At 38.3% G+C, this 72,089-nt stretch overlaps 1 long non-coding RNA gene across 4 annotated transcripts; it reads left to right on the forward strand.

The window, feature by feature from the left end:
• Nucleotides 1-25,788: 25,788 nt before the first annotated feature.
• On the forward strand, nucleotides 25,789-41,826 carry LOC140613472 (uncharacterized). Of its 4 annotated transcripts, none has more exons than XR_012014481.1 (4): nucleotides 25,789-25,928; nucleotides 28,256-28,365; nucleotides 34,701-34,903; nucleotides 37,106-41,826. It is a non-coding gene; the product is annotated as an uncharacterized lncRNA (long non-coding RNA). The 4 variants fall into 4 exon arrangements; XR_012014484.1 differs by lacking the exon at nucleotides 34,701-34,903 and having other exon boundaries at nucleotides 37,106-37,221; nucleotides 41,308-41,826; XR_012014483.1 differs by lacking the exon at nucleotides 34,701-34,903 and having other exon boundaries at nucleotides 37,074-41,826.
• Nucleotides 41,827-72,089: the final 30,263 nt, after the last annotated feature.

Consider the following 72,089-nt stretch of genomic DNA (forward strand, 5'->3'; position numbering starts at 1 on the left):
TAAGAAGATCTGAATAAATATGCAAACTTTACGATATCAAGTGGAATAATTTCTCATGCCTTTGGCCTTTTAAAAATTTTGTATGAAATTCCATCTAAATTTTATCCAAATATTAGTGACAATTTAATTGGAAAGGGTGAAGCAATTTGAAGTTTAAAATTTATTTGAATATATCATAACATCTATTAATATGAAATTAAAAGTTAATACCATTATCAGTATTCTTGAGAAATCTCCACTATTAGCTTACATGAAACATACAACTTAGATGGCAGATATTAAACTTCTCACTTAATACAATTCCTTAAAATTTTGTTTAGAATTTGCTGAACACTATGTTACTACAATTAACCATTCATTCAGTAAAATGTGATTGGGTACCTAAAGGAAATCTTGGTAAAGACCGTGAAGGTGGATGTTTATTCAGTCCAGCTTTTAGAGCTAGCAGTAGTAAGACTAGATGTTAGGCCTGAAATTTAAACTAATTTCCAAACTATAAGCTTTTAGTTATGAGCTCTTTTGATATCTTACAGAGGTTTTAATATGCCAAAATCTTCAGTTTGAGATTTACTATACTCTTAAACCTTTCAAGTCCATGCAGGATACATGAACCAAGCCACCTTTTGAGGGAAAAGAAGGAACTGTGTTTAGTATTAGTATCTGCATTACTTGCCCCATGGAACGCAAAATAAAACAATACATTTTTATAAGTAAAAGTCACATAAGTTTGGCCACAGATGGGCTTGCCTTCCTCAGCATCAGCAAAAGGCTTAGCTTGATTTGAGGACTTAGGGTTCACATTAGGTTAGCTCCAATGTGGGTTTTAGAAGTTGGTAATGGGTAAGAAGCAGATGTTTCCCAGATATTAGCATCTCAATGCAGCCCCCAAACTTCCTAGGGGTGGAAGCAGGTCATGTAACTATTGGAAATGTAACAGATCTTTACAAAGACACAGGAAACATTTGAAAGATAAGGTTTTTTTTTTTTTTCATTTGTTATGTCTTTTTCAGTTACTGAGATTATAACGATAACCCAAACTAAGGGAAAGAGCTGTTTTCTCAGAATGGCAGAAACACTCATTTGGCACATAACTTGCTTCTTATAATCTTACTTCTACCGTTAACTCTGTTTTCCTGCTAGACAATGACCAAACCTATCTAATTTGGCACTGTTTCCTAATGCCTAGTGCATCGAGTGTAAGTGTCCTTTAAATATGCTTTGAAAAAAATATGTTTTGAATGAATGAAAATATTTTTTGAAAAACTGCAGTTGGCTCTGACTTTTGTCTTGGCCTTAGCGTCTTCATTTATAAAATGAGCATTATAGGCTAGATGATCTCCTTATCCTCTTCCGGTGTAGGACAGTTTTTTTTGTTTTTTTTTTTTTTAACTACTAGCAGTTGTTAAAAATACTGATTTTAGGACCCAACTGAGTCAAAGTCTCTGGGGATGGAACCTGGGCAATTGGCCTTTTAATGCTTCACAGATGCTTCTTATACACAGTACATTTGTTCTAGGGCCATACAGGTTTCTTAAAATAGGTTTAGAAGTAGGAGCTTTAACCACACCAAGGCATTTACATACAAAGGGCAAGTGGAAGGTGGAAGTGATCATCTGGATAATTTGGTTTTATAATTCCTAACACTCTTACCTTAGAGTTATGGATATTTTATACAAGGCCTTTCTACCAAGAGAATTTCCTTCTTTCTTGATGAAGGTAGACAAGAGTATAGTATTTCCAGATTTGGTTGAGAAGCTGTAACTCTTAAATAAAACAAAATCTACTTTTCCTTTCTTCATGAAGATGTAATTTTCAAGCTGTTAATCTTTCCATTTGCAGATACGCCACTAAACTGGGTTTTGAAACATTGTACTACAAACAGAAAAATTTCTTTAACTGACAGATAAAAATAGAATTGGCTTTCTCAATATTCAAACAAATTGATCTCTAGAACGTTAATTGACATCTATTTTCTTTCTCTTTTTTTTTGACATCTATTTTCTTGATAAATGTTTTCCTTTATAAAAGTGTAATCTTAAAAGTCCTAAATTTAAAAGTTGGCATTCGTAGATGTGAATTCTTCATATTGACAATTGAAGAGACATCTATTTTTACTCAAATTTTACTAACCACAGAAAGTACCAATGAAACACAATTAAACAAACATCTCTAAGTCCTTTCATTGGCATTCCCAAAGGCCAAAATTAACAGCTGGGTTTAGGATGCTCAATCGCTTCTTTGTTCTTTCAAACTTCATACTCTTGATGAGGTGTAGATTGATATGACTCAAGAGAAGCCAAAGCAAAGATGTTTGGTTTATGTATCTGAACTCCAGTCAAAGTCAAATAGGTAGAATGTTAAGGTGGACCCAAGAGCCAGATTTTCAGATATCACTCAGGCAGAACTTGTGTTGGTCTCCCTCTCATTCTGGTGAGTTGTCCAAACCAAACACAGCCAGTCGTTTTCAGTTTTTTCCATCAGCACGCATAGTTTCCAACTGCGGAAATAGAGAGACAATTTGCTTGACTTCATGTCAGATGTCAGGCCTGCTGACCTTCAAGGAAAGCTGAGCTTGACAATGGTGAACATTGCCCAGAGTATGCAAGTCTGTGGTCTGGTCTAAAATATTTGCTCCTGTGCCAGAAATACAGATGGATGTAAAATAGGAACATTTTAAAGGTTTAAATTTAAACAGTATGCTTTAAAGGACACATTATACTGAAACATTTTTTTCTTTATTTCAGAGCTATCATGTATTTAAATTGTAGATGCAGAATATTAAGCCGATTGAGAAGATATGGAATTTCCCCCCATATTTTAAAATATACTGTTGATCTCAGGGCATACTGTTACATAAAAAAGCAAAGCACAAAAGAGATCTTGGTTTCTTTTTTTTTTTTTTAATTATTTATTTATTTATGATAGTCACACAGAGAGAGAGAGAGGCAGAGACACAGGCAGAGGGAGAAGCAGGCTTCATGCACCGGGAGCCCGATGTGGGATTCGATCCCGGGTCTCCAGGATCACACCCTGGACCAAAGGCAGGTGCTAAACCGCTGTGCCACCCAGGGATCCCAAGATCTTGGTTTCTAAACACCATTCTGCAATGAAAGGAACCAGGGCTCCAAGGAGAAGTGGTTGATTCCAGGGCTGAATTAAAAAACAAAAACAAAAACAAAAACAAGATGAACCTGGATATCTTGTCATACCAAATATAGAGAAATGCTCAATAGGAGATGGGGCCTACTGAAATTGTCCTGTTATTCAGAAGCCAACCTGAAGGAGTTCCTAAATGACCAAAGCCAGAACACTTTGAATGCTGAAATAAATGACAGGATTAGATTATGATCTGGAGAATAAAATAAATGTTCAGAAGTATACACTGATATAAATATTTGGTTAAATAAATAAATGAGGGAGAAGAAAGAACTCTTCCTTACTATAAAATTATGATTAATAGATGTACAAGGGAAGAGGGAAAAAAAATCACCAAAATGTGTTGTCCAAGACATTTACTAACTACAAAAGAAAAAAGAGTAAGTTTACAGTGGTGAAATGCTCAGATACTAACACCAAGAAATCAAGGTCAAGAGACAAATCAATATCGTGAACCCTTGGTACAATGCACTGAGAAGGACACAACACCATTTCTGTGGTATTCTTGCCAAAAATGCACAGCCCCATTCCATTCACAAGGAACACTGGATAAACCCACGTTTTGGACAAAAATATTTGACAAATCACCTGATCAATACTCTTCAAAATGTCAAGGTCATGAAAGATAAAAAAACACTGAAGAACCATTACAGAACTATTTCTCCTTATTTCTCTAAGGAGAAGTTACTAACTTGCCATGTGGTATCTCTTTCCTGGATGAGATCTTGGAACTGAAAGACGTTAGTGGAAAAATGGGTAAAATTCAAGTGAGGTCTAGAGCTTAATTAATAATGTTACACTGGTGTTAATGTCCTTGTTCTGTGGTTCTATCAGATGCTGGCAGCAAAGCTGAGTGAAGGCTACAGAGAAACTGTGCTCTTTTTGCAATTTTTCTGTAAGTCTACAATACGCTCAAAATAAAAAGTTAAAACAATAAAGTGTAATGTGATGAGTGAAAATTGTTTTAAAGGCAAGTTTTGGATGTGTCCTTTTTAAAATTTTTGTGGAGTTTATATATATAGTCCAGACTCTTTAGCATGGCCTGCAAAGATTTACACCATCTGGCCTTTTCTTACCTCTCCTATGTCATCTCCGATTCTGTGCCACCCACACTGGTTTTCTTTCTGTTCCTTGAGCATGCCAAATGAATTCTCAACTACACACACACACACACACACACACACACACACTTGTCTGGATTTTCTCAAAATTGGCTTTTTTCTTATTGTTTAACAGTGTATATTAGCAATACCTCAGAAAAACAAAGTCTTACTTCTCACTTATGTTGCATGACTCATCCATCCACTGTGGATCTATATTTATATTTTTTCATTCTAGAATCCAGGCAGAGAAAGCAAACCCAATCTGGAATATGCCAAAAACTTATGACAGAAGGAAGAGAACAAGCAACTTGACACATTCAATCTCCAGTTCTCAGAGCTTCTCAGTGGAGCTGGCACATTGTTGCTTGTGCTCACATTTTATTGGTCAAAGCACATCATGTGGCCAAGCTTGATGTTAATGTGCTAGGGAAGGAAACCTCTACAGAAGACACTGCAAGTCATATGATGGGGATATATAATCTTTTTACAGGGTAAAGGAGGAAATTTGGGAGCCATGATGCAATCCACCATAAGACTCCGCTCACATGACACCTTCTCTAGGGAATTTTCTTTTTCTTTCTTTCTTTCTTTCTTTCTTTCTTTCTTTCTTTCTTTCTTTCTTTCTTTCTTTCTTTCTTTCTTCTTTCTTTCTTTCTTTCTTTCTTTCTTTCTTTCTTTCTTTCCTTTTCTTCTTTCTTTCTTTCTTTCATTTTCTTTCTTTCTTTCTTCTTTCTTTTCAAAAATATATTTATGTATTTATTTGAGAGAGAGAGGTAGGGAGACCACAAGTAAGAGGGACAGAGAATATCAAGCAGACTCTATGCTGAGCACGGAGCCCAACATGGGCTCGATTTCATGACCCTGAGATCACCACCTGAGCAGAAACCAAGAGTTGGATGTTTAACCAACTATACCACCCAGGTGCCCTTCCAGGGAACTTTCTTGTACCACTTGCACTGTGCATTGTCTCTCTCCCAGGGTACTTCATATTCTATTATTTTGTTTTATCTTCTTATAACTTCCTAAAATATACTTTGTTGAGGTTTCCTTTTATTATTGGTTTCCCCCCCTAGAATGTAAATTCTCTGAGAGCAGAAAACTGGTATAAATTGTTCATAGTACTATCCAATAGTCCCTGGTCCTCAGTTAAGTGTTCAATATACATTTGTTGGGTAAAAGGAAAGCATACCCTGGGGCTTCTTAATTCCCATGTTTTTAAATAATGTATCATAAAACAATGTCTCACTAGTAGTAGGCACTGAAAAATGTTAGTTAAATAAATAAATGAATGCATATTTATATTGAATACAATTAAAGATGAAAAATACATATTTATATGCATATTTTCATAATGGCTAGGATTACAACTAAGAGAAAAATGATCTCCCTATTAAGAAGAGACATTTTTATGCATTGAATTTTTCTCCAAGTACACTTGGACAAAGTAGATGAGATTTGATTTTTCTCATGTAGTTCCAACTAACCTTACCTATGAATAAAGCATTTGAGGATTCAGTCTGGCAAATGCAGAGCAGGTCTGCAGAATAGACAAATTAGCAATTTGTCTTGGAAGTGAAGCAGCAGCAAGATGAGAGATTGGGGGGGGATGCGGGGTTGGGGGGTGTAGCAGGAATAAAGAAGACAATCAGCACAGGCACGCTGGTGTTTTATGTTTTGAGTATTTTTTCTTCCTTCTGCAGATAAGACCTACTTTTTTAAACTCATTTAAAGTGGTACTTATTGTAAAATTCTCTATTCAACTTGTTTTTCTGTAATATCTCTGGAATTTCTATGTCATTCCCCTGTTTGACTTCCCACCTCTTCCTTAAAAGGGCAAAATTACATTTCAGTTCTTTCAATGGGTGTGGCACCATAAAGGTTAATTGTTTAGCAATGACTGTGTGCAGACCTGCTTAGATTTAGCCTTACATAGAGATGGAATTAGTGCTATGATTGCAGAAATCTTGGGTAGATTTTGCCTTCCCTGATCCTTAGATTTCCACTTTTTTTTTTTTTTAAGATTTTATATATTTATTCATGATAGACACACAGAGAGAGGCAGAGACACATGCAGAGGGAGAAGCAGGATCCCTGGAGGGAGTCCAATGTGGGATTCGATCCTGGAACTCCGGGATCACTCTCTGAGCCAAAGGCAGACGCTCAACCGCTCAGCCACCCAGGCGTCCCAGATTTCCACTATTAATAGTTCATTTCTGTGGCTTTAAATTAGATGGCACAATATATATATGGTTTGCTCTCAGCCATAACTACTTTAATATGAAAAATATTTTGATTCTTTTCTTAAAGAAGTTTTAATTGAATTCCAAGAAAAAATGTTAGAATGTGGTGTCATTGTTGGGAAGAGGGACATGGAAAGCATGGGAGGAGTAGAACCATGAACTGGAAAGATTCATGAAAACAGCTTTTTTTATTTCCCAAGTTTGCCTTGAGCTGGCTTTGACCAGAGTAAATTACCCACTGTTGTGGCCATAAACCTACAACCTGTTATTGTGCAGACTGAATTAAGATGAGGTCTATAACGAACCCTGTTCAAGGGAGTTCAGTTATAGGAGGTTATCAATGGCCCAGTTATTCCAGTTATCCTTCAGGGCTATATTTCATAACATAGGGGCCATTAGGTTAAGTTTCTAGAATATTTCCTTCAATCTTTCTCAAATGCGAGTTTAATGATTCCAGGCAGTAAGTAATATTTACAATGGTATCAATAAATTGTAAATCTTTGTAATGAGATGGTCTGAGATTTCATCATTAGTCTACCATTTGTCAACTCTATCTAGTTGAGCAAGATACTTCTCTAAACCTCAGTTTCTTCATCTTGAAAATGGATAAATTAATAGTAGTGATCTCAGAACATGTTGTAAGGATTAAATAAAAACATTTATGTGTGCTGTCAGGTTTTTGGTCAAAAAAATCCAACTCAAACATAAAGGGGAATTTATTAATTTGTGCAATAGGGAATTGAGAGTGCAAGACTGACTTTAGGCATGGTTGAAAGGAGACATTCAATGAACATATTCAAAATCTGTCTCTTCTTCACCAGCTGTTGGCTCTGCTTCTCTTTGTTTTGGCTTTATTCTCAAGCAGGCTCCCTTCATGTGTTGGCAAAGATGATCACCACCAGCAAGCTCCAAACTTATATCTTACATCTTAGCAATTACAATGAAAAAGGGTATCTCTTTTTCCACGGTCCCAGCAAAAGTCCAAGGACTGAATCTCATTTCTAGATCCTGGGTTATGTGCTCCAGACTGAAGCCAGGAAAAAGGATTCTTAAATTGGCCTGATCCTGGAGCTATTTGGCTATCCCACTCCCACCCAAAGAAAAGTGGGGGAGAGATACCTTCACTCAACAACAAAAAAGGGGGGGGGGTGTTGCAGTACCACTAGAAAAATGATAGACAAAACAACAGGTGTTCACTACAGTATTTGAGACATTCAGCACAGTGACTGACACAGATCAAACCATCCATGGATATTTGCTATTATTATTGTCACCAGTTCCCTACAGGAAGAAAAAAGATGGTGATCTTAGGTAAAGAACACCAGGAGAAAATTTGGTTGACTACAAGTTAAGCAAGGATACGAAATGTGAGAGTATGACTGATTCTTCTTGAACTTTCTATTTCCAATAAGCAGCACAGTAGGTGGCACATAACAGGTGTTCATAAAATGCCTGTCTAGTGAATGAATACATGCCAGGAATCATGCAGGGCAATTCCCATCCAATAGCCATTATAATAGCAACATAATTAAACTGCTTCTTGGTCTCTCTCCCAATAGTCTCTCTTTTTTCACAGGCTAATTGAGGGGGCTTTAGACTTGAAAGTGCATGTGAATCACCTGAAGATCTTGTTCAAATGCAGATTCTGATTGAGGGAGTATAGGGTGGGGCCTGAGATTTTGCTTTTGCAAACAGCTTTCAGGTGGTGCCATTACAGTTAGTCTGTAAACTGCCCTTTGAATATCTAGGCTCTAAAGTTCTAAACTATTTCCAAGTAGGAGCTGACATAAAGCTTTTATCAAGGATCATTCAATTCCACCGTTCATTAGAGAACCTGCTTTAGGGTGCTCTTGTAGCGTGCCATTTCTTTCATGGGCAAGGAGGCAAAAAGGAAAGAACGGAGAATTTATGCTAAGTATAGTCCTCCTAAAAGTCTGTGACAACAGAGAAAACCATATAAAATGTCCTTTTGAAGAGATTGATGAATCAGTTTCCAGCTTCTACAATTGTTTAACATTTATTAAGCAAATAGCTGTCCTTTATTGAACGTGAACTCTGTACCTGGGCATTGTTTTACATCTATTTCAGTTAATCTCACAACACTCCTGCAATACCGTATTGTGTCCCCAGTTAGCTGATGAGGAAAATCATTCTCTGAGAAGCTAAAGCCCCCCCGCTCTATGATGAGTTTATGCAATGATTTGTACTTCACTCTCTCTCATAATTTCTATATTTTAATTTATCAGAGTACGCTAGGAATGTTGAGAATGCATCCATAGCTATTAGTAATAGGCACCATGATTTTTTATCCTTTTTAAATTTCCTTTAGCACTTTATGGTATGCAAAGCACTTTGGCATTTATTGCCTCATCTGATTTAGCTACTCCAAGATAAAAGCTCATCTTTTGAAATAAAATACTGAAGCTGTTTCTGATCTATGTGTCTGAAGGTACATGCTCAAGAACAAGAATTTGGAGTCATATGGACCATTAAACCAGAGGAGGAATGATTTTTTTCATAATGTTGATACTCCTGGGTTGACCTGTAGTATATATATATATATATATATATATATATATATATATATATATATATATATATATAGTACAGATTGTGGACACTGGTGGGAACAAGATCTGGGTTTGGTTCCCGATTCAACCATTTGCCAGCAGGGTGACTACAGGAAAATGACTTCCCTTGTTTTGCCTCTATTTTCTCATATGTAAAAATGTGGATGATAATTGCAGTCCCTTTATCCTAGGATTGTTGTGAAAATTAAATTTAATTATGCAAGTGAGGAGCTTAGTTCAGTGCCTGGCACTTAGTAATTGGCCATGTATCTCATTTTAATGCACTCATCATCATCCCAAATCTTTCCGCAATCAACTCGGATTTTGAATTCTTGCCTCCACACCTGAGATTCATAATTGTTTCCTGCTGTTTAGGCAGCTGTAAGAGGTTCACATGAAAGCTGTCTCCTTCCTCTCTCTGTATCCATGATATTGAACATACATTTTCCCTTCTCAGCAATTACATGGAGGTTACATAACTACTTGTCCAATTGGAGTAGCAGATCTAGACTAATAAAATGTTACCATCAACAGATACTTACAGTGATCTGGGGGTAGATGAATCAGAAAGACATATTGTGTTACATATTTGTAACCCTGCTAAGCAGAAAGATTTAAATGGCTCTAGACACAGGAATCCAAAGTTACTCTTTAGAGAAAACAAAGTTATTCTAAAGTACACCTGGCTTCTCCAGTGGCATACCCACTGGAGTTAGTGGCTGATATGAAAGTTTCTGTCCAGATGTGATTATGTAAAGTTCAACCCTTCTGGCAAGCTACTTAAATAGATAACCAACCAGAAACTGCCTTTCAAGGAAAGAAGATCCATAAATCCAGCATTTTTTCCATGTAGTTTTGAAATTCCTTAGACTTCTGCTTCTCAAAGGGGATAGGAGATGAAGAACACATTGCCAGTTTAACATCATTTACCTAGGGGCTCAGTTTTGTGGCTAAACATATTGAATTGTTGATTATTCTTTTATCTGATAGTTTAATTCTCACTCATATTTGGTGTCTCCTTAAGCATGTGTCTCATCCTTCGTATTTCTTATTTAGGGTGGAATATGAGAAGGAATTTTTACCCATGTTCTAGGCTTCATATGTCACAGCAATTTTACCACTTAATTCTTTCTTTTTAGTAATAAGATAAATTAGTAGTTATCCAATGATAAAAGTAGGACTTGTTTACTCTAGGACATTTAAAAAATATAGAAAAGTTATAAAGAACAAAATAAATACCACTGGACATTCTACCCTCATAAGTAACCACCACTGACATATGGTGTTTAGTTTTCTTCATCTACTTATTTTGTTTATCTGTGTCTATAATTTTATTTTATTTATTTTTTTATTTTTTTTGTGTCTATAATTTTAAATCACATTGGGATATTATATAAATCATTTTGAATTCTACATTTGAGCTTAGTGTTAGGTATTATATGAAGAACATATCAACATCACTAGATAGTTCAAGTTTTCTTTGTTTCCTTTTTACCTCTCAACTCCTTTTCCTTTATTTATTTATTTATTTATTTATTTATTTATTTGAGAGAGAGAGAGAGAGAGAGAGAGAGAGAGACAGCATGAGGGGAGGGGCAGAGGGAGAGAATCTTCAAGCAGACCCTGCACTGAGCACAGAGCCCAGCAAGGAGCTCAATCCCAAGACCCATAAGATCACAACCTGAGCTGAAAGCAAGAGTTGGATGCTCAACTGACTGAGCCACTCAGGTACCCCTTAACCATTAATTCTTTTTAAAAAAATATGTGATAATTCATTATAAGAATCACCAAAATCTATGTACCAATTCCTCTTTTATTAGATATTTAATACATGTTAAATTTTTTATTATTTTATTTATTTAAATAATTTATTTATTTATTTAAATAATTAAAAATTATTTATTTATTATTTGCCAAAATTTTTGGCAAAATTTTTCTATAGAAAGCCAAATAGAAAATATTTTCAACTCTGTGGACTACAAGGTTTCTGTAGCAATTACTCAACTCTGCTGTTGCAGAAGTAGCCATAGACAATAGGTAAATAAGTAGTAGTGGCTGTGTTCTAATAAAACTTTATTTACAAAAACAGGTGGCATGTGGAATTTGGCCTGTGGACTGTAATTTTCTCAATTGGAAATAGACATGGCTGAGACCCATGACATGACATCAGTAATTATTTTATATAATAAATTCTTAGAAATGGAATTATAGATTAAAGGTGATGATATTTTTTTAAGATTTTATGTATTTATTCATGATAGACACAGAGAGAGAGAGAGAGAGAGAGAGGCAGAGACACAGGCAGAGGGAGAAGCAGGCTCCATGCGGGGAGCCCAACGTGGGACTGGATCCTGGGTGTCCAGGATCACTCCCTGAGCTGAAGGCAGCGCTAAACCGCTGAGCCACCCAGGGATCCCCTGGGATGAATATTTTTAAGGAACTTGACACACAGTATTAAAATTCTCTCCCAAAATATTACAAAAATTATACTTCTAGGTGAAAATAAAAGTCTTGATTTCTCTCACAAACATAGATTACAATCGTTTAAAAATTAATTGGATGGATATAAATTAGTGATATCTTACTATTTTGATTTATTATTTTAATTACCATGTTTAAAATATACATGAGTATTCACTGGATATTTATATCTAGTTTGTGTTCAAAATATTTTGTGGCATATGGGAGACTTACTGCACATCATTTAATTTTTTAAACAATAAAAATCCACTACAAGCCAAATTTAAGGGAGACACTCCAGAAGTTGAACATAAATGGATAATATTAATCTGGTTAACTACTATAACAATCAAGGCTTGAATCTCAGGAGTTTAATACAGTAAAACTTTCTCACTAGTGACACGTTCAAATAGGTCTTTGGTGACTGCTCTATGAAGCCATTCAAGGACAGAGGCTGACAAAATCCTGGCCATTTTCTGTGCATTGTTTCTCTGCATACTGAAATCCAGCTTGAAATTGGGGTACCACAATGTGGAGAATGTATATCTCTCCTAAACGTTTGAGCCTGAAAGTGACATGCTACCTCCACTCATGTCCTAGTGGTGGTATCACATGGCCTACCTGGAGGGAGATAGCATTTCAAGTAAGCCCTATGGACAGGAAGAGGAAATACGTTTGATGAGAATCTAGCCAGTCTCACTACATAATTAAAATTTAAAACCCAGATTTCAGGACTTTTTTCCTTTTTTAGTCCTTTTAATGATTATGGTGAAAACTAGTAAGTAGTCTTTTATAGAAAATTTTGGCCACGCAACACAAATATAAATGCATATTTCTATAGGAAAAAATAGAGAGCCAATGATAAAGCTATAAATGCTTTTTTTCCCTTTTTGTTTCTTACACTAAAAATACTGAAGTATATCTTTCATTTGTAACTGCCTATAACAGTGTCCAAAATTTGCACAAATTTTACTAGTTTTTTACGAGTATTCACAAGAGTAAGATTTAGCCATTGGCTTTATCAATTAGTGAAGCCAAACAGAAAATCAGTCAATCAAATAGCAAGAAAAGAGAAAATAGAAAATTCAAATACATGTCAAAAGAACTTCTGCAATTAATCAGCATTAAATAAAAAATAATAACATCACACTTGACATGCTAATACAATCTTCCTAACAATGAAGTCAGGAAAATTAGAAGTTAAGAAAGAAAAGATTAGAGATTTATGTACAAGATCAGAATAAGAAAACATTAATTTTTTTTTCCTTAGATAAATGAGATTGCAAATGGAAAGGCTGCACTTATTTCTTTGACGCTTATGTCTGGTCTTTCCACTGAGAAAGCTCGAAAGCATCAAATCATTCTATCCCTTCTAATTTTAGGATGTTTATATTAATATAGGATAACCTGGCCAGAAAAGCACAGGAAAGTGAAGAGGCTGCTCAGTGAAGGGGGGTTAGCACCAGAAATTCCAAAAGAATAGATTAACATTGTCTGCCTTTAAACTCTTCAAAGAAGACCATAATTGTGCCTTTTATATCTTACCCCGTGCTCCAACTGCAGAATTCCTCAACTCCCAGGAGGAGCCTCATAGAGATGCTGTGCTGTTTGATTTGGCACTATTCACAAACCTTGGCAGATGATCAAATAGAGGGCACAGAAGTGCAGGAAAAACCTTAAGAAACTGTCTTCGCTGTTGTCGTTACTGCCTTCATGAATTGAAATCTCAATGGTAAGCATAAAGAAGCCAAAGATATTAACCGAGCATGCACAGTTCCAATTTAGATGTTTAACACACCTTGGCATGGAGAAAGCATGCAAATTTACAGCTTTATGGGCTTTATCTAGAGTTGTATTTGTTTCAGTTTTCAAATACATTTGGTTTCTTAAAATAATCATTTTTTGCCCCAGATCTCTTGGACTAAGTGAGTAGGCATGATGAATGGGAAAGACTTAGCTTTGAATTAAAAAGATCTGGGTTCAAAAAATAAATAAATAAAAGAAAAAAAAAAAAGATCTGGGTTCTAGTCCCAATACTACCAGTTCCTAACTGTGTAATCTTGGGAAGTTGCCAAACTCCTTTGAGCCTTGGTTCATGTGTCTATTAAATAAATATTGCCCAGCATTTCAGTTAGAAGCAAGAGAAAATTATATTTAGGATCATGTGAAAATAGTATATAGAAAACATTTGGTAAAATATAAACAGCAATGCTGTTGTGAGAAATTATTAATCTAATTAAACAGAACTTTGCAGGAATGTTATAAAACATCACTAAGGGACAGATATTTTAAATAATTCTATTTTATGGAGAAGAGAATCTACCAGACTGTTTCTGAATTTAAAATATAAATGTAAAGAAAGCTCATATCAAGAAAAAAAGAAAGAAGAAAGAAAGAAAGAAAGAAAGAAAGAAAGAAAGAAAGAAAAAAGAAAGAAAGAAAGAAATTGGCTCCAAAGTTGAGAAAAGTTATGCTACCTATGGAGATGATTACCAAATAGTGGAATTTCTAAGAGAGGAAATTTTTTTTTTTAATTAATTACATATTTAGGAGCTCTTTTGGCAATAGATTTGGTGATCTTTGGCTGGTTTCTCTCAGTCTATTCATTCATTCATTCACAGAATAAAAACTCTTTTGGTTGTATTCCCTAATTTATTCCAAGGACACAGAATAAATGTTCATTAAATATTTGTGGAATGAATGAGTTAATGAATTAATGAGTTTATTAACTCACAATTTGCTGTGCTATTCTTGTGCTAGTTGCTAGCAGTGAAAGAAATTTAGAGTGACAGTTTTTGCTCTCTGGGAGTTTGTAGCTTAGTGAGAAAAATAGGTATGTAAGTGTACAATAATATAGTATAGGAGTCCCATGATCCAGTACTTACTGATTGTTTTAGAGAGTAATTACAAATCATAATAAATGAAATATAAATATAATAATAAAACATCAACATTAAATGTAAATGTATAATAATAAATAGGTCTATACTTAATATAAATACATTTTATATAATTAAATGTGATAATATAATAAAAAGCATCACAATTGTGAATTTAAGTAGCTCCACAATTTCCACCTAAATTTTTAAAAATTTCTTTTAAATTTCCATTCATATTACTCAAAATTATAGCATTATATATTTGGAGGAAGTACTTCGATGTACTTCGATGGTTCCACTAATCTCTTGGTCCCTTACCCATTTCCCCACAAGTAATTATTGCTCTGAGTTTGGTCCACATCTTTCCACAGATTTTGTATGTATGCGCGCACACATGTACACATGCACACGCACATATTATAGCTTTTAAAGTGTATACTAATAGTGGCACCTGGGGGCTTAGTCAGTTAAGTGTCCCACTCTTAGTTTTGGCTTGGGTCATGATCTCTGGAGGGGATGATCCAACCTTGCATCACCAGTCTCCATGCTGAGCGGGGGAATCTACTTCCCTCTCCCTCTCCCTCCCCCTCTCCCTCTCCTTCTAGCCCCTCTCCCTGCTTGCAAGCACACACACACACTCTCTCTTTCTCTCTCTCTCTGAAACAAATAAATAAATAAATCTTAAAAAAAAATAAAGTGCAAACTAATAAAAACAATAGCATGATTGTACACTCTTCTGAAACTTTCTTTCCTTCAATAGTATATCTTGGAAATCTATCCATATTAGTTAGCATATTTTAACCTTATTCTTTTTAGATGCTGCAGTATAGTGGCCACAACATGGCTACCATTCATACATGGCACCCAAAGAGTTGTGCAGTGAACAGCCTGTGCAACTGCTTGTGGCAGCTCTCTGCCCTGCTCATATAACATGACCATACTGTAGCTTATTTAGTTGTTCCTCTATTGACAGACACAGAGGTTGTTTCCAGTTTTTCAGTATTACCAGCAAAGTTTTAATGAATATCCTTGTACAACCTACAATCACTAAAATGTCCACATAAGTCTAATGAAATAATTCATCTATTTCAAATCCTATACTTGGCATCAGAAAGTCCTTTCTGAATTCTCGTGTGTTGTGCACACACCGAAACGGCAGAAATCTTAACAACAAAACCAAAATAAGCCTTTTGAGAAATCAAGAGGGACAAATAACCCCTTTTACTCTTTAAACCCAGAAGGTTCTCCTTTTATTTCACCATGCAATAGGCACAGAAATTAAACTTTTCCGAGTCAGTCTTTTTGCCTCACCCTGATTTGATTCCATTGTGGGAATGTGAAGATATGATACGTATGCACTATTTGAAGCTAGCTGGGATTTTATGTGTTTTTGAATGGCAACGTTTCTTTTCTGCAAAAGATAACTTTATGACAAGACACATTTATAGTGTGCTGCTTTGACATTGTGTTCTTATAGATTCATATAGCTCCATGCATTCAGCAGAGATAGATGCTTTCCCCATAATGCCTTTGATCTTTTTTCTGTGCAGAGTGCTTTTGAATATTAAGGGCTGTTTGTCTGAGGCCCAGACACTTGTAAACATGTACTCATCCCTGAGGGATTGTGTGTTGCTCAGGTAATGGTGAAGCAACCAGTTCTTTCTGCTGCCAAAGAGAGCCGTTAGTGCAGTCCTCTTAAGGAAACATGAACCAATGAACTGACTTAATGAAATTGCTAAGTGTTAGAAATGGCATCTTTAAAAGGGGGGAAAATGGACAAGAGCCTCCTTGTTGTCATTTGGCTGTGATTTGTGGTATTGATTCTGGCCTTTGGCTGGATCTTGAACGAAGTACAGCAGAGGTCCAAGTACCTTGACCTCAAATGGAATGTTTACTCCATCACAGAAGGAACAGGCATCCTGTATATGAAGAACGGATGGTGGAGTGGAAGCTGGGAGGAAGGAAATGCTGGAGAAAGAGCAATAGAAGCCATACCCGATGCCTGAAGGTCAAAGGCCACGTTCAAGGATCAGATGAGGCTGCCTCCCTAAGGAGTCTGCTAACCTCAGTGCATCTGCAGTTTTGTTTCCATGTTTGGTAGAGGATTCTAAGACCATAGGCAATCTTCTCACAGCGGCATCATGAGATCCTTGCTGGGGCTGGCTCTGGGGCCGGGCAGTCTGCCTGACCGCCTCACCAGGGTTGAAGCACTCATTCCTACATTTATTTATTTATTTATTTATTTATTTATTTATTTATTTATTTTTCATTTATCTTTTTTTTAATTGGAGTTCAATTTGCCAACATATAGCATAACACCTAGTGCTCATCCCATCAAGTGCCCCCCTCAGTGCCCGCCACCCAGTAACCTCCAACCCCACCCACCTCCCCTTCCATTACCCCTAGTTCATTTCCCAGAGTTAGGAGTCTCTCATGTTCTGTCTCCCTCTCTGATATTTCCCACTCATTTTCTCTCCTTTCCCCTTTATTCCCTTTCACTATTTTTTATATTCCCCAAATGAATGAGACCATATAATGTTTGTCCTTCTCCGATTGACTTATTTCGCTCAGCATAATACCCTCTAGTTCCATCCATGTCAAAGCAAATGGTGGGTATTCGTCGTTTCTAATGGCTGAGTAATAAATATTCCATTGTACACATGGACCACATCTTCTTTATCCATTCATCTTTCGATGGACACCGAGGCTCCTTCCACAGTTTGGCTATTGTGGACATTGCTGCTAGAAACATCGGGGTGCAGGTGTCCCGGCGTTTCACTGCATCTGTATCTTTGGGGTAAATCCCCAGCAGTGCAATTGCTGGGTCGTAGGGCAGGTCTATTTTTAACTCTTTGAGGAACCTCCACACAGTTTTCCAAAGCACCAGTTCCCATTCCCACCAACAGTGCAGGAGGGTTCCGCTTTCTCTACATCCTCTCCAACAACATTCCTGCCTTTAGGTTGATGTAAATACATGTGACTCAACTTGCTTCTCCACTTAGAGCTATTGAATTTTCAAACAGGAAAGTAGCATAAAGATTACCTATCAAAATCTTTTTCACTTGAAAGATAAGGGCAGCGATCTCCAGAGTGGAGAAGTGGCCTTTGAGGCTAGTCGTTTAGCAAGTTAGTGATTCTACAGTTGATTTCAACTTTGGGCAATTTGACCATTCCTGACCCTTCCTCATTCTTATCCTCATCCTCCTTGTCATCACTACCACCACCATCTTGGGTTTCCCTGAAAGTGCTGCTATCTTTCCCTCCTGTGTAATGCCTATAGGTCCATCAGCGTTCAGTGGCAAGGACTCAACAGTACTCATCCTCTGGATCTGGAAGCACACATACACGGATTTAAAAACAGATTCAGTCCTTTACTCTGAGTGACCTTGCAAGCCACTTTATTCCTTTGAGCCTGTGTTACTTGTCTATAAAATGGAGACAATAATGTCTGTTTTAGATTTCCTATGAGGCTTAAATGGGAGCGATACCATTAGTGTCTACTGCCTGGTACATGGTAGGTCCTCAGTAAATGGGACTTAGGCTCACTGTTACTATTGCTATTCTTCTTATTTCTCAGAGGCTTGAGTTTGAGTCCTGGCTCTGTTGTCTAAGCTTGGGCAAATCAATTCTTTTCTGAGAGCCTCATTTGTAAACTGAGGAGTTGAAACAGATTCTTCCTAAAGCTCAGTGCATATACTTTGTGATAGGTCGTGATATGGTGCTTCTCCAGCTTTGGGATACATTGGATCGCCTGGAGGTCCCGTGTCTAGAGATCCTGATTCTGTAGGTCTGGGGGAGGCCCAAGGATTGGCCTTTTTAACAAGGACTCCAGATCTTACTTTGCTTTTCTTATAACCAGGAAAGATGATATAACACCCATGTGGTAGGATAATAGTGAGGAGAAAATGAAATAGTTTGGGGTACATGGCAATCACCCAACGAACGGCCAATTGCTGTTACTCTCTCCTTTGGTCACTTCGCTTAGCACATATCCCCACTTGGGAAACTAAATTTGGGTCCTAATCAGGGCTCTACCATATGTGTATTAGATGCAGATGTTTAAAAAAATAGAAGATATCTGGGTTCTCTTGAAGTCCCAAGAGCTCTGGCAACACTGAGCTTGCCACAGTGTCCCTTGGCTATCCCTCGATGTCGCTACCTACTCAAACCAGTCTCCACTCACTCTGGTTTAAATATTGATTTTTCTTGTCTCCTGTAGGCATCTGGGTTTGCAGATTCTTGCTGTAGGATCTAATTCAGTGTCTCTATCCAGAGTTTTAGAAGAATTAAGAGACTCTCTCTTTCCTGGTGTTATTCCAATTATTCTAGATCAATTAACCAGCTGTCCACCGGCAGAGTCACACCCCCCCTTTTCCCATCACAGCTCCTTCTGAACCTGAACAATAATGGACAGAATAGTTTGTCTTTCTAAGTCTTATGATAGAGCGGCATAATTTAGGATGAGTTCCAAGGGGGCAGCATTATGAAAGTCTACTGAAATAGTTTGCCAGGGAACCTAACCCAAGCTGAGATGTTGCCTAACAGAATCAAAGCAGGGTTTAAAGTCAGCTGCTGCCTTTATTATACACTCAAAACTTGGCAGAGAAAGTTCTTTGGGTTGGGACCACATGAAAGAAATCCGGGCAAGTGAAGGCTGGTTGAAGAGAACAGATGGACTTGGACATCTTACACCATGGTAGTAATGCTCTGACTTCCAAAGATACCTGCTTGGATGCTCTGAAAGTTATCATCATCTTTGTATTTTTTTTTTCTTAGCTAGCTACGGGTGTCACACATGAAAAAAAAAATGAGGCAAGAAAGGGCTTTATACAAAGGTATTGAGGCCACATTTGTCAAACCCAGAATCCCACGCAGATTTGGGAACTATGTTTCAAGCTGAGCTCAAAACTTTCAACTCTCAAAAGTGCTACTTACCCCAAGTAAAAGGCAATTTTCCAGCTCAAAGAAAGGCAGTTCTGCAAGGTTCAGGAAAAAAGGTCAGAAGACTCCTTGTACATCAATCAGCTCCTGGAAAACAACATGTCAATGAGTTAAGTGAACACGAATCAGGCACATATGGATTGAATTTCCCTTGAAATACTCCTGGGGTCCAAGTTTAAGGGGTGGAGGGGAGGAGGGGTGAAAAGTCTTAGGAAAATCTAATGTATTCTTCTGCAGACCCCAAACTTTTGAAAACGCTTCCAAGATGTTGACTGGCCAGGCCACAAGTCTTGCTGGCCCGAATCGAGGCTGAGGCTAGCCGACCTTTGTTTCTGGAGATGAGAATATAGCTAAGGCCTAAATGATAGCCCAGGACTTCTCTGCCTTGGTTTCAACTTCATTTCATGGTATGGAGATAGGGTGATCTCGTAAAGTGTGGCTTTGAAGTTCCAGGGAAGGGGAATAGATTTTTTTTTCAGAGAAAAAATGAACTGTAAGAAACATTCAAGTTTATCAGTCATTACTGCCAGTAGCCTATGTTTCTAAGTAAGTAAATCAACCCTTCTCTGCTTTCTTCCTTCCTGGAATCATAAGCAAAGCAAGTGGGAATTAATATAGATGTGGGGGAGAAAAGCAAATGCAAGAGAATTTTCCTAAGACCATTCCATGTGAAAGTATATAGCATAGTGGAAATATGCTTTATAAATAGAGGTTCTCACACAATCTTAAGAAAGAGAACAATGCAGCATTGAAATCTATTCTAGCCCCAAATGCTTAAATAGTAAATGTAATGGATAAATAGCATCTAGATTTTGCATTCCTACATAGGGTTCCTATACGTGGAGCCTATTTAAATCTGATTTTATGTGAAATTATAAGAATTCACTGTTGACAATAAGCTAGTTCTATCACATCCACGTGGGATCCAGAATTGATTAGTATCAAACCCTTTTCCCAGAAAGTTTCCTAGAAAACTTAAACTGGGAATCATACATTTAAAAACTCTTTAAAAAGAAACCTGTTGAGAAACAATATGGTTCATTTTTTTTTGTTTTTTGGGACATTTTGTAGTTGAACTATAATTTCTCTTAAGGAAAAATACCAAACCAGAAACTTCTTGGGCGGCAGAGGGAACCATTAAGGACTTTCCCCTCTTTTGCTTTGCTTTTCTTTCTTCCTTTCTTTCTTTCTTTCTTTCTTTCTTCTTTCTTTCTTTCTTTCTTTCTTTCTTTCTTTCTTTCTTTCTTTCTTTCTTTCTTTCTTTCTTTCTTTCTTTCTTTCTTTCTTTCTTTCTTCTTTCTTTTTCTTCTCTTTTTTAAGGCAGGAGGTAATCAGAGATAAATGTTAATGGGATTTTTTTTTTTTTTAAACAAATGATGCACTGTCAAGGGAAAATTTTTTCACAATTGTCAAATTGTGTAGACAGTGTTCAAATTGCTCATTCATTATCAGGAGCACCACCAAGTTGAAAACATACTTTTTCTAGTCTGCACTTGATTGATGTACATTACTCATATCAGGCTAATGGCACTTTATTTTCCAACAGTAGCAAGTAATGAGTGACCTTGAGTGCATATTGTTTTCCTGCAAGGGTTTGTTGCTCTGCTTCCTTCATAAGCACCCCAAGGAAACAAGGCCCCTGTATTGGTGTTTTGCAGCAAACCTCATTTCTTTCATGGCTTTCTGTAAAAGAATTTGATACAGGGATAGAAGCTAACCTCAGTGAGTAAATGAAATATTGATCCATGCTACTCTGGCCTTGCCTTCACCTTGTCCCAGGGCGGTGAGTTACTGACTTTTCCGTTTTGGCTGTAATAGGAATTATTACAAGAGGCCTGTGCAAGTAATTACTTGGCATGGTAAAAAAGGGGAGTCCATCATATATTTCTGTAGAGACGTTAGTTTCCATCAGCCCAGCAGTCTGCTTTTTTGGCTCTGTCTTTCCTACTCTTGATTCAATTCTTTTAACCATCATTAATCACGCTCCTTGTCAGCAGAAGTTTATCAAAAGTATTAAGTGAGCAAGGTTGCCTGGCCTCCTTAAAAAAAAATCAGCCAACACGGGGCAGTAAATTTCAAAATATGGAAGGTTGGTTCCGTGATATATATGAGTGTCTCTTCAGCTAGAATGAGCCGTTTGTTTTAGTGATAGATATTGTAGTTTGAGCTGTGATGGAATCCTTCTCAAGTTTATGTGTCGTGGGCTATCGTTTATGAGAGACCATGTGTTTCTAAATGGTGAAGGTCATGGCTGATGGCAAAAGTAAAAGCAGTGGTGATTCATTAAAAATAGTTAATAGGGCCTGCGGCTGACAGGGATAAATAGGAACATGTGGCTTGCCAACCCACCAGCACCTAAATTGACATTGTGCTTTTGGTCCCGACTCACTACTTCCAGTTGCCAGACAGCTGTGAGCGGACAGACAGACAGTAGGCAAAGTCGCCTCTTGTTAACAACAGATGTGGAAAAACGTTTGGGAAACACAACTGCGGATGATCCATAGAAACGCATTGATTTCCCTTCACTTTGGCCTGGCTAATATTTATTTTTAAATTGGTACTGATTTTTTTACTGACCACAAGTATGTTCATCCTATGAAATTCAACTGCCTTAGAAACACGTGATGTACAAAATGAAAACTTTTCTGTTGTATCTGAAATGTTCAGTTTCTTTACAAAATGATTGGAAGCAAAATAGAGCATAATGCTGGGATCCGATAAAGCTGAGAGATGGTACCATGAGCGTTCTTATAGTTGTACTCTCTCCCTGTCTGCTTGAAATAGTCATGACTAAACTTTTTTTTCCATTTCATGACTAAATGAAGTCCCCACCCTGGATCCCACCTTCCGGGAGCATCAGTTTTATCTGTCTGCGTGTATCCCTCCACATGTGTGGTAAAGCAAAACGAATATATGCATATATGTATATAAAAAGAAAAATAACGTATTCAATATAATAATTGAATATAACATATGTCTAACTATTAGGTTATGTTATAATACAGGTTCACAACTTGATTTAACAAAATTCTAATATTTATTTATTTATTTAATTTTTTAAAAAATATTTTTATTTATTTATTCATGAGAGAAACACACACACACACACACACACACACACACAGAGGCAGAGACACAGGCAGAGGGAGCAGCGGGCTCCACACAGGGAGACTGATGTGGGACTCAATCTCGTGTCCCCAGGATCAGGCCCTGGGTTGAAGGCAGTGCTAAACCACTGAGCCACCCGGGCTGCCCCAACATTCTAATATTTAAATGTGAATATTTGATTAAACTCATGGTCTCATTTATTTGTTCAGAAAGTGTATCATGTTACCCTAATAGCAAAATATGTGCAAAACTTGAAGGGAGCATAGGGGCTAAGAGGTCTATTTCCAGTTTGCATTCAGCATTTATGTAATAAATGCCTCTGCTGGTCCTAATGTAACTATACATTCTCCTTGCAAAACTTCCTGCCTAATTTTGAGACTCCTAAGAACTAGAAAATAAAAAGGATTTTGCTGATTAAGATCAATAGAATTTGACGATCCATTTCAGAAGTGTAAATCAACAAAGGAATGTGTGGAAGTGGATGCAGCCCTTAGGCATTTTCCAAATGAGCAAGTATGGATTTTTCTATACATTACTTCTAATAAAGAAGGTTTTAAACACAAAATTGTTTGGGGATTTGTTGGGGTTTTGTTATTTGGGTGTTTTTTTGATTCTGGTTTTGTTTTTTGTTTTTTTTGTTTTTTGTTTTTTACCTTCTCTCTGAGAAGTCAGTGAAAAATGGCACAATGGCTTGAAATAATACCGGGAGGGAAACATCTTCACTTTTCATTTTAGATAGCCTTTTTTCCCTAGAAAAACAAATCGTCCAGGATAGTTAGAGTGATTGCTGCCTCTAACGGAAGACGGTAGTAACCAAGTGGCAGCAGGGGAAACAGTTGCTGAATTCACTAGCAAGTTTCAGAGCATAAAGCAAAAACAAAAACACAAACCCCAAATTTTATGTAAGGATATAAAATAGAAGGGAAAAAAATAAGTAGGGAAAAAAGACAAGTTGAGGAAGAAGGTGGGCTTTGACCTCTCCACTGGCAACCAGAGCCTTGGTCGGCCCGGCCTGCAGAATCCTTGGCAGCTCCAGGCTGCTCTGCCTGCATTTGCTGTCTGGAGAGGAGTCGGGCCCAGAAAATACCCTTTCATCCTTTTCCATGATTGGAAAAGGTGCAGGTCATCCTACAGTACAAAGAGGCTGGGCTTTATGGAAACCAAATCCTCAACCTACACTTGAGTTTTTTAATTTGTTGACAGGTTAAGGTTTGGGGGCCAGAGTCATGACAACAAAACTTTTGGGCAACAACCATGCATTGAGTTGAGTGGTTGCAGCAGGAGGCTAGGACTGCATCGCAACTTACCATGTTGTGGGGGCTGTGGGGGGAGCTTGGGGAGCACTCAGCATCAAAGCAACTAGAGAGGACAGGGGAAATGTGTTGTGCTTGATTCAAGGCCAAATGGCTGTGGGCACAGAGGATGTTTTGGATACCATCATCCTGAAGAAGACATTCACAGTGGTTACAAATTGACTTTTTATGGAGAAACTAAGACTATTTCTAACCTATTGCACCGATATTATATTTAGTTAATATTTTATGAAAGAAAAGTCCTCCCATTAGAGGCAGCAAATTGCTTTATAATTATAGTACTTCACAGAACAGACTGTCTGCTTCGTTTTATGGCAGAAGCACAAAACACAGCCGCCTTTCCCACACAAACTTCTTTTCAGAGGCCTTGTGGTAAGTGACTTCCCTCTCATGCTTTCTCTTCTTTATTTCAAATATTAGTTTAATTTGAACAGAAAAATCACGTTGCATGTTTGGTATGGGTTAATGAAATATTGATGTAGAAATTTCACTGAAGCAGGGCAGGGCACACTGGGGAACAGAGGTGAACAAAGATACTTTCTTCACCTTTCAAACTCTGGTCTGACTTCATGCCACTCTGACAGGGACGACAAGCCATTAAACATGATGGCTATTTGAGAATCATGACTGTAATGAATTGGTGGGCAGAACGGCATAAAAATTTCATCAGAGAGTAGAGACCGAATGGGAATGGAGATTGGGCGAGTTTCTGTTCCGCCACCTTCTTTTTCTCTGCTTTTCTCCACAGTCCTCAATGAGAAGCAACAGAGCGAAGTTCCCAGCAGACAAGGAACATGTTGCATTTATTTTTGTATTCCAGAGAACATCACACGGCTGGCGCTAAATAAATGTTGTCATGAAATTGCCTCCCTTTGATTGAAACGTGCTGTGTAGCAGAAGCCGTGAGGCCCTGACATCCCTTGTTGGCAATCCTCATTCCTGTGCCCACCAGTGGAGCCGCACTGCAGGCGCCTGCAGCTCCACCCCGGGGCTTTCTTTGGCCCCTGGAGGATGCTCCACCCTTGGCCATCCAGATTGACTTGGAAAATTCGTGCCTCAAGAGGCAACTCTTAACCAGTGATGAATGTGAGTTAGTGAACAAATACTCCTGCTCCTCACTCCTCAGGTTGGACAACTCGAAGGTGTCTTCTATAGACTTGCCCAATTGCCTGAACGGCAGTGGTCCTGAACTCCGATGACCCGCACAGCTCTCTCCTCATGAACATTCCCCAGTTGACACTCTTCCTTCCCTTCCCTTCCCTTCCCTTCCCTTCCCTTCCCTTCCCTTCCCTTCCCTTCCCTTCCCTTCCCTTCCCTTCCCTTCCCTCCCCTCCCCTCCCCTTCCCTTCCCTTCCCTTCCCTTCTCTTTTCTGTTTCACTTCCTCATGCCCCCACATGTGCTTCCAGGGATCACTCTCAAACAAATAGTAGCCCTCAAATCCTTATCTCAGGTCATGCTTCTGTGAACCCCAAGCTAAGACATGCTGCTATTCCAAGACACCAGGGTCATCGGTTGATAGGAACTGACGGAGAGTTTTCTGTGTGCCTAACCTTGTGCCAGGTTCTAGGAAGCTAGTAAGTCACTTAAGATATTGACACTTACACTGCTCAGAAATCCTTTGCAATTAGCTTGTGAGATAAGACGTACACGTTTAAAACAATTCGTGGACCAGACAGCATTATACAGGGCTACAATAAAGTCCAAAGTGTGTTTTACGGATAACTGGGGACAAGGGCAGTGGAGCAAGGCTCTATGTACACCGTGCTGTTGAAAGTCAGGAAAAGGCTGTTGGACCATGGGGAGGCAACTTGGAGCTGAGGGGGTACTGGCTTCAAAGAGGATGGTGTACTTAGCGCGCAGGAAGGGTATGTCTCCAAGCATAGTGTCCTGCATGCAGCGGGGGCTCAATAACGCTGTGTGGATGGAAAAAGGTGCAGGCGAATGAATTAGTCATCAAACTCGGATGAGCTATGCTATGCTTCTCCCTCCTAAACTTTTGATCTATATTATATAAATGCCTAAGTACGAGCATCTTTTACATGCTGGGATTTTATTTTAAGTATTTGCCTTCCCACTTTTCTTCTTTCCCTACTCCACCTACATCAACTTGTCTCTCTCTGTCAGAAGATCTGCCTTTCCATAGCTGGGTGACCAGAGGTGAGTTATTTAATCTCTTTAATCTCAGGTTCCTGATCGGTAAAATGCCTAAAGGGTGACCATGACACTAAGGTATGGTTTATTTGACTAGTGTCTCCCCTAGTCCCAGAAAAAACAGAATCCCAACCCCCCTCTGTTGTCTTGTTCTCAACTCTACCGTGCAGACTTTTATCGCTGAGCTCCAAAAAATATTGGAGCTTGCCGTTGTTGGGTTTGATGACCTATAAAATTCTTTTTAACTCTAACAAAGCATATTGAAATAAGCAAAAGGTTTGGATCTACAATTGTGTGGCCTTGAACAGGTCACTTAATCTGTCTGAGACTCAATTTCTATTTTCAAAAAATGAGGCTGTTGCCTTTATACTAGAGATAATTATGTAAAGTGCTTGGCTCATGAATGCTCTGAAAATTGTACATTTTTTCATTAACTATATTGAGATAGAATTTACATAAAATAAGAAGCATGCATTTTAAGGACACAGTCTGATGAGTTTTGAAACATGTGTACACCCATGTGACCACGCCTGTCAACATATGGAACATCTTTATCACCTCAGAATGTTCTCTAGTGCCTCTCTGCAGTCAATCTACCCCCTTCACCTCTGGCTCCAAGCACGCACTGATCTGCTTTCTGTCACTATAGATTAGATGTGTCTTTTTCTAGAGTTTTATATAAATAGAATCATAGAGCATGTGCTCTTTTGTGCCTGACTTCTTTCGCTCCGCGTTATGTTTCTGTGATTCATTCATGTTTTTGTGTGGATTGGTGATTTGTTTCTTTTTAATAAATCGTAGATCTTGTTTTACTAACCCAGACAGAAATGATCTTTCTTTCTTGGGACCTTTGGGCATTATCATATTTTACAGATATAACTGTGCATGATGGATGAATTATAAATGGATTTAGAAGATACCTAAGATAATAATATGTAAGTCTTTTTCTAAGGGATTTATCAAGAAGAGTAATAGCTAATATTTATGAAATACTTATTTTGAAACAGGTACAGAACAGAAAATAGGGGATGTATTAGTTATCTTCTGCTGTATAACAAATTACCCCAAACTCAGTGGCTTTAAATAATAAATATTTAGTATCTCACATTTTCTGTGGGTCAGTGACTTAGAACTTGCTTAGGCTGATGATTCCAGCTCCAGATTTCTTATGAGGTTGTAGTTAAAATATTGGCTCCAGGGGCCACCTTCTAAAACGTTGACCAGGACTGGAGTATCAGCTTCTCAGATGGCTCACTTCTGTGGCTAGTAAACTGATGCCAGCTGCTGGTGGGTAGTCTCAGTTCCTCTCTATGTGAACCTCTCCAGAGGGTTGCTCAAGTGTCTTCTCAACATGGATCACTTTGCCCAGAATGAGAATCCAAGAGAAAGCAAGGAATAAGCTGCAATGTCTTTTATGACCCAGGCTCGAAAATTATATACTGTCATTCCCCATATTCCCCTGGTTGCACAAATGAACCCTATGCAGTGTGGGAGGGGACAGTTGTGTCCCCCCAAAAGATACGTGGAGGTATTAATCCTGGTATCTGTGAATTGACCTTATTTGGAAATAGGATTTTTGTAGATGTAATCAAATTAAGATTAGGCTGTACTGGATCTGATGGGCCTTAAACCCAATGACTAGTGTCCTTATAAGAAGAGAGAGATTTGGAGACAGAAAAACACCAGGGAAGAAGACCATGTGAAGACAGAGGCAGAGATTTCAGTGAGGCATCTACAAGCCAAGGATCACCAAAGATTGCTGGCAACCACCTGAAGCTAGAAGAGGCAAGGGAGGATTCTTTGGTAGAGCCTTCAGAGGGAGCATGATCCTGTCAACACCTTGATTTTGCATTTCTACCTCCTAGAGCTGTGTGAACATCTATTTCTATTATTTTAAAGTCACCCAGTTTTTGGTACTTTGTTATGGCGGCCCTAGGATACTCATGCAGGGACTGAATAATGGCATGGATACCAGGAGGTAGGGATTATGGGGGCTACTTCGGAGGGTGATGACCACTTTAAAAGAGTGGTCAGAGAATGGGATATAATTTAGACTGACACCTGGAGAATGAGAAAGTAGGTAAAGAGGTAGAGGAAGAACATTTCAGGCAGAGGAAGCACCTTGTGAAGACCTAAAAAGACGAAGAGCTTGGAGTGTCTGGGCATGGAGAAGAGGCCCATCTTGATTGTTCCCTCTTGGTTAAAGGAGAAAACACACAAAATAGGCTGGAAAGATAAGCAGAGGCCAGATGATGCTGAGCTCACAGACCACTGGAGGGAGTTTGGATTTTATACAAAGGGCAGTAGGAAGTGGCATGCGTTTGATTTTACAGGATGACTGGCTGCCATGTGGACAACAGACTGAGGAGAGAGGAGTCAAGTGAGAAGACCATCTAGGAACTACGGCAGAAAGCTGAGCTGGAGTCCAAGAAGTTGGTTGAGGGTAAGGGAATGAAGATGGAAGGAAGTAGATAGATAATTAGGGATACGGATTACTGCTCAAAATATAGGATTTACTCATGAGATGTGGAGGATAGGGATAAAGATAAGGAAGAAGAACCAAGGATGATGCCTCCTGAGTTCAGAATATTCATCCTTAGGTAACTGAAAATTCTATTAATTTTAAATATGAGCTTAACCCATTAGAGGCTCTTCAAACTTAGAATTCTTTGCCAGCCCCTATTGGCTATAGGGGGAAAAAATCCACACTCCATAGCACAGTAGAAGACCAATCCCAATCAGTCCTTTGCTTAAATGGCCAGCCTCACCTCTTCAGCTACATTCAGAGATTCTGAGGTGTTCATCCTTCTAGGAACATGGTAGGCCTACAAAACATATTCCATTCCCTCTGCCTGGAATGTCCTTCCAGCTCACATCCATGAAGCTGTCCATATCAGCAAGGTGTTTCCACAGCTTCCTACTTTGCCCCCATAGCATCTGGCATACCTCTCTTTGTTCTTACTCCCCCATATATTAATTATCTATCCTGCCATATGTTATATGTCGGTATGTCCCATCAGGGGCCTCCTGGGATCAAAACAACCAATCGAGGGCAGCCCTGGTGGCGCAGTGGTTTAATGCCACCTGTAGCCCAGGGTGTGATCCTGGAGACCCCGGATCGAGTCCCACGTTGGGCTCCCTGCATGGAGCCTGCTTCTTCCTGTGTCTCTGCATCTCTCTCTGTGTCTCTATGAATAAGTAAATAAAATCTTTAAAAACAAAGCAAAACAACCAATCGAATTCTTATTTTATATTTATATTCGCTTTTAACGCTATCTCTGGCACATTGTAAAGACTCAGTTAAAGTTTCTCAAATTGGAATAACAGAGGTTGGCGAAGGATATATGACAGTTACTAGTGGATGAGTTATTGGTTCTGATGAGTATTGAGATACCATGTTTTCTCCCTAAATTAGGATCAAAGAAATCCAAAACCACCTGAAAAGATAAACATGTGATTCATGCATTTGCTAAATTTTCATTTGACAAATACTTATTGAGTACCAATTATGTGTCTTCATGGTTTTAAGGGACCATAGCAGGAAACAGGATCAAAAAACACTCAATTTTCATAGATATTAAATTCTTTGGAGATGAACAATAATCAAATATAAGAGAAGCTAAAGAAGGTAGCTTCAGACAGTAATAAGGGCTGTGAAGAACAAAACGAGGGTGATATGGCCACGACTGTGTGACAGTCTCTGATAGGTAAGTAGAGGAGTAGAGTAGAGGAGTTGAACCAGCATGTGACACTCTGGGAGATGAATTTTCTAGTGAGACAGACCCTGACTGCAAAGGCCCAGAGTGGGACCAGCATGGTGTGTTTCAAGAAAAAAAAAAAAGCCAGTTATATACACTAAGCTCTATTTCCAAATGCCTTGGCAGGTTTTATGTTCAGGAAACTCAAAACAAAGAAAATTGTTAATATATTTTGAAACAAATTTAAAATGTCATTAACATCATTCAACATCTGTATTTGGGCAGCCCGGGGGGCTCAGCGGTTTAGTGTTGCCTTCAGCTCAGGGCATGATCCTGGAGTCCCGGGATCGAGTCCCACGTCGGGCTCCCTGCATGGAGCCTGCTTCTCCCTCTGCCTGTGTCTCTGGCTCTCTCTCTGTGTCTCTCATGACTAAATAAATAAAATCTTTTAAAAAATCTATATTCATATATCACTATATCATCTATCTCTCTTTCTGCCTATCATCTACTCCCCTTTCTTGACTTATCTTTCACTGCCATTTAATTTTTTTAAATAAAAATTTAATGGCTTTATAGTATACTTGTCTGGATATAATTATAGTTCAATCAACTCTCCATGATCGACATAGGTGAATGAAGTTGGATGGTAACCATCTAAATAGTTTGCATATACACGATTATTTTTCTTGTGACAAATTCTTCCCAGAGAAACTGCTGAGTCAAAGTTTAATCCACATGACCGATTTGCCTTTCGGAAAGTTTGTAACAGTTTACTGCCCCTCCCAACTGTGCACAGCCAAGTGGACTTCCTTAGGAGCAATAATGGAGGTCAGGTGCCCGATTAGAGTTAGCTGGCTTTGTATCGTCCCAACAAAAGGAGAATTGTACAAGTTAGTCCCTAGGAAAGCCACAAATGTGATTGGAGCTGCCATCAGGTTGCCTCCATGGGCAACCTTCCATTAGTGGTTATTTCTACAATCACTGGAGCTGTTGGTGCAGCCCCAAGCCATTTGAAGTAGCTCAAAATCAACAAACCTTTCTCAGTAGGCGGAATGAGAGGAATCCCACCTAATGGCAGGCCCACATGGCTGTTTTCTGATTCAACTTTCATTTTTTTAAAAGCATCTTACCTAGACAAGGTCTAAGAGCTCCTAAGCTTTGCCAAACTGATCACCAATAGAATTGGAAATGGCCAATTTATCCCAAAAACGTGACTAAGAGTTCAAGGAAGCAGATATTGCTTAATCCACTAGTTTCTGCTTTTTTAGTAACTCCACAAAGCGTTGGGGCATTCACTGCCCTTGCCAAAATCAAGAGGGCAACACGTGAAAAAGTAATCTGAATACATTGTTCCTGAAAGTTTTAAAAATTAACCTCCAAGTCATTTAAGTTCTTTCTTGCCATCATAGAAATTTACAACTAGGAGAGTTCAGGGATCATCTTGACTTAGGATTTTGTACCTTTGAAGAAGCAAAAGCCCATTTTTATGTAAAAATTATTTTGGGGAATCTTGATAGTAGGTAAGTCTTTCAGTTTGTTGTTTGAAAACATACACCATGACAAAAAGTCTATGAATTCAGAAATAATTTTTAAGTTTATTTTAATATTCCAGAAACAAATCTGCATACCACTAAAACAGAAGCATGTACGTCCGCAAAACGGATGACTTAGTTTGCCTCCATTTCTTGGCCCTTCTCCACCTGAGTTTGTCAGCTACAGATTGAGAATTACTGAGCGTGTAACTTTACCAGTGAGGGATCTAAAGTGCATGAAAAGTCTTGTGAATTATCCAAATCACAGAAAGGAGCAGAACCAGAATGCTTGAGTTTTCCTCTAAGCTTCTCCTGGGTCTAAGTTGGAACCACCGCAGCTAAACCATTTATTACCAGTGTGATCTTGGGTGGGTTGCTTAATGTCACTCGGTCTATCACCTTCACACATGAAATGAATATTCAGTCATACAATTCAGGTTGATGCCTCCTCTGAAGACACAATGTCGGAAGCAGAAAGCAAGTGCTCTGTGCACAGATGATGATGATGATGATGATGATGATGATGATGATTTTGATTAGTTCCATTTCCACAATATCTCTCCTTCAGCCTTTGTGACAAACAAATTAAAGAGCTCCAAACCTTCTTTACAATCTCCCTGCCAGGACTCTTTGCTTATCAATTCTTTAATTACTGGATGCAACTCCATAGAAGTCAAGGCTGCAGAGATGCCTTTAAATTTGGGGACAAGGGGGAAACAGTTCCTTCTCTGTGATTTACCAACTACCCTTGCCTCCTGGGTATTTACATAAGAACATGAATTTGTTTGTCAAGAAACTGTGGGGGATAAATTGCCTTTAACTCTTCTACAATTATGTGCTTACATTTCCATCATTTGCACCTACCTCTGCAGAATGATACTCAGTTTGTTTTGAAAAAGTGAACCTTGGTATGTCTTGACTTGTAGGATCATGAACTCTGCTGGAAAAATTGTTATTATTTCTGCTATGAAAATTGGTCTACTTGCTGGGTTTTCATTTAAATACATTGTTAAGGTAAAAAAACAAAACATAAAAGAGCAACATTCCGATTTCTCAACATTTTCTTTAGAGTATAGAGAAATCCAGAGATCCTCTTTCTCCCCCCACCCCCACTTCCTATTTTCTGTTATGGTCCTTAGGACTACAGTACAATGAAAATGTTGCCCTAAAACAAATTAAAGTAGGAGCTAAGAATTCTATTACATTTTGCAAAGGACTCTCAGAGTTTATTTCACATCGCTTTTCTATATTCACAAATGACAACACATTTGGAGCTTTTCTGTTCGGACTACACACATGTATCACAAATTATCATATACATCAGGGAAGTGCTTGTTCAAGGCAAAAATAGGCATAAGAAAAAGGAGTTTTCACTCTTCCTTTGATGTAAATCTTAAATGAAACTGACACCAGTCACCTTGGCTAAAAGCTCGCTGAATCTGTTGCGGTAAAAATTGTTGGCCAACAGAGGACATGATGAGCCCCACAGTGAGAAGGTCAAAACCTGAATCAACTTTAAAAATGGAAAGAGGGGAAAGAGTGTTGAGCTGGTGGGGGGAAAACGTCCCAGCTGTGCATTCACAAGAAAACGACTGCATCTTGACTCGACACATGATTTGATCTTGGACTTACCACTTGAACTTCTTAGAACATTTTCCCTTATTTATCAAGTGGGAATAATGATAATCTCAGCCAGTTTTGACTCTCGGGTAAAAAAGGGTTTGTAAACTATAAATGTTCACAAAATGCTGCAGGTAAAATTAAAGCTATTTAAAAGTCTCTCTTATTTTCACGTGCCAAGGAAGAAATTCATAAGACATTAAAGTAGACTCAACTTTAATTCCTTATTTCCACCCATGGTGAAATATGTATCACCTGAGATAGAAATAAAACAATGCTTTTATTCTTACATCAGGAAAACACAAAAATAAGATCTCTCTCTGAACACTGTGATCTAATCATGCTTTGCTGTATTTCATTTCCTTTAGAGTGGACATTCTTATCTGACTGTCAAAGGTTAGGGTCACAATGTTGAAACTCTATATTCACTTTTATCTCCCACCTCTCTAACAATCTGCTTGATGCAATCAGTATCAGGACTGGCTTATCTGCCCTCTAAAATATTTTTCTGTTAATCACCAGCTAATTCAATTGAGACAGTAATTGCTTCTTAAAAATAACTGAATACATACAGTTTCCTTTTTGATGTACACCAATACCCAAATGATAAATTTTATCTGTGTGCATAGATCCCTCTACGACCTTTTAGAAATTATCAACAGCTTTAAAAACATTACTTTTTACATACATTTTTAACATAAATGAGCTAAGCCAGTGCCACAATAAAATATGTGTTATTTCATAATTTTAAACTAATGATCAACATTTGAAAAAAGCCTTTCATAGGTGTGACCAGGCTGGAGATCAGACACAGTAAGAAGTGTGCCTTTAACGAGAGTTGCTGTGTTTGAAAAGAGGATATTACTTGTTCTTTTTAGGCAAATCTGAAGTTTTTCATGTTCATCACTGTCATCAGTATCATTTCATTTCAATCTCTGGTTAGTACCTCTGAAGTCCCTGGCCCCCGGGGTGCGTGTTACTTTCTGAATACTATTTGAGAAGGATTCCAGTGACTGTGTGCTGGCAATAGAGCAAAAGGGGGGATTGGAGAGAAAATCTTACAGATGAGTTCTGCAGTAAAACACAGATACAGAGTGTTTTCTTAGTGGTGCTTGATGCATTTAGCTCACCGGGTGACACTCAGTGCTGCTGTCCCAGCAGCCAGTGTGTGTTTGGTGGCAGAAACTGCATGTTATAACACAGCACACATAGCCAAAATCATCACCCTGTGATTTACCACTGAATCAGACTGCACTTACTTCTTTTAGGAAGAATGGTGCCTGTATGTAAAAACCATGAAGCAAGCACTGTTGGGCGCACTTGGTGGCTCATTCATTATTCTGTTTGGTGGACTGGTGAGGTAGAAGAATAAAAAGAGTTATTGTTCACATCTCCATGTGATTGGACTCAGGCATGTTTAAAGGGTAGCTTTTGTACCAGGGAGATGAAGATTTGATCTTGCACTGCTCCTAAAGTAAATATTTATACTTAATTTGATCTAAATGAACATTGGACTCTACTATTATTTTTTTTTCCTGGTATTTTCTCTTCTCATTAAAATCTCTGATGCTGCTTTGTCATAGTTTCCACCCCGACTCAGGGTCTCATGCTCATTATATACTGGCTCTGAGTTTTGGGACAAAGGTCATTTAAAGAAGAGAAAATCATGTTAAATAAAACTGGGGGAGAAAATTTGAATATGGCAACAACTACAAATCTGTTGTAAATATAATGAGTTTTGACGACTTTTTCTCTAGAGAAAAATTCGAGACATCAAAGAAAATTCCTTAACTAGAAAACTTTTATTTCATAAAACATGGTCTTTTAACTTCTTACGGATCTGTCTTCTTTTGGAAATGTAAGCGATTGTTTAATGACATGCTGACTCTTGCTGAAGCCACAGCCAATTGCTTATCTTTCTACAATAGATTTACTTCATGGAGGAATGGAGATGGGAATGTGTAGAAGATTTAAAATCCATTGGAAAAACAGAATGAAAGCCATTTAAACTGGAAGTCAGTTATAAGTGACAAGGTGAAAAAAAAAGGAGGACTATATCTTTTATAGAGTCAAATATAAACGTTGGGCTGGAATAATGAGAAAGACATAACGGCAAGACTGTGGCAATAAGGTAAAACCAGCTGCCATTTTTGGGAACATTTTCTAGGTGTTGGGCACATGCTAACTATAGTCTTTATCTTATGTATAGTGTAGTCAGAGGTGAGCCAATTTGGATTATAATAACTTCTTGAACCATTGCATTTCACTATAGCCTTTATCTAGCATGCCATTTATGTCAGTTGCATTTACAAAGACTGACATGGATTCTGTGCAGCTGGTACAGTGCTGAGGGCTGGGAAGGGAATTATTATGACTTTTTTACTATTCTGAAGTGCAAGCTCATGATGTTCTCCCCCAGAGCACTTTGATTTAACGTCTCTGGCAATCTCATCCATTCAGAATTATACATTTCATTATTTTCATATTTTTCTTTTGTACTATTATAGTTTTATTTACTGTTTTGTTTCTGCGTTAAAAATAAATTATACAAACACTGTTACAAGTGGTTGTATGAGTATAATCCTATGGATATGGTGCATGAGAGCCATAGAATAAAAAAATGGCCAAATGATAAAATAATTAATGAAGGTGCTTGCATAATGATGATCAATATTAACTATTTAAGAAGTTATGTATTATTATGGGTTTTGGTGCTCTATGGCATAAACGGTGCCAATGCTAGAGCTCAGAAACACATAAAATTTATTTTTTTTGAAATTAATAGGGATTTCACTTTTATATCTGATAATTACAGGTACAGACTCTGTAAAACAAGTATAATTATTCTCATTTTGCCATATGAGAAACTAGATTGCAGATAACTTGAATGATATGCCTAAGATCATACATCTGGGTAAGTAGTAAAGTTGGGGTACAAACTTAGTTCTACCTGACTTCAAAAGCTGATGTTTTCAAACCTGTTATCATAAGGACAGTGCTCGTCTAACAACTTTCTTGGCAAATGAGAGTCTGTAAACTTCCTCCAACATTGATGTCATGGTTTACAATGATTTTAGAAGTTATCTTTGAGTCTTACCCTTCAAGCCTGTTTATTAAGTTCACAAAATAATGTTTCAGTACTTTATAGTCATTTTTGAACATCTATCTGTTGTCAAGAATTTTTTCTGACTGAAACTTGCAAAACTCCTAAAAGGACCAAGACTTGACACTAATGATTTTATATATTTTATATATGATATATATATATATATATATATATATATATATATATATATATATGTTGTTGTTTGTTTTGTTTTGTTTGTTTTGTTTTTGAGAGAGAGAGAGCACATGTGTGGGGAGAAGTGTGAGAATGAGAGTGAGAATCTTAAGCAGGCTCTGAACTGGGCATGGAGCCGACCCGAGGCTTGGTCTCACAATCTTGAGATCATGACCCCAGTCGAAATCAGGAGTTAGGTGCTCAATCAACTTAACCAGCCCCCAATGCTATTTTTTAAAGAATGAGAAGCCGGCCATAGGCACTGAAATTAGAATCTCTAAAATAACTTGAACCATGGCAATATTATTGTCTCCCAATTAAAAAGTCATCAGCCAGCACTTTAAATTCTGTATATCTATTAAAAAAATAATTTGGGGGTGCCTGGATGGATCAGTATTAAATGTTTGACTCTTGATTTCAGCTAAGGTCATGATCTTGGGGTCATGAGATTGAGTCCTGTGTAGGGCTCTGCACTGTGTGTATAGCCTGCTTAGGATTCTCTCTCTCCCTCTCCCTCTGCCCCTTTCCCCCATCCATCCCTTGCTAATGTGCTCTCTCTCTGTAAATAATAATTTTGTCAATCATAGATTCAAGGATCTTAGCATTTAGAGGATTTTAAGAGACCACATATTCAGAAAAGATAACACAAGGAGGTAAGGAGAATTATTATTTTTTCAGATAATTTTTCTGAAGAGTAAATTCCATAGGAGATAATGGAATGATATATTCAAAGTGCTAGGAAAAAATAACTATCAACCTAGGGTTCTATACCTAGTTTAGTTATCACTTAAGTAGACTTTAGGACTTTGTTTTGGGGCAAGACCATGAGGCAGGTCAGGGAACAAAAATTAAGAGCAGCAAGATCTTAGTAGGAAATAGCCAGTGATGTGTAGGCCAAATGAAGAAACTATTTCTAAGGGAGATCCTGAGATCTTGACTGTTAAAAATACATCCTGTTATTGGTGATGTGTTCTTGATTTGATTTATGTTTTCTTTTTCTCTACTCTATTCCTTATTTCAGGCAAGAAATCACCAACTCTGTTTTTCTTTCAGAAGAGGGATGTGGTAAATTGCCTACCAAATACTTTTCATCCAGGATTTTGTTTCTAGAAGACCAAGACTCTGAGATCAGAAAGGATTCACAGGCATAGACCAAGCAAATGGACAAGGTATGAAGTTGCAAAGGAGAAATTCTCTAAGTCTCAAAAGAGACAACTTGCCACAGTCTCCCCATCCTGACTTCCCATGCTAGAAGAATAAAAGGTGGGAAAGAGAAAGATAATGATTGAAGGAGATCTAGAAGACTTAAGGGTAGAGTGGAACTCCACCTTACCTCCTAAAAGAGGTAGAGATGGTACAAGTCCTCACAGAAGTTTGTGGAACTCAATATCAAAATAAATTGTGTCCTTTCGAGCAATATCACTTAATGTACAAACATTGCTCTAGAGGTGGTGGCTGTGTGGCATAAGTGGAGGGGACCATAGGTAGCCTTCCTGAAGGGCGAAGGGGAAGAAAGGAGAAAAGAAAGTCAGAGAATTGCCAGACCTGAAGAATTATCATGCCTGGTGCAATGGACATCTCAGTGGTAATCTGTGCGGACACATGACTTATTAGCATGGCAGCACACTCCTCTCAAAGTCTTGCACTACATATTATTGTAGAACTGTGGACCAACCCAGCTTTGGGGTGCAGAGAGAGGAGTGGGTAGGTGGCTAAAGAACTGGACAGGAAAGGGAGGAAGAAAAACCATACAAGGACAGAAGTTAAATCTTTGAGAATGAAAACAAATGTAATGATAAAAAAATGAATGTAATAATTCTTCATATCTGATTGCTGATGAGATTCATATTCTATAAACACTGCTATCTGTGCAAGGGGGCCTATATTTTAGCTCAATTGACCCTTTGTTCTCATGACAAATAGTGATAGGTTTAAAGATATGATAATACTAATAATGTGATTGACTTATTTTAATATTCAAATTGCATAGATCTAGACTTCAAGAAAACATGGTAGACTGGGCTGACAGACACAAAGAATCCTCTTTCTATTAAACATACTTTTTAAAAAAATTTTTTTAATTTTTTTTTATTAAACATACTTATAAATGATGAATTAAATATAGTCCATAGCTGATTTTTAAAGGAGAAACTCCCAGGTGCCAGAAACAAATAAATAAAAGCCAATGATAAGTTTTTTGATGAAACAGAAACTGACAGAGGCTTTGCACCCAGATATTATTCCAGAATACTGAAGGCTGGGATTCAGATGTCCAGGGGATATTGAAGACATAGGGCAAGGAAGCTAGAATTGAGTTTCCTCAATCATTCCTGGAGCTTTGATGAATTTTCCAGTCAGGATAAATGTACAAGAATAGCTCTGTCCAGTAGATTTAGAATGTAGCTTTCTAGATCACTAAGGCTTATGTGGGTGAGAGGGAAAAAAGTTACTTGTGTGATGTAAACCCCAGCTAAGCATGTCACCCTGGCAGGTTGTACATATACAACCTCCATATACTTACATATGTACATACACAAGCCTTCAAAGTGAAGGAAAACGGAGACAGAAATTAATATTTTTAGAAAGCCTTGAATGTTCCAACTACTAGGGCTCTGTTATAAAACCTTTTTTAGACACACTTTCCCAAGGCAGGATTCACTGACTCCTGTTTATAAAACCAAGCAACAGCAATCATCTCAAAAGATGAACTCATGATAAAAAAATGAGATATAAGTATTATAAAGTAGAATGAGTAAATGAAACAAGAGAATTAGAACTTCTCAAAAAAGATGAAAAACAAGCACAGATAAATTAACAAAAATATACAAATATACTTCCATTGAAACCAAATGTTCATAGAATATTTGCAAAAGAATACATAGGGAACTGGCAACAGTTTGCTTATTTCTGAGTCCCCCAAAAATATAGTTTCAAAAGAAAAAAATAGACAAACACACTATTATAATAGATTTCTGAACTATCTCTAGAAATTGATAAACGAACAAACAAAAAATTAAGGATACAGAAAATTTGAACAATATTAATCAATAACTTTGATCTAATGGACATATATGGATCTTGTACTCTGCAAGCAAAGATTACGTACTCTTCTCAAGGCTATTTGCACATACAAAAATTGCCCAGTCATCTTTAGCAAAGGAATCTTAACAAGTATCAATGAATCATCATCCTATAGATCACAGTCTATGATATCATAAAATCACAAATCAATTATAAAAAGAAGGAAGAAACCCAAATATTTGGGAACTGGAATTACCCTTTTAAGTAATCCATGAGTTAATTTAGAAACCACAGTAGTATTTATGAAATATGTGGAACTGAATGATGATGAGTCATGTATATCCAAACATGTAGCTAGAGAAAGGCATAAAGGGAAGACCAGTCTTAAACATATAAATTTTAAAATAAGAAAGATTGAAAATAAGTAAAGCAAATTAACCCAAGAAAGTAGAAGGAAAGAGCAGTGTAAACTAGAATCAAATGGAAGGAAACAGTAAGTGCAGAAAATAGCAGAGAAAACAAAAAATAGAGCAGAAATCTGAAAGCTGGGTCTTTGTAAAGACTCATGAAGTATGTAAACTGACAAGATTTATCGTGGGAAAAAGAAACAGGATGTGGACAAACAATACTAGGAATGAAAAAAGAAGATAATTTTGACACACTGATGATGGTAAAAGCATAAGAAAATATCACGAGCAACTTTATTCTAATGATATTGAAATCTTAGAACAGGTAATTTATCAGAAAAATATGAACAAGCAAAATTAAATCAAGAAGGAACAGATTATTGTAACGTACATACAACCATCGAAGAAACTAAATTCATGAGAACTTTATTTACCAAAAAAAGGGTATCAGACTCAGATAGGTGTCTTCAATATGGCATGTAAGCATCATCTTATATGAATTATTCCAAAGAAAAGGATGAGAAGGAAAGCTGACCATCTACTGTTACAGGTCTATCAAAACTGAACACAAATAGCATTTAATGTAAAAATTATACAGCTAGTGCATCAATGATCGCAGATGCAAAAACTTAAATAATATATTAATGGAACAAGTACAATTTTGTATTTTAAATACATAATAACCTAGTAGGGTCTGCTTTCAGAATACAAAGCTGGTAATCAGTGAAACTTTGTCAGTTAGAAGCATGTTCAGGGCCAAGCAGTAAGAAACTTGCCTAGAATGACAGGAACAAATAGGCATTTACTTTACTCATCCAACAAGAAATCTGGAGGAAGAGAGTTGCTGGTGTTGGGTCAATGGCTCATCAATATGAGGACTGATGGTCTGTGATGTTTTTAGTCATTTTTTTTTTCATGGTCATATAAGGGTGTCTGCCTGTTTAGCACTGGACCCAGGTTCAAGAAAGGAAGGAGGCAAGGTGAAGGGATCTGTCTGCCATGTTTTCTCCTTTTATTTTCCCTGGAGTCCTTATAGCAGAATGGCACTTGTAGGTCATCAGCCGGACTGTCCAGAAAAGTCACTTCTATCAGAAATGGAGATGTAAAAATAGTGAGTGTAATCATAATTACCTTCCACCATTCTGTCCTGAGCAAAACCAGGGTTCTGTTAGCAAGAAAACAGGGGGAGAATGAATATTGCATCTAGTTGTATCTGCCTTAACTATCCAGCAAAGAATTCATTATATTAACAGAGAAGATTAAATGAGAAGATTCATATGGCTGTCTCATTAGTGCAAAAAAAAAAAAAAAGCATTTGGTAAAATAATAAAAACTCTTGTTGAACTAGAAACATTAGAAATTTCTTTAACTTGACAAAAAGCACATATCAAAAACCTCTAGCAAACACCATGCTTAATGCTGAAACTTTAGAAATATTCTCTTTAAAGTGAGGAACAAGACAAGGATGCCCATTATCTCTGATATGGCAGGGAATAAATAAATAATAGTCTATTCATTCATTCAGTGAAATGCTATTCATCACTTAAAACGAATGCATTAGATCTTTATCTATCAACATGGATACATCGCAAACATACATAAAAATATCCACTAACCAAAAGATATATGCTGTATGATGCCATTGATGCAAATTTAAAAACCTAGAAAATATTACCACGTATTTTTATGAACATCTGCATTTGTAGTAAAAGTAGAAGCCACAGCACCACTTCATCTAGGGAGAGAAGGAAAGGAAGGAGATAGATGATGGCTACAGGAAGGCTTTCACTGATTTGAAATATTTTATTTCTTTTTTTTTAAAAAAAGGTCTAGGGATCCCTGGGTGGTGCAGCGGTTTGGCGCCTGCCTTTGGCCCAGGGCGCGATCCTGAAGACCCGGGATCGAATCCCACGTCGGGCTCCCTGCATGGAGCCTGCTTCTCCCTCTGCCTGTGTCTCTGCCTCTCTCTCTCTCTCTGTGACTATCATAAATAAATAAAAATTAAAAAAAAAAAAAGTTTAAAAAAAATAAAAAAATAAAAAAATAAAAAAAGGTCTAGGGCAGCTCCAGTGGCACAGCGGTTTAGCACCGCCTGCGGCCCAGGGTGTGATCCTGGAGACCCTGGATCGAGTCCCATGTCAGGCTCCCTGCATGGAGCCTCCTTCTCCCCCTGCCTGAGTCTCTGCCTCTCTCTCTCTCTCTCTCTCTCTCTGTCTCTCATGAATAAATAAATACAATCTTAAAAAAATAAAAATAAAATAAAAAAGATCTAAAGCAAATATGTCAGAATGTGTTAAAATGGGATTGTGGGTACATGGTTGTATCTTTTATATTATGTTCTGCACATTTCTGGATGTTTTGCATATTTTACAAAAATAAAAACCTCAAGAATGTCTTTCCTTTGTCCCTGAGGCCTCCAGTCTATGACAAGCCCTAGAATTGCAAGGATGTTTTGGTGGTTGGTCTGATGTCCAATGTGAGACAACCAGCCCTGGAAGCTGCAAGGAATGGTGCTGATCTCAATTGTCCTGCAGGTTGGCCCAGACATTTTGCCTCTGATTCATATAGAAGGGAACGGATGCTAGGGGGCAGTGGTCCTATTTTGTCACTTATTGCAATAGAAAATGAACTAGTCACAGATAGCCAGACTAGAAACACCAACACATTTCTTCAATAATGTCCATATTTGGCTTATCTTTCAATAGACAACCTAAATCTGGTAATAGTAGAGTACATATGCAAGGCTTATTTTGTGTCTCTGTTCAAAATGCTTTATAAATACTAACTTGTTTAGTACTCTCAGTAATCCTACAAAGAGGTATTTTTTAAAAAGATTTTATTTATTTATTTGAGAGAGCACAAGCAGGATGGGTTGTGAGAGAGAGGGGGAGGGAGAAGCAGACTCCAAGGTAAGCAGGGAGCCCAGTGAGGGGCTTGATTCTAGGACCCTGAGATCAGAACCTGAGTTGAAGGCAGACACTTAGGTGACTGAGCCGCCCAAGCACCCTATAAAGAGGTATTTTTATCTTCATTTTCCTGAATGGAAACTAAGCACACAGAACTTAAGTACCTTGTTTAAGGTGACATTGTTAATAAATGAACTGGAATTTGAACCCCAGGGGCCTAATTGCAGAATGCATATTTTTGACTACAAAGCTCTTCTTCCTTTGTGTGCTTCAAAGTTTAAAATAATTTGAGGAGGACAAAATCTACTTCAGAGTTGGAGAGAACATAGATTTCCTCATCATCATAGAAGTTGTTCCACTCACCCCCTTGCTTTCAGCAATAGTACTCTGATTCCTTTGGGTACTTCTCTGTCCTCTACTTCCAGCCAACATGGTTTGGATGGTGTTGACAACAGTCCTACTCTAAAAATACATCTGGATTGCCTTAAGCCAGTCATCCTATCTCTTGCCTTGGATCAGTTGGAGATTAGAGTCAGTTTGAGGAGAAGTTGGCTGGTTTCTGGGGAGTTTTGGGGGAAAGAAAGATTTCATTCTCTATCACTGTAATTAGCAGAGTGGAAGTGAAGCCTGGCTCTCTGCCACCTTAAAGCTCAGAAGGGCAAGATTGAAATTCACAAAGCCTGAAATGGAACCAATCCACAGGAACCAAAGCCAATGAGCTGGATGCTCCTGTCATTGCTTGGGCCCTGAATCAAGCCACACCTGAAGGCAAGCGTACCTGTGGGCCTTTTGTTCCATGAACCAATTAATTCCTTTTTTCACTTAAATCCATTTTGACTTGGTTTTCTGTCACTTGCAGTAAAAAGAATCTTAGTTCACACAAGGATAAATACAACGAACAACAAGAGCAACAATAAAACACACGGTGTTCTACAAGAAGTATAACCTATTCATTTCTACTCAAGGGACAGTGGCCAATCTAAATTATTTAAATGGTTGAATTCATCATTTAAAAATATTTTATTATTATTTATGTTAGAGAGAGAGAGAGAAAGAGAGTGCAGGGAGGTAGGTGGGGGATGGATAGAGGGACAAGCAGACTCTGTGCTGAACACAGAGGCTATCCCATGACCCTGAGATCAGGACCTGAGCAGAAACCAAGAGTCAGATGTTCAACTGACTTGAGCCAACCAGGCACCCCGAATTCATCATTATTAAACAGCAAGAACAATAACAAAACAGCAAATCCATTTCATTAACTTTGGGGATATCTCTAACATATTTTAATAGTAAAAAGAGGCACCCTGTGGATCTTGTGTCCATTTTGTTAAATGACTAAGAATCACTCATCACTGGCATTGTACAAGTGGGCTTGCTTAATGTTGTTTGAAGTCATTACATTTACTCTTAGGATGGCTAAAATGCATTCTATTCTATCATCAGGTCTCTGTTTTAAAAAGTAATTCTGAGGCTTCTTTCATGGCAGCCATTATATTTCTTATTTGTCGGTTGAATGATCCAAGGCCCCTATGAATTTAATAAAGATTTTAATATCAAGTTTTATTTTATTTATCACAACCGCATCTATGTACTTTTGGAAATTAGCCCGTTTATATGTATAAGTTTCATTTATGGCAACATTTGCCTTCCAGGTTCTCAGATCTCTGAGCAAACTGTGATCCCTGACTGATGCTGAAGCCCAATCTCTTTAAAAGCTTTCCAATTATTACAGTTGCCAAACTGGTGTGGTCTACAACAGGGATCAGCAACTTTTCCTGTAAAGCACCAGATAGTAAATATTTTAGCCTTCATGAGTCACATGATCTTTGTCATAATTACTCTGTTGTAGCATGAAAGCAATCACAGATAATAGACAAACGAGTGAGCATGGCTTTGCTCCAATAAAAGTTTATTTACAAAAACAGGTGGCTGGTCAGGTTTTGATCATAAGCCATGGTTTGTGATCAAAAGTATTTGGCAGACATCTCAAGCCTGTGAGATGTTTGTTCCCTAGGTTTGACTGTTTTTAAGTAGTTAGATCATTTCATTTGGTAAAAAAAAAAAAAAAAAAAAAAGCAAATATTTTGAATCATATGTATTACTTTTTTGGGTAGCATTGAGTATAATTACAAATCATTGTCAAATAAATAAATAGAGTATGAAAATGATGATTTAATGAGTACCAGTATGTGCCAGGCACTGTGCTATCTGCTTTATTTATATGACATCCTTCAGTTCTCACTATAACCCTAGGAAAGGTACATGTTTAGACACAGAAGAGCCTAGTGGGAAAGAGAAAATTTATAGACTGAGACAGTGTAATGGAAAGAACATGAGTTTTGGACACATAGACTTGATTTCAAGTCCTGGCTTCACCTCGATATCCCATGTGACCTTGGCCAGATTTTATACCTGTCTTAACATTAGTTTCTTAATTTATAACTAAATATGTAAAGTTATATGATAAACTTATAATTGAGAATACCACCTACGTTTTAGAGGCACTGTGAGGGTTTATTGAAGTGAGCAGATAAAGCCTGTAGCCCAGAACATGGTAAGCCCTCCTTGTACTTGAGCCATTCCATGGTTTATAGCTTATGAGGAAGTGACCTGCTGAAGGTCATACTGTGGTAGGGGGTGGAACTAGGATTTTCACCCCAGCCTGACTGACCTTAAAGCTTGTGAACTTTCTACTTCATTGAGCTGACCCCCACATACAAATATGAAGTGGTGGTGTTCTGGGCATGCATGGGAATTGCTCAAACTATTAAAATATGAAATTTCCAAAGCCAGTCAAACTAGGCGAATGCCCTGTGTTGGGCCATGGACGCTGGGTGCATGTTTCTGGAAGTAAACATGACAAATCAAGCATACCTCATGGCCGAAGCTGCCATGTAATGCTTGATTTGTCTTTGTTCCTCATGCAGACACTATGGGAAATACTCTTGACTTCCCAAGTCTAGTTCAGATGCCCCTGCTGCCAAATTCCAGAACAGCCATAAAATGTAACCTGCACTCTTAGCCTCTCAGGAATCTCTCCGTTACCTCAAGGGATTTGGCCACAGACAGGACACAAGGATGGAAACAGGCCCAGTTTCTAAACCACAGGATAAGATAAGATCAACAGCTCTAAACTGTGGCTCATAACACATCTTTAATTATGGCCAGGACATTCTCAAACAAGATGAATTTAATTTACGAATTTCAGAGTTGAGATGAATGAATATCTAGGGCTGTATTGTCATTTTGCAAATGCAAACACTGGAGCCTGGGTCAGTTAAATAAACTGGGATAGCACACTTAGCCCTTCTCAATTTCAGTTTCAATCCCCTTTTCCCACACTGCCTGCAATTTGATGGGAAACAAATTACCCAAAATAAGGTTGCCAGATTTAGCAAATACATTTATTTCAGGTAAATAAATACTCCTCTTAGTACCACTATATCCTATGAAGGATGTAGGACAATGTTTGGAACCTACAGGTTCACGAAATAATCATTCCTTATCTGAAATTCAAATTTAACTGGGCATCCTGTGTTTCATCTGGCAAATGTATCCTAAATTAAATAAGCAATGCTAAGACTTCTACTTTCTGAAAAACATTTGAAAGCATTAGAAATTTGGTTTAAGTGGCAAAGAATCGAGTGGACAAGAAGAACTCAAAACCTCATTAATTGAAGTTGGAAACAATCAGTGGCTAGAAAAAGGAGTAACATGAAGCTTAAGAAGAACAAGGAAGGAAGAAAAGAGGAGGAGGAAAGGATGGAAGGCAGAAAGAAAAGACTCTCTGGAGTATGGTGGTTTCTCCTTTATCTGTGGAGGCCACACAGTTACCTTCTTTTGTCATTAAAATGGCATTATATTTAAGTTTTAAAGTTTGAATCAAAGCCATATATGCAGATGACTTAAACTCAAAGAGTACTGACGAGCTTATAACTAAAAGCTCTAGTCCTTTTCCTGTTTCTTGGTTTCCTGCTTTGAGGAACCATTTATAAACTTGATAATCTGTTTCTAAGGTGATCAATTATCCTTGTTTGCCCAGAACCATAGGGTTTCACAGACTGGGCACTTTTGATGCAAAAATAAAGACAGTCCTGAAGAAACTGGGACCAACCATTCATTGGTCACCTTATTTCTCAGAGATATTTTCATCTCTCTAAATAAGAACCCCTATTTTTGCTTAATTTATTAATTTTAGACATAGTCTTGATTTCTTCCATTACAAGGTGAATATTCATTTTGATTATTTTCAAATGGTTGGTAAAACACCTTTTCCATACAGCTCAAGCTCACCAGTTTGGCCTACAGGGCTTCAAAGAGAACCTTCAGGGAATGTGTTTTCTCTAAGCAAAGAAAACAAGAATCACATTATGTGAGTGTCAAGGTGCCATTTTATTTTCCCACTGAAATGGTTTGCCCCACCTAGGAATCCTTTTAAATATTCTTAACTTTAATTGCCTTTTTCCCTCCACAAAGAAGTCAATTTAAATTAAGCAGAATCCATCACTGTGATAATTTTTTAATGAGTAAAGATAATGTACTGTACAGAAATTGAAATGAGGTGTTCCCAGGATCATTTACAAAGTCTCGAAAAGTCCTCCTAAGAGTCAGCTGAAATTAATGAACCTCAGAGTCTCATGACCATCAATACCTTATAACTGAGGACTGGGTTCAATGAAAAAAAAAAAAACTCACAATAATAATAGTTACACTTTCCAATTTGAACATTTATCTCCTTTCATCCCGAGATCCTGAGGAATTTTATAAACATTAATTAAGCCTCACAGGTGTGATTTATTAGATTAATTCACTGATAGCCATCAAGAACTCTAAATGTGCATAGTACTGTTTAATAGAGCTAGATTGAAAAGAACAAATTAGCATGCTAGGCAGACTGCCACCCTGAGCCAGAGCCCCCAGGGTTTGGGGGAAGTCAGAAGAGGAGATGTGCTCCTAAGCTCAAACTTCTAAAGTTAGATCTCAAAATAGAGTGACCATAGTTTGATGCTTTCTAATCTCTATTGAAATATTCCCCTTCCATTGCTTATTTGAGCCCCTATCTATTGCTTTGTCCTCATTATATCATTGGGTGTCAAAGACAGACATGGTGAAATGAGTGACCTTCAGTACAACAAAAGAAGTTACTATGTGCTTTGTGGAAACCTAAATATATTTTCGGTGAAGTTTTTGCGGGGAGAGGAGGTAGACATGGTACTGATTAAAAAACTAAGGTTTTATTTTACAGATTAGTCAAGCCCTTCTTGGAGTTGAGGATAGGGAAGGGAGAAGAGAGTCACTACAGTTTTGACACTGTACTGTGAGCAATATGTTGCCTTGATAAATTTCTTTGTTCTCGGAAGGCAACGGTTGCAAATTAAAAATAAATGCTCAATGATAATTTTCAATAATGGATTGAGTTTATGGAGGCAAAAGGGACATTTCTTTTACCCTGTGAACTGAGGGTTCAGTTAGCATGAATAATACAAGAACAATAAACTGAGGGATATTTTATTGTCTTCTTTTAGCAAACCCTGAATCGAGAGGGGTCAAACATGATGAAATTGGGGAATTGAAAAGAGAACTCTCTGTAAAATCCAGTATTCTAAAATAGAATTGGAATTCTAGAGTCAAACCTTTCTCCTCCTGTATCAGCAGATTTAATCTCCTCGTTCAATAGATGATATAAAGCTGAGTCCTGGAGAACTAAAGTGACTTGAATAAGAAAGTTAATTAATGGCAGATCCAGAACAGGAGCCAATGCCTGTCTCTTTCCTCATTCCTGTACCTCTACTACAAAACCACATGGACATTTTGGCTATTTTCTTCTAGTATTGCATTGTGTGAAAGCATTTTCTGGAGAGAGAAATGAGAAGTCAGATTTGCTTATCTCACAAGTGTGAAACAGTAGATACAATTAGTGGAGCTTTCTTGGGAGGGTGACAATGGTTTTTTAAAATGTATTTTAAAATCTATTGACTCAGTAGGTTAAGCATCCAACTCTTGGTTTCAGCTTAGGTCATGATCTCATGGGTTGCGGGTTCAAGCCCTGTGGAGTCGGCTTGGGATTCTCTCTCTCCCTCGCCCTCTGCCCCTCCCCATCCCCCCCTCAAATAAATAATAAATAAATAAATAAATAAGCAAAAGAATAAACAAATCTTTAAAATGGCCTGTTGAATGCACTAAATAATGGAGGAAAGCAGCCAAACACCATGGATATCCAGAAAGAGAATAAGTCACCTTGGGGTAACAGAATTTATTGTAACCTACTATTTTGCAAAGATTCTACATGAAATATCAGTTCCCACTTATTCAGTCATCAAAAATGCTTCCAAAAGTAGTGAAGTGGAGAAAAAAGGGTACTAGTTTGTAATATTTAATTAAACGCCAGTATGAGTTTGGGAGAAAGATAAAAATAGTGAAGGCGGGATCCCTGGGTGGCACAGCGGTTTGGCGCCTGCCTTTGGCCCAGGGCGCGATCCTGGAGACGCGGGATCGAATCCCACATCGGGCTCCTGGTGCATGGAGCCTGCTTCTCTCTCTGCCTGTGTCTCTGCCTCTCTCTCTCTGTCTGTGACTTAAATAAATAAATAATAAATAAAATATTAAAAAAAAAATAGTGAAGGCTCATGCATATTAGTGTCTTTGGAATTGAAAAACCATAAACAGAAATTCCATTTACACTATCCCCTCTCCTGAAACAGATAATTGTCTAACTATTGATCAAACTCCACAGGAAACTCACTAATTTCTGTGGCAAGACTTTCATTGTCACAAGTTGGATCACTGGAATGTTCTTTAGTACAGTGATCTAATATGATCATCAACATTGTATAGTTGTTGTTCCATAGGCCAGCTCTAGAAATATTTAAGATCTATTAGCACTTTTCCAGGATATGCTGAGTTTTCTCTGTTGGTTTCCCCTTCTTCCACACTGTCCAAGATTCAGAGGCTGCCCCATATGCCCTTGTATGGGTCCTGGAAAGCTGAACCCTATAGAGTGCAATATAGGGCTCTCTTACCAGTTGATTTCCATTTGGGTTAGATTGATGGAAGAGTAACTCAGAGCAAATTAGAGGTCAAAACAAAAGAGAGGCTAGTGATTTCTTTCCTGATCTACATTTTTGCTTGTTGGGATGTCCTTCTGCAATTACAGTTTCAAGGCAATAGCCCCTCCTCCATGAATCCCTTAACTCTGCCCACACCTCCATAAGCAGCCACTTTGTTAAAGCCTTTGAATCATCTGAGCTGGATTCTATTTCCTGCTAGGATTTTTGTTGAGACCTAGGTTAAGGAAACAGTCTCTGTTTCTCAGACTTCTCCTCAATATGCTTTTCTGACATTCTCATTATTTTGGTTGCTTTTATCTCAGCACAATCTAGTTGGTCAAGTCCTTCTGCAGAGCTTAACCCCTAGTGGGCCAGAACAGTTCAGATTTGGTCTTTTAGTGCATCTTTTAAATTCCCTGGTTAATGATACATTTTCTCTATTAATTCATACTGTATTTTTGTGATGGTTCTTTTGTTTGTTGGTTGTTTTGGCAGCTATGTTACATTGGTGCCTCACCTGAAGCTTTCATTCAATTGAACTCCCAGATTTTTTCCCCCATGTGATTTTCTCTTAAGCCAGGTCTCTCATATATTTTGCTCCTTGTCAGGAGACTGAATTATTTACAGACCTGGCCCTGGTATTAACATGCTGGTTCCAAATAAAGACCTTATAGAGGTCTCTATCACCTTACAGAGATAGGCCAGACCATGTAAAAGGTAGTTCTGAGGGCAGATTGCCCTGGATGGTCTTCTATAGCTTCCCTGCCATATTGCTGCACCATCATAAGAGATGAATCTGAGGAAGCAGGTCCCACATATAGATAGTATAGCAGCTTCCCAAGACTACACTAAGCTATGTTTATAGTTACTACTGACTAGCATACTTATTTATATATGTCAGAGTGCCTTAATGGAAAGCTCATTGAGCAGAAAGGGTTCATTTCCTATATCTTATATTTAAATATTCCCCACCTGGGACTCCAGGCTGGCACCTGCCTTTTGCCCAGGTCATGATCCTGGAGTCCCAGTATTGAGTCCCACATTGGGGTCCCTGTATGGAGCCTGCTTCTCCCTCTGCCTGTGTCTCTCTCTGCCTCTCTCTCTCTGTGTCTCTCATGAATAAATAAAGAAAATCTAAAAAAATAAATAAACATTCCCCACCTTATGGAAACATCTATTATATTTATCATAATATTTTGTTAAAGAAAGAAAGAATATTATGTATTAATTATAGGAGTCACAGCTATATGGATTCATGGAAGCATTGCTCTTTAAATACATCATTAACATGTTAATTACTAAGAAAAACGAGGACTGGGAGGTAGAAAAATCCTGATTAACAAACACAAATTGAATATAACAACAAAAAAGCAGATCATGTTATGGTAAATGCATAAGAGAAAATCTGGAATAACATTATTTTCCAATTGTCAATAACTGCCACCCATTGATTGATAGAATAGTTTTTTATAACATGTGCTAGAAGTATGATACTATATTTATGTTGCCCATTAAAAGTGCCAAGCAATTTAGAAGCTCTAAGGTTTCGGTATTTCTTGAAAGGTAAATTTAGATGGGGAAAATAACACACACACAAAAGCATGCATACACACACATGCACACACACAGACACACACAAAATAAAACACACTATGCCATGCCCACGCTGTAATTTATCAACTGGGAAGGAAATTGGCATGTCTTTTCCTGCTGATTTATTGGTTAATTCCAACAATTCACTGTAGAAAAGGCCAACAATGAATTACAATGTGGGAAAAAAATTAAGCAGAACGTTTAGAAAGGTGTAGAAGTATACAGCCTTTAGAAACAACTTACGTAGCTATTTTATAGCCAGTCTCAAAGCAATTGGTGCCTGTGAAATGCAGTGGACAGCATAGGAAATATACCAGAAAATGTCACAAGTCTCCCTTCTCGTACTTAGAAGAATATGTCATGCCACATGAAGGTTAGACTTCCCCTTTATCTTGAAGCTAGAATCAGATAACATCAGATCCTACTTACTATTTGATTTAGGAATCATGTTGGAAGGGCAGTAGCAAACATGAGCTGCCTTAGGGAAGCCAGTGATGGACACTGGGCTTCCAAGATAGAGACATTCATCTTTGATCCAAAGGAAGCATGAAAAGGAACAAAAGCTGAAAGCTTGAATTCCTGTCACTACCATGCATCTTCTTCCCAATCCCATCCCCAAGGATCCAGAGCTGCTTGAAGAAGGGAATTTCCTCACTAAGAGTCTCCATTTTTAATCTCTCAAATATAGTTTAACAAACCAGTTGCTTCTCTTTATTTTCAAAGGTGAGTCCCTTTGAAATGACTTAAGAGGCATGAGGTGGTTAATTTTATGTGTTAACCTGGCTGGGTCATGGCGCCCATATAGTGAGTCAAACAACATTCTGGGTGTTTCTGTGAGGGCTTTTTTGGGATGAGATTGACATTTAAATCAGTGGACTTTGAGTAAAGCAGATTGCCCTTTAAAATGGAGGTGGGCCTCATCCAGTCAGTTGAAGGCCTGAATAGACAAAGAACTGACCTCCCTCAAGCAAAAGAGAACAGTGCAAGAGCGAACTTCCAGATGTGAATTGCAGCATGGGCTCTTGCTGGGTCTCCAGCCTGCTGGAGAAACTACTCTGCAAGTTTTGGACTTGCTGGCTTCCATAATTGCATCAGCCAATTCCTTAAAATAAATTTCTTTTTCTTTCCATAATTGATTCTGTCTCTCTGGACGACCTTGACTAATACAATGCATAAAATAAATTGTGGTTTAAGATTATAGAAAGCACTGTAGATGTAATTTATAGTGTTAATGTTGAGACACAGGGATATGACACTATTTAGAGGCTTTTTTTTGTTACTGTGCTTCAGGTCAGAAAGGAGCATTATGCTTATTTATTTGTTTATTTTTAGGACTCTTTATAATGTTCTTATGAAGAAGATGTCAACTCCTTTGTATAGATGAGAAAAAGGAGACCCAGGAAGATCAGGCCACTTTCTAGAGGCTGCATAGCTAGTGTGAACTGTCTGTGGAGCTGTTTCACCATAGAGTCTATTTTTTATGTTTGCTTATTTGTTTATTTGAGTCAATGCTTTTTCCATCCTCCCATGCTGCTTTTTTAGGTACCATAGTAAGTCCTGCTAGAAACACATCTGTATACAGAAGTGCTCCTTTGTGAATAAAACTCCCATCGTTGGGAGCTTACCATGCATGAGGCACTGTGCTAAGGGCTTTTCCTATTTTATCTCCAATCCTCATTTTAACCTTGCCAACCAGGCTCTGGCATTTCCATTTGGCACCCAGGGAAACTGAGGTCTGAACTCAAATAGCAGAGTTCAGGTCACACAGTTGAGCTGAGATTCCCACCCAGGTTAGTTTGCCTGACTCCAAAATCCACCCTCATGACTCCTACACTAGGCCACGGGCTCATTTCCTGGGAATTATATGCCAGCATGTTCCCACAAATCAGAACCCTTGGTTTTCAAACAGACGAGCTCCTGTGTTGTTGAGTTTCCTTCTCACTAACTCAAGGAAGGAGCAGAAAGATTGCTTTGCTGGCAGCATGCTATTTCCTGAGTGGAAAAAGAGAAAATAAGAGTATTCCCTAAGGAGACTACAGAATGTGTACTGTCGTTTCTATTGACATATTCTTTCTGTTGATGGTGGGGTCTAGGGTTGCCTGCACCCCGATGCACTGCTTTATGTTGGGGCAGCAGATTTCATGGGCAGAATTTTTTTCCCCCGTCTCCTGGCTTGTCCCCGTAAAGTGATCTATCAGCACCTACCCCCCCTTCCCTGTCCCTGTGCGTATCTGGTCTGAAAAGAAAAAACAAAGAAGAAGGTGAAATAAGTCTTGTTGGGATTATTTCCCCGCCTCCATGGCGTCCTAATCATACCCAGGCATCATGGTCCAAAGCCACATACATGTCTAGAAAGAAAAAAGAAGCAGAATAAAACTTCAAGAAAAAAGATCAGAAAATGATGCTGAAAGAAAGGTGAGTCCTTGCGGATAGGTGAAATGTAGATCCCTCTCCTGGATGTTTGTAAATGTGCAGAGAAACCTGTCTTCACTCAGGAGCAACAATGTGCTTTTTGATGTATATGCCTCTGCAGACTTCTGGAAGGTGAGCCCATTTTTTACTAAGGGAGAGTGACAGAAATCTATCAACCTGGCTTATCATCCCACAATTACAGCAATTTATAGAGTGCTTTTCGCAAGGTCACCTGTACCAGCAACCAAACAAAAGCACTCTCCCCGCCTTTGTTCCAAAGAGACCTAACGCGCTCTCTGTAGCTCAGGCTATCCGGGATATTTTTCAATTAATTTGCAACCACTTGGGCTTAGCATCGCACAAGGCTGGCATATATATATCATTTTTCATTGGCTGGGAGCACTGTCACAACCCCCATGTTAGAGAAGAGCTGCTTTCCTTTTTCAACTCACTTCATTCAGCTTTTTCTTTCCTCTTGAGATAAGGAACTTGCAATGAGAAAAAAAAAATCCTGTGATTTCAAGAAGGAACTCTTCTTTCTGATAAGGTCCCTATATTTTTCTATCATTGTCTGATGTTGTCTGGCAATTAAAAGCATGGCTAATTCTTCTGAAAGGATGTCGGACGTCCTTTGGGGCTTCCACGAAATAGTGTTGGGTGCCAGGATCTGGTGCTTCAGTGCCCAGAAGCTGTTTGTTAGTAGGAATGCGTGGAGATAGGGACTGAAATTGTAGGCCAAAAATGTGTTCAGGGACATTTTAAGAGAAGAGACTAGAAGGCTCAACACCCGGGCCTTCTTTCCTGCACCATTGTCTATCTTCAGCCTTTTGCTTGCCACAAAATCGATCTATCAATATATTTATTTATTTATATTTAAAATTTTAATTCTGGTACAGTTAGCACACAGTGTTATATTCGTACGTTGGTTTTGGGTGGGATTCAACAATTCTGTACATTACTCAGGGCACAAACTCTTTTTTTTTTATAGCTACTGGCTGCAACACCCCCCCCCCCCAAATCCTCCTCCCTCCATTCCCCATCCCTGTGCCACTCACTCCAGCAAGGGCTTCTGCTCTGTTCTCCAAAACTCTAAGCCCATCTGATTGATTTTCTTCTCACAGTGCACATTTCCCAACAAATCCATCCTCCGATTGCCCTTCAGATTTGAGGAGAAATCTGTCAATCAAACACTTCCTGGCTGAGAGGACTTTTCCATCTATCCCACTCCCCAGGCCACAGGGGAGAGTTTTCTTTTTCTCTTCTTTGGCCCCTACCCTAGTCTGGGCCATGGTCCCCTCTCCCCCATTTTCATCATCACTCTTTTTCTCTGTGAGTTTTTCTGCAATCTTCCCTCAGCACTTTTTGGGGGGAGTACTGATGAGTGGTTAAAAGGTCGTACCTCCAGGGTCTGACATCAGACCCATCTGGATTCAACTTCTACTATCACAATGTGGCTTCTGATTTCTCAGAGTCTCCACTCACAGTTGTGCCTATTTCATCAGGTCTTTCCGCTCAAATGTGGAAAGAGCTTGGTGTAGGGCTTCTGCATATATTTCAACAAATAGAAATGGTAGCAGTTATTGTTTCCCAGGAGATTTCCTTGTAATCTTCCTTTTTCTTTCTCCATTTCTGGCTCAGTTTGGTTTGGTTTATGTGAAATCATAGTTTGCATGCTGTTATTTGAATGAAATAATTACCACCTGTGAAAGGGGTGTCAAAACTCTGAGAAACAATGTGTTGGTGCAGTCTATGTATTTTACAACGGAGAAAACCAACCCATCCCCATGGACAGACTCCCAATGTCAGAGCTGGAAGCTCTCCTCTCTTTAGGATCACATCAGGTGGAAGAAACAATGGACACACTGTTTGGGAGGGTCTGGGATTGGCAAGCCAGTTACTTACGTGAAATGTAATTGGTACCACAGATCTGGACATGCAACGAACCAAGTACAAGGAACTAGGGAGGTGGGGGTGGGGAGGTGGGCAGCTTCCAGGAAGTTAGTGAGAGGGACTGAGAATACTGATCCCACGGAAGATGTTTGCTTTCCTCTCCATTACTTGCTAAGGGTTATGGACAGTCTTAGCCCCATATGTGATGATAGTAGCCAGAAACTTTACATTTTTATATGCATTCATAATCTAAACAGCTATGAGGTCCCCTAGAAACCCCATAGTCAACTTGTTAGTATCTGTTGATCCCAGGTTAAAAATCCCATCTGACTCTTGAGTAGTTAGTTACTCAGTTACTAGATTTTTCATAGCTTGGTTGAAAAATTCTGAAGACTTTCTAATTTCCTTTCCCCATAAATCTATAGCAACCAGTCTTCTCCTGATTAATTTCATTTCTCAGGGACATTGGAAAGAGGGAAAGGGTGAAGAAGAAGAAATGTGGCTTCTTCTGCTGGCTGAAGAAGAAATGTGCCAACACACCTTATGCCCATGCATGCCATTTTTTTCATTTTTTCCTGCTGACTTTGGACTAGACCTTAGAACTCATCCCAGCATGTAACCAGGTATTTCCCCACCAGTGGATTGCAGTCGTCATATAACACTGCTCATCTATATTCTACCTTTTTCAGCTTCCCTTGGAAAAGCTGGGGCCATATGGCAAGCTCTACCAAATGGGTAGTGCGTGGAGGTGATATGCACAACTTTAGTCAATTTTAATTGCCAGAGACAATTAAAAGCAAATGTGCTGCCTCCATCTACTCTTCTTTTACTGTGGCAAACTTGAAGATCATGTGTTCTGGGTTGCATAACTGAAGAGGGAGGATGGCCACCTCTCATGTGCACAGAATGTCACACAAATGAGAAACGCATCTATACCGGATAGCACCACGGAGGTTTAGGCTCTGTCTCCTCTGGTGGAAGGCTCAACCCTGACCTAACTAACGGAGCTTGTCAGATAAACTCTCGTTGCCATTCCTCCTGGGTACTAGAAAGATAAAGCAGCCAGCTTTAATGGACATGGTCAGTTGTGATTCAACTGAGATGATTTTCTAGACCTAAAGATACAGGGAACATGGCCAATCTGGACATATCCTTTGTCTGTGCCTGAAATACCGACTGGCTTCCCTCCATGGAATCCTTCTTTTTATTTTCAACAGACCTAATTGTCATAGAGGAAGAAAAGAGAGCCTCTTGCCCAAGTTCACACACAACGTGAATCAGAACCAGAAGCCTGGTCTCCTGACTCCAGACCCAGAAGCTCTCCTCTCTACCAGCCTGGGCCTCTCCCTGCCTCTCACCTCCCATTTTTGACAAGTGGGAGCAGTGGGGGTTCCAGCCATAGATTTGCTTTCCTTGATAATGTGGAATAAACACCTAGGCAACAGTGGTGCACACATGCGAAATTACCAAGACCATTAGTTTTAGGAATTATCTTTAAATCTGCAAACTCTGCTTCCCATTAAGAAGGCCTCCTTTTTCATTCCACCCCAAAGTAGTCATTGAGTTTAGCAAACAGAGATTCTCATTGTAGCATCAAAGAATGACTTTCTCTCCTGCTTGATTGATTGATTAATTAGTTATGTGTACTTGGGTCCAGCAGGGAGCCCAGTGACAGCTGTGACATGAAAATTACCGGAAAGTTACAAAAATATGTAGCAGTGTTGACTCGCTGAAATGTAGTACCAGGGATTGATTAGAAACAGACACGTATAACGATCACATCTTGAAATTACCTGTCACTGCTGAGGCCTTGAGAAGAATCCTTTTGATTAGGATGAATTAATTCAGTTCCAATTTAATCACCTGCAAAGAAAGTAGTGAATATTCTCTATTCTTATTTCAACATTTTTTTTAAAATCTAGGATCCCGGAGTTTAGAAGAACAACTCCCATAGAGACAAAATGATCTTTGAAAAAACTAAAGCCCAATCGGATCATTGCCTGCTTAACTCCTCTAATGGTCTCCCATTGCCTTAGGGATGAAACCAACTACCAAACATTGCCTCTAAGACCCTCACTTTGCCAGCCTTCAGCTTCCTCCCAGCCTCATCATATATCCCCTCTCCCCACTCCTCTCTGCTCTAGCCACACTCTCTCCTCCAGATCTCACCATGGCCCCTACCACAGGGCCTTGGCTTATGCCCTTCCCTCTTTCTGCGATTCTCTTTCTTAGCAACTCTGTTTTATTCTTCAGGTCTCAGCTCATGTCACCATCTTACAGATGCCTTCCATGATCTCCAGATGAGGTCAAATTGCCCTATCGAGACTCTCTGGGCATCGTGTACCTCCCTTCATGGCACTTGTTACAGATATAATTTTACATTTTTGTAAATGTGTACAATTACAGAATTAAATTTCCTTGCCCCAAATTAGAAATGTTAAGTTCCTTGAGGACCGAGAGCGTCTCTATTTTATGTTTGCAAGATTTCCTTCCAGCAGAGTCTTCCTCGGGCACAGGGCAGGCCCTCAATTTACACTTGATGAATAAACAAATTAATGAAGAGCTAATCAACTTGGGCATATAGCCTGGTATACATTTAAGAGAAATCACGACCAGGCATTTTCCTTGCATTTTTTGGACAAAGAAAATGTACAAGTAGACAAGAATCTTAAAAGAATCCAGCGCTCAGTGTGATTTCCAAGCAGTAGATATCCTGCTGCACAAATAAAATGGCAACTAAAAAATTTCATCCTTCAGATTTCACCTGTGTGGGTCTCAGATGGCTTAGCAAACCTGAGACATTCATAATTCAGAAGAGTCTGAGAGTTGTGTGGTGTCTTGCATGCTCAATGAAATGATCACCTTTGCACTAGGCAATCTCTTCTGACCACAATACTTCTGTGAACAAAAGGACATGTATAGTAATGGTGGTCAGTTGTGTCATTCAGGAAGCCCCGAGCTCATTCAAAGGGCATTAACTAAAAAGTATTTAAGGAAGAGCCTAGTTACAGAGGTGTGGGGAGGCTTAAGGGAACCAACAAAGCTTGGTGAAGCTCAAAGGAATTAGCAATAGTGGGAGCGGTTACTACTCCCAGGCCTGAGAAAGCAAAAGACGAGAATGGTGTTGGAGAAATCTAATAAAAACAGGTGCCCTGGGGGAGGGGCTGCTATGAGGAGTTGTAGTCATTCAGATCATGACCATGGAGGAATCCAGCTACTGCCAGAGCCCTGGAGGCAGGAGTAGAGCCAAGGAGGAATAATCCTCCAATCTCTGTTTCCTGCTGCCCCCCACCCCCACAACCCTGACACACCCAACTGGAAGGCAGAGGTGAGAGTTCAAGGGATGTTGTCTATAGCGGTCAGCTCCTCTGGGCCCAGAGCAAGGCAGAGAAGTGTGGGAATGGGCTTAGGAAGGGATCAGGAGGGCAAACTGATTGGCCAGCATGCCTTTGGTTTCGTAAAGCACCTACTATGCGCCACTCACTGTTTCAAGCTCTCTCTAATTTAGCCAGTCTTTGCACCAACCCTAAAGGGAAAACCCAATATTTCCTCCTCTTATAGCTGAAGAAACTGACACTTAGAGATTAAATGACTTGCCTAAAGCTGTACAGCTTTATAGTTGGTGGTAGAACCAAAATTGAAACCCAGGTGTTCTGGCTCCGGAGCCCAATTACTCCAACACCATGTTAGACTTCAATACAATAGTGCCCGTTAAAGGCTTCTGTGCTCTTGCCACAAACAAATCACCAGTGTAGGGTCTATGGAAGAAAGAGACTCAAACTTTATCAACTAGAATAAATACTAACTAGTCCTTTGGAGATGGGGAAAATTCAACTTATGTTATGTATAGTGGGAATATATTTATTTCCCAGTATATTATATTTGCTCTTTTGGGTTACTGATTACTAACTGCAGTGGTGATGCTCAAATATTTGAGTGTTCATTAGGCACCGTGATTAAGGACATAACGGAAGTGTAGCTCCAAAAAGAAAAAATCTACTAGTGTGCCAGCACCATCTAGCCAATCTTTTTTTTTAGAGATTTTATTTATTTATTCGTGAGAGTCACAGAGAGAGAGGTAGAGACACAGGCAGAGGGAGAAGCAAAGCAGGCTCTATACAGGAAGCCTGATGTGGGACTGGATCCCGGGATCATGCCCGGAGCCAAAGGCAGACACTCAACTGCTGAGCCACCTGGGCGTCCCTAGCCAAATTTTAATACTGGAGATGAACTTAAAGAATTTTAAGTGGAAGGAGAGTATATATTCAAAATGTATAAGTCTCACATTCACCCATTTGCTCCATGAATTTTATATTTCACTGAGCATGAGTAACTAATATCTGGTATCAGTTTGAGATTTGAAAACAAAGTAATATCAATCATGCCTATTTCTATGTAAAATAGCTTACTGATTTAAAGTTTTCTTTGCTATAAGTTCAGAAAATACAGATACACAAAAGGAAGAAAATAAAATGAAATATAATCTCGTTACCTAGGAAAAAATAAATGTGCACCTGGTATGTCATCTCACTGTTTTGTCTGTGCATATTTACAAAATTGAGATCATATTGAATATATTCATTTAAATTTCATTTAACGGGGCGGCCCCTGTGGCTTAGTGGTTTAGCGCCGCCTTCAGCCCAGGGTGTGATCCTGGAGACCTGGGATCGAGTCCTACATCAGGCTTCCTGCATGGAGCCTGCTTCTGTCTCTGTCTGTGTCTCCGCCCCTCTCTCAATCTCTGTCTCTCATGAATAAATAAATAAAATCTTTAAAAAATATATAAATTTCATTTAGTCTATATAAGCATCTTTCCATGTCTCTAAATATGCTTTTTCCCCTCATTTTAGTGTCTATGATGAAGTTTCCTTTTATAAGGACAGACCATATCTTATCTACTTAATCCCTGAGAGCTGGACATTTAGTTTGCTTTGAGTTTTTCTCCATTATAACAACATGCTCACAACCAAATCTTCGTATTATTCTTGTAGAGAAAATATCCATGAAGTGATTTTTTTTCCTACTAGAACATTCCTGCTGCTGCTTACCTAAGTCGGGGATTTTCTGTTAATAATATTCGAATGTTTTACATGCTTAGGTTTGGAGGATGATGGGTCCTTGAGAATTTGATACCACTGGCGCAGCTCACCAGTAGATATCAAAAGCTTTATTATATATCCTAAAATCCGGGTTAAAAATGTGAATGTCATTCTTGTTTAACTGAAGTTAATACTGGATAATTGGGGAGGGGCAGTTGTTTTCTTTTTTCTTTTTTTTTTTTTTCAATTGAAATATATTTGACATATAACATTGTGTAAATTTAAGGTGTACACATGTTAATTGATATATTTATATATCTAATACTAGATAATTTTAGAAGACCCTAAAATTTAAAAATCATGTAGGTCAAAAGCATCTTTTTTTTTGCTGGGAAAAAAAAACCCCTTGTGTAGTGGGCTGAGCACTTTTAGTTAAGGAAGTACGGCTCATGAAAGCAAATGTCCTTGTTTCATTTGCCATACTATGCAGTAGCTAGTTATATTAGTTTGCAAAAAAAGGAAAAAATGTCTCACAGACCCGTAAGTCTATAAAACGAATGTAAGTGTCTTGCACTGTGGTGGCTTCTCTCTGAAGTCCTAAAGGCATTTTTAGATGCTTGAACAGTTCAGTCATAAGACGAAAGGACTTTGATCTTTCCTGCTAACTTAGCATGAAAAGAAATTAAGAAACTTGCTCCTCTGTGATGATAGTATTAATTCTAAGCAAATGTACTTGCGAAATTCAGAGACACTTCAGCATCCTAAATGGGAAAGTAAAACACAGGGTAAAAAAAGAGATCTAATTTCTCAATCTAGGGGAGACACATCCAATTATCGAGGCAAAGGATGCTTCCTCATTTAGTACAACTGCTGAGAAAAGGTGCCTTTCCTCCCAGATCCTGATTTTCTGTTTGTGGAACGTGGCTCAAGCTGCAGGCTACTAATTGCAACTTTTTGTGCCATTTCTTCATTTCAAAGACTCTTTGTCAAAGGATTTTGGAAATGTCTTGCTAGGCTATAAGCCATTGAGGATTCAAAATGAGAAATGTATCTTCCATTAAGAAAAGTAATATCATAAAGCCTACTGTGTGCCAGGGTTTGCATGGATTATGCCTTCAGTCCCATAACAATAGGAGGGAGACTCTGAGAGCTAAAACAAAACAAAACAAAACAAAACAAAAAAACACCTGTGAGATCACACAGCTAGAAGGCCAGGCCTTCACCTAAGTCTATCCGATCCTAAAGCTCACTCTATTTTGAATACACTATATGCACCATAGAGTGACATATGTAGGGTGTTCCCCCTGATGTAATGGACTGTTGTAGCAAACATTTACTCTTTCTTTGGCTGGCTGTCATTCAATCATGCTCCTCCCCAGTTTCTTTTTTGGTGGGATGTCAGTTGAATGTCAGTTTAATGGGAGGACAGTTCTCACTACCTGCCATTACAGGAGATCCTAGCATTCTTTTTCAGGTCCCCTGCTACAGCTAGGAGATAGAGGACTAGGGTGCCATTCAGATGGCTATTCTGAGTCTGTGTTCATCACAGCGGTAGATGTGGAACGGAGACCAGACATTTCCTACTCTAAGATGTGGAGTTTCATCTACAGCCCCTGGAGCCCCTTCATTCTGCTCCATTTCCCAACCTATGTCCTCCAGCTTCCCATTGATTCCGTGAGCTTGCCCCGTCTTCTAATAAATTCTCTTTTGTTAAGTAGCCAGCATGGGTTTCTAAGGTTTACAACCAAAAGTCTCAACGAATATTGGCTCTTACTTTTATGGGCAACTGGCCAGAAAATAACCCAGAGTCTTCAAATGGGACTGAAATCTATAATAGAGTTTCAAGGGACCCTCTGAAAAGTATTTCTGGGATATTAACAGCAATATATCCATTTAAATCAATAAGAGGTAGGGAAATTATTAGGGCCAAGTATGGTGCTTAATGATTACCTTCACCCTTTAACCCATCATATTTGGGCTGTCCCCACTGACCACTTAGAATTTTATAACTGTAAGGGACTCTGGTGGTATCTAGACTACCACTCTCATTCTCCTTTGATGAGGCTGCTCCCTCATCAGCTGTGAGAAGGATATCACATTCTCTTTACCCTTTGGACTTCAATATTCACAGTGTCACTTCCAAGACTTCCACTGTCCCTTTTGAACATTAACTTAAAGTTATTAAGCCTAATGCACACTTGCTTAATGCAGAGGGAATGAAAAAAGGGTCACTGAGGGAAATCTATGCTTCTCACTTCTTCTGTTTTGTGGGGTTTCAATTTCAAATGGCCTTTCCTTCTAAGGGTAAGAAGTTTTATTTAATAATAATAATAATGATGATGATGATAATAATAGGGATAAAATGTCATCAAGGGGGGAAAAAAGAAACAAAGACTCTAAATTGTTTAAGGGATTTAGAATGACAAAAGATAACTGAAAATGGGTAGCAGTTCATAATTATACCTGGCAGCAGAGGGCGGGCAGCCTGAAATATGGGTCTGAGCACCCGATCCTCTTGGGAACATCTTATTAGGTCTTTACTGTGATATGATTATAAATTCCAGTTAAGCAGTCTCCATGTGCTGCATACTGTGATGGTGGGTGCATAATCGGGAGCAAGGCATGCTGGGGGACTGGGAGAACCAATGTTTCTGTTGGGGTTAGCAAGATCTCCAGGACCCGACAGACAAGAGAGGCTGGTCAACTGCTGTGGTTAATTTTATGTGTCAACTTGTCTGGGTCAGGGGGGTGCCCCTGTGTATGGTTAAACATCATTTCTGGGTGTGTCTATAAAAGTGCTTCAGGAAAAAGTTAACATTTGAATTGGTAGAGTGGATAAAACAGATGGTCCTCCTCAGTGTAGGTGGGCATCATCCACCCTGTGGAAGACCTGAATAGAACAAAGAAGTAGAGGAAAGTCTAATTTTCTTTTTGTGCCCGACTGCACTGAGACACTGGTCTTCTCCTGCATTTGGACTGGCACTAATACCATCGTCACTTTGGTTCTGAGGCTTTTGGACTCAGATTGGAATTTATAACACCAGTTGTCCTGGGTCCCCAGCTTGCAGGTGGCAGTTCATGGAACTCCTCAGTCTCCATAAACCCATAAACCAATACCTTATAATAAATCTCATTACAGATAGATTAAGATGATGAATGATAGATGATAGGTAGGTAGATAGATCGATAGATGATAAATGGACAGATAATTTCCTATGATTTCTGATTCTCTGGAGAACCCCAACTAATACACCGAGTTTTGACTGGAACCCACACAAGTGGTTGAACAGTTTGAAACACAATGTTGAAGGATATTGTAAGCTTAGAGGCAGTTAAGGAACTGTTCGAGGGAGGTCAGAATTGAACAGTTTAAGCAGGAATTTGTAACTTCCAGTAAAGGCCGAATTCTTTCCTGGTTCTTGAGATTGTGCTGAATTGTACTGAATGTGGAATGACTCCTTCTCAGGCTGGAGTTCTAAGAAAGAGGAGTTGAGCAGGGTTTCAGGGGCCCAGACAGAGAATCTCTAAGCCAGAGCTCTGGTCCTGGATTATATTAGAGGGGAAGACTATGGAACGAGGTATAATTGTAGGTGCCTGCTGCATACTAAATGTTTACATCCCTCTAAAATTCATATGTTAAATCCTAACACCCAATGTGACAGTATTTGGAGATGGGGCCTTTGGGAGGTGATTTTGTCATGACAGTAGAATCCTCATGCATGAGATTAGTGCTATTAAGAAGGAGACACCAGAGAGCTCCCTTGCTTCTTCCGTTGTGTGAAGACACAGTGAAAAGATGACCATCTGCAAACCAGGAAGCGGGCCCTCGCCAGACACAGAATCTTCTGGTGACTTGATCTTGGACTGCCCAGCTTCTAGAACTGTGAGAAATAAATTTCTGTTGTTTATAAGCCACTCAGTCCATGGTGTTTTGTTATAGAAGCTTAAACAGACTAAGTGTCTAAATCTATAATATTGGTAGGGGGTAGAATGTTATAATTCAGAGACTTTGAAGTCATCTCAGGCTATCTCTGCCATGACAGTTAGTGAGCCCAGTTGACCACATAACCCAGTTCTAAAGGTTCAGACTGTATATACTTCCTGCCCTACTTCTGACTAGCCTAGAAACTAGGGCAAACCTGAGGCTGCTGGTCACTGTCGGGGAAGGCAGCACCTGCTACAATTTCTTTGAATATTTTCATTTTGTACAATAATTGATAGCTAATTTTACTACATGATAATGTCAGACAAATAAATACCATCTACCCCCAATATGATACTGTTGGACAATGGGTTAAAATTTCCCATCTGATTTGTTGACTGAGCCAGGTGAACTTGATCAGGCAATTTGTTAGGAAAGCTGAAATATAGTCAAGAAGACTCTCTAGGCTTGGAGTTTGCATTTGTTTTTCTTTTATCTTTTCCCCAGTCATAAATCTTTGATGGGGAAGAGGAGAAGAGAGTGAAAAGGGAATGAGGAAAAAAAAAAACACAACAACACAACAACGAAGCATGTGAAGGGATCTCTCACTCCCCACACATCCATCCTCTGAGCTGGGCAGCAGAGATTACAAATCATACTACACAAATCAAAAGTCCCTCACAGCTTCCACAGAAAACTATTTCAGAAATATATTCCTAGGGCTCTGTTCTCCCCCAAACACTGCTCATCATGATGGACTCTACTCAGATTAACACGGCACTCTGACTTGGGAATCAATGAGAAATGATGGAAAGTACAACCATTTCAATTTTATGACGTTGTATGCAATGACAGAGCTGGGAATCAGAATCCTGCAGAGTCCTTATCCTAGATGACCAGCTCCCACTCTGGGCCTCAGCATCACGATCTCTAATGTGAAAGGGTGACTCATCTTGGAGAGCAAAGGATCTCTAAATCCTCTCAGGCTCTTCCTTTACTTGATTTGCATGGCATAGCTGTTTCCATCATCTTCATTAAAATATCCATGTTTTTTATTTAAGGTCTAAAGAAGTGTATAGCTGGGTTTTATGGGTTTTTTTTGTTTTTGTTTTTTTAATTTTTTTATTTATTTATGATAGGCACACAGTGAGAGAGAGAGAGGCAGAGACACAGGCAGAGGGAGAAGCAGGCTCCATGCACCGGGAGCCCGACGTGGGATTCGATCCCGGGTCTCCAGGATCGCACCCTGGGCCAAAGGCAGGCGCCAAACCGCTGCGCCACCCAGGGATCCCTGGGTTTTATGTTTTATCAAATCTGACAGTTTTGGTTTTTAAATTGGTGTATTTAGAGAACTTGGCTTTGCATCTATTTATTCTTGGATTTATAGCTGCTTATTTTGTTTGTCTCACTTACTTTATTTTCTTTTCCATCTCTGCTCTTGACTTATTTCAGATAAATCCAATATTTCTATCCTTTGTCTATCCCTCTCTCTAATCTTGTTTTACTAACATACAGCCTTGATTCATTAGAATTTATATAAAGTACTTAATATTAAGTACTTTAGTGTACTTTAATCCCATTTGCTTACTCTTGACTTTTCTGCTATTGTTATAATGCAATTTAATTCCATGTATTTTGTACACCCCCACAAAAGGCATGATTATGATTTTGTGTTCAATATTCATTTATGTTTATCTACCTATTTAACATATACTTTGCTCCTCATTCTTTTCTGTATTTCCCTGTCTCCTTCTGGGATCAGTTTCCATCCAACCTTTGGTATTTCTTCTAGTTTAAGCCCTCCTAGTGATGAATTCACTCAACTTTTGTTTTCTAGAAACATCTTTATCTGGTCTTCAGTTTTGAAGAATATTATTACTGAATAAAAAAATTTGTGTTGACCTTTTTCTTTCAGTACTTTAAAGTCCTACTATCCTCTGATTTCCATCATTTCTGTTACAAAGAACAATCTGTCAGTTTTAACACAACTATTTACTATATATAAATTTCTGCCTACTTTTTAGATTTCCTTTTTGTTTTTTCAGAAACTTTATTATTCTGAGCTTAGAGGAGAGGTTTTTCTGTTTGTTTGTTTTTTTTGTTTATCCATTTGTATCCTCCTTGAGGATTTGTATCCTCTTTTTTTGTTTGTTTATCCATTTGTATCCTCTTAGGGCTTATTATGGCCAGCATCATTGATTAGTCTTCAAAATGTTTAATGTTATTTTTTCAAATACTTTTTCTTCCATTTCTCTTTTATCCTCTCTTTTGGCCATGTCTATATATCTTTATGCTCTCTTCTATTTGCTATCCTTTTAGTTTTCTGTGCTACAACCTAGATGCTTTCTATCAGTTGGTCTCCTAATTAATCAACTTTTCTTCTATGACTGATCTGGTAGGACACTGATTTATTGAGTTCTCAATTTTAGTTACTCTATTTTAATTCTATAATTTCCATTTCCTTTTTAAAATAAATGGTAGGTATCTAGTGAAATTCCCCATCTTGACACCTATTTTTCTGAATGTAATAATTATAGCTATCAAAGTCCATTTCTAATAATACTGAAAAAAATGGATCATCTGCAGGTCTGTTTCTATTGTCGCTTTTTCTCTTGGTTCTGTTTCTTGCCATACCTGGTAATATTTTCCTGACGGCCATACATTGTTTCTGTTAATTATTAGAGGCTCTTAATGCTATATCCTTCCACAAAGAGTTTATCTTAGCCTCTGATGAACTGTCAGGTTAGTAGCAGATAAATTTAATTTAAATGGTCATTGAACTGATTCAAGGTTGGAATATAATTTTCCAAAATTCTATGTACATCTAGTTTGTGTCCATATTCCTAGAATATCATCCTCAGAGTTTTCCAACTAATATTCTGATGTGCTTATTATGGCCCCTCCCCAATGGTGGTTCCTGAGAATCACTTTTATATTTTGTCCTCTCAGCACTAAGAGAGAGTGGAAAACTCTGTTTTGCCACTTGAATCTTATCCTCCTTTTCTGTAAAATAAGCAAATATTCTGAGAGAAAATAGGCAGAGTTAGGCTTACTTCCCTAAAGACCTCTTATCAGTAGGATTGTGCCCCCCATCAAATTTTGCCTGTCATGACAACTTCAAGTTCCAATTTTTTACTTTGTTTTCCTGTGAGATCGCTGATTTTTTTCAGGGGCTTCTCTGCTTCTTCAACAGAAACTATATGTCTTGGTCCTCTGAGTGGATTCTTGGCTTCCTATCCTAAGAATCAGCAAATACTCTCAGAAAAAACAGTGGTCAGAAGATGTTAGCACATCATCTTTTCTCTGGCATCTTAGCCTTTTAAATATTGTTTACACCAGCAATTCTTTGAGAACTGCTGCTGCTTCTTAAAAAATTTAATCTGTTTTTTTTTTAACTCCTGTCATTCTCAGAAGGCATATTAGTCTGTTACTCTGATGGTTTTTGTTTTTTGTTTTTTGTTTTTTTTTTATTTATGATAGTCATACAGAGAGAGAGAGAGAGGCAGAGACACAGGCAGAGGGAGAAGCAGGCTCCATGCACCGGGAGCCCGATGTGGGATTCGATCCCGGGTCTCCAGGATCGCACCCTGGGCCAAAGGCAGGCGCCAAACTGCTGCGCCACCCAGGGATCCCTACTCTGATGGTTTTAAAAAGATGGCTGTAAATTCTTTGACCTCACTCCAATTAAGAAGTGAGGTTTATAACTCCTACCCTTAACTTTGGAAAAAATTGTTACTGCTTCAACTAATATATTATAGCTGAAGTAAAAAATAGTCATTTATTTCTGCCTTGTGCTTCTGGAACACTTGTTTTAAAGCCCTGAAATACCATGTAAAATATTCAACTACTCTGCGACTGCTCTGCTGGCTAGGTCACATGTAAATGCTTTTATAGGCAGTCTCATTGATCTTGTCTTGTCTTTTATAAAATTTTTATGGAGGGAAAATAATTTTTATTGATATATAATAGTTTCAGGTGTACAATAACGATTTGAGATTTTTATATACTGCAAAATTATCACAACAATGATTCTAGTTACCATCCATCAGCACACAGGTAAAAGAATTTTTCTCTTGTGATGACAAATCTTAAGATTTACTTTTAGTAACTTTTAAATATGCAATACAATCTTATTGACTATAGTCACCATGCTATACATTACATCCCATGACTTACTTATTTTGTAACTGGAAATTTGTACATTTGACTTCTTTCATCCATTTTGCCCAACCCCCAACACTCTTCCCCTCTGGCAATCAGCAATTTGTTTTCTGTATCTATGAGTTTTGTTTGTTTTTGCTTTTTAGATTCCTCATATAAGTGAAATCATATGGCATTTGTCTTACCATTTCATTTAGCATGATACCCTGAAGGTCCATCCATATTTTCTCAAATGGGAAGATTTCATTCTTTTTTATAGGTTAGTAGTATTCTACTGTATTCTTTATCCATTCATCCATCAGTGGACAGCGTAGGTTATTTCTCTACCTTGCTATTATAAATAATGTAACAATGAACATAGGAGTGTGTATATATTTTTTCAGAGGAATGTTTTTGTTTTCTTCAGAAAATATCCAGAATTGAAACTGCTGGATCATATGGTGGTTCTGTTTTTTTTTTTTTTTGAGTATAATTAGCATAGAATATTAGTTTCAGGGTATAACATAGTGATTTAGTATTTATATAGTAGTTCTATTTAAATTTTTTAGGAACTTCTTTTTTTTAATTTTATTTATTTATTCATCACACACACACACACACACACACACACACACACACACACACAGAGGCGGAGACACAGGCAGAGGGAGAAGCAGGCTCCATGCAGGGAACCCGAGAACCCGACGTGGGACTTGATCCCGGGACTCCAGGATCACACCCTGGGCGGAAGGCAGGCGCCAAATCGCTGAACCACCCAGGGATCCCCCAATTTTTTAGGAACTTCCATACTGTTTTCCACAGTGGCTGCACCAATTTACATTCCCACCAACAATGCATGAGAGTTTCTTTTTCTCCACATCCTCACCAACATTTGTTTCTTGTCTTTTTCATGACAGCCTTTCTAAATGATGTGAGATGATATCTCATTGTGGTTTTGATTTGTGGTTCCTTCATGATCAATGATATTGGGCAACGTTTCATGTGTATCTTGGCCATCTGTATGTCTTCTCTGATAAGTGCCTATACTTAAAATTGGATTGTTTGTTTCATTCTTATTGAGTTGTATGAGTTCTTCATATGTTTTGGATGTTAATTCCTTATTGGATATATGATATAAAAAATTTCCCTCCTTCATATGTTTTGGATGTTAATTCCTTATTGGATATATGATATAAAAAATTTCCCTCCTTCAGTAGGCTGCCTTTTTATTTTGTTGGTGATTTCCTTCACTGTGAAGATCTTTTTAGCTTGATTTTTTTTCTTTTTAAAGATTTTATTTATTTATTCATTCATGAGAGACACACACACAGAGAGGCAGAGACATAGGCAGAGGGAGAAGCAGACTCCATGCAGGGAGCCCAATGTGGGACTTGATCCTGGGACTCCAGAATCACGCCCTGAACCAAAGGCAGACACTTAATCCCTGAGCCACCCAGGTGTCCCTAGCTTGATGTTTTTAATTTTTATTTCCTTTTTATTTTTATTTTTGCTTTTCTTACTCTTTCCTTTGGAGTCCGATAAAAAAAAAATCATTGCCAAGACTGATAGCAAAGAGGTTACTGCCTATGTTTTCTTCTAGGAATTTTATGGTTTTAAGTCTTACATTGAAGTCTTTAATCCATTTTGAATTTATTTATTTTTTTTTTTTAAGATTTTTTATTTATTTATTCATGATAGTCACAGAGAGAGAGAGAGAGAGGCAGAGACACAGGCAGAGGGAGAAGCAGGCTCCATGCACCGGGAGCCCGACGTGGGATTCGATTCCGGGTCTCCAGGATCGCGCCCTGGGCCAAAGGCAGGCGCCAAACCGCTGCGCCACCCAGGGATCCCTTGAATTTATTTTTGTGTATGGCATGTCATAGTAGCCTAATTTTATTCTTTTGCATATGGCTGTCCATTTTTCTCAACACTGTTTATTGAAGAGGCTTTCCTGTTCCCATTGTATATTCTTGCTTCCTTTGTCATAAATTAATTGATCATATATGTGTGGGTTTATTCCATTCCGTTGATCTGTGTTTCTGTTTTTATGCCAATTCCATACTGTTTTGATTCCTATAGGTTTGTAATACAGTTTGAAATTTGGTGGTGTACTGCCTCTAGATTTGTTCTTTTTTCTCAACATTGTTTGGCTATTCATAATGGTCTTTTCAGTTTTATAAAAAATTTGTGATTGTTTATTTTAGTTTTGTGAAAAATGTCATTGGAATTTTAGTAGGAATTGCACTGAATCTCTTAGATTGTTTGGGACAATATTGACATTTCAACAATTCTAACTTTTCTAATCCATAAGTATAGAATATGTTTCCATTTATTTGTGTCTTAAAGTTTTTACTATATAACTTTTTCACTTTCTTTGTTAAATTTATTCTTAGGTATTTTATTCTCTTGATATAATTGTAAATGGGATTGTTTTCTTAATTTGTCTTTCTGATAGATCACTGTGAATAGAAATGCAATCAATATTTGCATATTAATTTTGTACCTGGTAGTATTTTGGGTTTTCTATCTATGAAATCATGTCTTCTACAAATAGTGACAAATGTACTTCTTCTTTTCCAATTTAGACGTCTTTTACTTCTTTTTATTTTTTAACTAATGTGGCTAGAACTTCCAGTACTATGTTGGATAAAAGCAGGGATAGTGAACATCCTTGTCTTGGTCTTAATCTTAGAGGAAAACTTTCAGCTTTTCATCATTAAATATGATATCACCTGTGGAGTTGTTATATAATGGCCTTTATTATGTTGAGGTACATTCCTTCTATACCCACTTTGTTGAGAGTTTTTATCATAAAGTGGTGCTGAATTTTGTCAAATGCTTTTCTTGTATCTAATGAAATATAGATTTTTTTTATCCTTCATTTTAAGTGGTGTATCATGTTGATTGATTTGCAGGTGTTGAACCATCCTTGTGTTTCTGGGATAGATCCCACTTGATCATAATGTAGGATACTTTTGATGTATTATTGAATTTAGTTTTTTAATATTTTGTTGAGGATTTTTGCATCTATGTCTGTCAGGGATATTGGCCCTGTAATTATTTTTTGTTTGTTTGTTTTGTGGTGTTCTTATCTGGTTTTGGTATCAGGGTAACACCAACCTTGTAAAATAAGTTTGGAAGCATTTCTTCCTCTTCATTTTTGGGAAGAGTTTGAGAAGGACAGGCACTAAATCTTTTTTGAATGTTTGGTAACAGTTTGACTATATAATACTACTCTGTTCTGGTCTTCAAACTTTCTGCTTTAAAAACTGCCCACCAGTGCCTCCATCATTGGAGGAAGTCCCAACAGACCCTAGATACTTTAACATTAGCAAATAAGTCTTCCTCACATATAGTCCACATGCTTTTTAAACTACTGTTTTTGCACTGGACTCCAAGATGAGTGAATCTGTGTGTGATATCTTTAAGAGTAAAATCTCAATTCCCTACAGTCCTTTGGGTATCTTGGAAATAAGTCTCTATTGATTTTCAAAGCCAGATGTTTTGAGGGATCATCTCTCTGATGCCATTCTCAAGAGTTGCAATGCCTGACCTGGGGCACAAACCCCTTGCTCCTCAAGAAGAAGCTCCAAATTTATGAGGTCTTTTTGATTGTGGGTCACTATACCATGGGTAGGGTTTTTGGTGAGACCATATCTCT

The sequence above is a fragment of the Canis lupus genome, chromosome 21, assembly GCF_048164855.1.
Source record: "Canis lupus baileyi chromosome 21, mCanLup2.hap1, whole genome shotgun sequence".
Lineage (NCBI taxonomy): Eukaryota > Metazoa > Chordata > Mammalia > Carnivora > Canidae > Canis > Canis lupus.